A 71,775-nucleotide genomic window follows, 5' to 3' on the forward strand; every position below is an offset into this window, starting at 1 on the left:
GTAATGTGCACTAAGAAGGCGTATATCGACAATACCGACATTTTTTACGTACATCGCATATATGTTGGACGAAACGCATCGAGCTAGATAGTGACTCTGTTAAATAAATTAGTAGAATTTTTTAGTTAAACCTCATATACGTTCATCATAACTTTTAAAAAGTGACTCATCTATTGAGCATTGATAGACAATAGATACGACTTAGGCACCATGTCGCGAGGGCACGGTTGTTTGACGACTAAAATTTCTCTTAAATCTTATTCGTTGCTAACTTATTCATAAAAATTAGAAGTTCCTATATGGAAGATCAATTCCACATTGTCGGGTGATCAAAGTGGTGAGAGTTAGTTACTATCATATTGTCAAGCTGCCTGACGCTTTATAGCCCTATGCTGAGGACGCCACTAGAACTTGCGCATACTCGCTTCGACGCCATACCTTGGTAGTGAGTGAAGCCGTAACGGGCCATTACCATAGGCCAGTTTTGTATAAGCTTCGTTTTCGATTCTGGATATTCCCGTAAACGCAAAATTAGCGTCTCCACAGTGAAGATTTACAGTAGGCAATGAAAAAACAGTGAGGAAGGGACACCCATCTTCAGATTGCGTGGCTATGAGACCAAGTGCATGCACCTTAGGTCGTTTACATCATTATCCAAATAGGCCCCCCCCTCTTCTTTTTGAATGCTTTATAATTTTTAGCTTTTAAGACCAAAAGCTATGACGCACTCCAAACGTCCAAAGAGATAACGGCTAAGAAGACGTCGTTAATAATAAGTTCACCGACCGAAGTGAACCGACTCTTGCATGATATGCAATGTGCCGCGAAATCTAGCCATTTTTTACGTAGTGTTGAAGAAATAGTCGTCCTGTTTTGTTTTCATTTCATATTAAACAAGCCACACCACTAAATATTGTAGAACATTTTAGTGCTGATAGGAAAAAATCAAGTTAAGTGCTTCAAAAAAAAAGTGGTCTCAGTTTGTCCAATTCGGATCTATGTATAGAAAAATATGGCTTTCTGCGCCCATACCAAACGTTTGCTCATTTAATCAACCAGATGGGTTAAGATGATTGCTTTCTTAGTACCTGGTTTGAGGTTCTCCTGATTACCGAGATCCATGACTGCTACCAATAGTTTATAAGCCAAGAAAATAGTCAGGAACTGCAATAGTTTTCAAGCTAATGGTTGACGAGTTTGTTGAAGTGTTTTCTGCTATCTTGCTTTAGCAATGCCTTTCCCAGTAGAATGAACGCACACTGTCGCACGTAGACTATAGTGTTATGGCCTCGTGAAGCAGTAACATGTTCGCCTACTAAAGTTTGAAGTAGCAGAGGTAGTGCAGGTCCAAATCCAGGCTGCCACACTTCGTTTCGTGGTAGAAACCGCCGTTTAAAGCGGTACTTAATATCAGTACAGAACACAAAGCTAAAAACATAATTCAGATCATGGCTTTATGGCAAACATATTATTTCACCATTTAAATTTATAAATGATCTTGGAGTAGTTTCCAATTGCCAATTCTTGTAGCTTTCCAATTGCCAATTCTTGTAGCTTCTTCGAAGCTATTGTTCAATACAATCGAAGTCGTACTCATAAACATCGGATCTATGTTTAATGTTTGGAAAAATTGCCACAACACTATGTATATGTCTATATAATATGTCATACAAAGTGCTAGTAAAGTAATATTTGTTTTTCTCTCGTTCTCTCTGTAGAGAACAGATCTTATTCTCAGCAATTTTCACACACGAAAACCATGCTCAAGCGTCCAAAGCCATTTACAAATAACGCCAAAGATCGAAAAGGTCACAGTGGCCAACTAGATCTCACGATCTTAGAGGCTAAACACTCGTTCAGAATTTCATCGTACACATGTACACCAACCTTTACTAAACTATTTTTTGTTCTAATCAGCAAATTATTGTGGAGTAGGGAACAATACTTACTACTGATGCTGGATGAAGTCTTGTTGATACTTATACCATCTATATTCGTCTGTGTTCGGGATCTCCGTCAGCAGATGATCTGTGTAACAGGTCCGTTTTAAGATATTAGTCCTTACAGCTTAACAGCTGAAACTAACCACACTCAACAAACCCATAGGTTAGCGTAAGATATCCCATTGCAGCCGCGTGTTTTTCTGAACGTACGCTCACCCGAAAGCGTCTCACATCTTCAGCTAGCCGGCGGTATCGTCGCTATTTTTCTTCTGAGCGTAATTTTCACAGTTAATTAATAAACGAACTATAATGTATAGTTTACATTTGGCAACGGCCAGCTAAGTGTGTTGATTTAGAAAGCTTTACTGTAGCTACGACGCAGGTTGAAGTCCCATATCAGCATAGCAAATACCTAGAAGGAAGTGGTGGTCTCGATAAATGAGATTTACACAATGATCCTTTGAAAGAAAAACACTGCATACAACCACCCATCGACTTTTTTCAAGGTCTTCGGTAAATCACCAACTCCCTTGTCACAACTACTGCTTGACTCCTGTAATACCGTCCCCATACTAAGATCAAAACAATAACAGCAGCACTGATATGGTCGACGGACAAGTAACGATCACCAAGTACATTCATTCGCCTGAACCCATAATTTGTCCTACCAGAGCGCACAAATTCGCTGTTACGTCTAGAGAATTTGATCAGAAAACAGTTTTCACATTGCCTGAGATCAGTAGTAGTTCTAACAGCAGTTACAACGTTGACATCGTCAAGTCAAGTGTTCTTCAGATGGTCTAGTCCGAAATCAAGCGGATTGCTTAGCGTACCCCCTATCTGCAGCTGCGACGCTGCTGCCAACGAGTCTACTGTCGAAAGTAAATTTTTCCTTCTTTTCTATCTAGGCATGGTAGACAACACGACTGCCATCACAGTTGATGCCGTCAGAGTCCAGTAAACACGCGGCTTTCATTGCTCAGTAATAACGACTAGAGCAACGGCAATAGAACGTCAGCCATGCGTTTCCTACGCTGTTAGTGCGCAATGGTTTTACGTAGCCGCTGCCTAACTATCCAAAAACAACACGCGAGCCCCCACGGCCGGCACGATCAGCTGTTGTAGCCGATTGTAGAATCGGTCCTGATAAAAAAGACAAGCTGTTTATAGCTCTCTACCTATGCACCTCCAGGTTCACTAACCCTCCAACGGTTACCGGCCGTTAATAAAAAAATCAAAGTGCAGAAAAACAAATAATGCCATCGAAAGCTGCTGTTGATGCCGTTAGCCGGATGTTTCTTGGATTTTCAAACGGATCACGTCGGGAACAATAGCCTTAGCCATAATTGGAATCGACTTCGGTAAATAGCTGTTTAGCCTGTTCAAAACGCTCAGCGACGATGTACTTCCCGATATATGTACATACTTAATTGCACATCGTTTAAGCGATAAAACGCGATGTGTCGCACAAACAATCTCTCGGACAGTCAGTTACAGGTTCTTCAACGCCAGCTGCAGCTGCAGCTGCAGCTGTAGCTATTTAAGTGTGCTGCGTGTTGTTAACTCAACCATATACACATGCACGTGCACAAATATGCAGCGGCACCTGTAGCCGTAACAGTAAGCTGAATGCGCAATGGAGACATGCAAGTAAATAGTAGACGCTTATGGCCCAGTCGATGCCCCCCAGTGGATAGACACACGCAGTTCGTAAAAACGTGACGCGACAGTGCATACCACCTCAGCAATGCTAGGTCGTCCCAAAGGTCCAGAGAGATTCAAGCAGCTGGAACAATTGCAGCTGATACAATCCTGCACTTCAAAAGATGACCAATGGCCGTTCATATGCTGCCAACAATGCTTAAGAAGTATAACACATATTTAATGTCATAATTGGTGGTGACTCGTATGGAGTGAAATTTTATATTTTTGGACAACGATTGTGACAGGCAGGATCTGTAATACGAGTGCAAAAAAATTCGAGGCACTATCGGCCAGCATTAGATCAAGTAACATTTTACCGAAGTCGGACCGCAGTCTGCAGCGTAGCGATGATGAACTGGCCATGATTATCCTTTGCGATGCTGCCAAACTTGAAGCTGGTGCGAAGATTGTATACAGAGTTATTGCGGTTGCCAACCCCGCGTCGACCACTTCGTTTCCGCCTTTACGCAGCGGCTCAACCTCTTGCGTCAACCATATTACAAAGCGGACCTTCGTATATAGATAGTCGAGAAGATACGCGATATCGAAGATGTCCAAAAGCAAACGAGCTAAATACCACAAACGGGGGCGGCGTCGTATCATTAATAGGTTCATTCAGTCATAACCGCATCCCATACCACACGAAAGCTGTATGCCTGCAGTGTTGTGTAGTGTAGCGTAGCGTAACGATGCAGATAATTCAAGTGATCAAACAAAGGCGCATTGAACTCAAGATCCGTCCTACATTTTGTTGGTTCCTGCTTCAATCCTGGTATATATGGAGATATATACGCTGTTATTAGATTGAACGAGCTCTTTCAGAAGTTTGTGTAACTTGGATTCTCTAAGTTACAAATGATTTGAAAACTGTAACACGCCGAACAAGCAGTCGGTTCAATAGTGTTATGTGATAGGCGTTTCATGTTAAGGCAACTGTTCGCGCGGCGAAGGAATTAATTAATCTGAATAATTAGTTAATATGTGAGCAAAAATTAGCTTTCAATATCCAGTGGGCTCTGAACGGCTTCTCCTGGTACCATTGTGTAAAATACTAAATCTGTCTAGATGATTCTCGTTTGAAGCCGAAAAAAATTGATCAAATAATGCGGCAATTATGTAGAGATCAGATAAATATTTTTTCTCATCGCACCCTTGCATCACATGAAGAAGATCACCTGAGATGTTTTGTCCCACCGTCCTATAAGCTGAATTTATATAATATAATGAAAAATAAGTTTGTCAGTGTATTACTACCAGGCAGTACATGGAAGGTATAGTATGTCTCAGCTCAAAGCCCTACATTTGTCCACTATCCGCTTGTTTCCCCAGCCACAAACAAATCAAATCATGAAATTAAAACCTCAATGATTCGAGTTTTACCTCTTTACTGCCGTCAGGCATCACTTCCCGGCGGCTTGTCGATCGAGACACATACGACCCAAGAAATTACTGAAGTCGCTTATTCGTCCGTAAGTTGATACACAATACGGAAATATACAGTGGCATATTTCCAGTGACTTTCTCGTTAAAAAATTTCGATAATATAGTTAGAGACTTCAATCGTATCATGAACCCCACTCTATAGATCAAAACGAAAAAAATAAACTCTCCGCTCTGCAATGTCGTTTTATTCAATATTAAATTGAATAACAAATTTCCGTTGTTTTTTTAGCTACTCCAAGTTTCGAACGAGTGAATAAATTCTAACAGTTAAAGTAGCGTCCTTGGGTTTCGCCTCTCTGGTAGCCGGTGCATTCCACCAAGTAACTTTGCCCTCGAAAGCGATCCTTTTGCAAATTACGATTTTCGATCTCAAGTATTTGCCTTTCTACCTATGTTTCATTGACCGAAAAAGCGATAATCAGGTGGAGCGATAATTGGGCTGTACATCAAGTGGAGCAGAGTTTTCCATTGTAGATTTATTGGCGCTCCGTGTGTCTCATGAAAGCAGGACGCGGTGTACTGCTGTTATACAGCGATATCACTTTGCGTCACACTTTGTCAAATCTTTTACTATCACTGAAACGTTGATTTGCACAACGATATGTAATCTCCTATAGTTTTTGCCTAAAATTTGCGTAGCACATAGTGTAAAATTTCGTTCTCATCCCACCGCAAAAGAGCATCCTTTAACCATGAATATTTCTTTGAGGCCTCAAACTGAGGGGTCTATTTATTCTGGTTTGCGTTTAGAGATGTAGAAAATCAATCTTTAAACGCTGAAAACAACTTTCCATAGGAATGGCTTTGTTCTATAGACAACGAAAACGCTATTGTCAGGCATTTTTTTTTCAATGTTACTGAGTTCGTTGAGGTTCATTTTCTTTCAAATTCGATCTGTCCAAGTACATGTAAAGAATAACAGTCATATGCGTCACTCCGAGGTGTGCAGAAACTTTTCAGGTCGGCCGCGACACTTGCTTAAGGGGTGACTGTTTATCGTCGTTCATTTCTTCTGGCCATGCAAAATGTGGCTTGTCGTTAAACTTCAAATCCGATTCACCAACACCGATAAGCGCTAACGTCTACTTTACGTTTGCTTTCGACGTTGCAAATACAAAGAATTGGACAAAGCTCAACTTTTTGTCTCTGCCACATTGCTCCCACCATTAAAACAGTACAAAAGGCGTGTATATGCATATTTTCGATCCTCATGACTGCACACAGCTCAGTAATGACAACAAGGCATGCGCCCGATAGATGCACTCATTCTGGAAAGTTTCGACTAGGTGCGATCAGTCAACCCTAAGCATTAAATGCGAACATTTTACTCACCTTAATACAACCTATGCCTAAGCCTTTATTTTCCTCACAATGAAAACACCTTGCTTGGACAGAATCAAATCTAGCGTTAAATTAAGGCCAAAGGCAGCTGGAACAATTGATGCTAGTTGAAATTATGCATGTCGAAATAAATGAGTACCTTACACATTGCTTAATAACTGTATCAATATAAATATATGATTTGATATAACAATAGAAATCGTCAACAACTGTACATCAATCATATATATATCAATCACAAATACAAAACAAAAGTATTCAGGTATCTCCAGCGCACATATCAGAAGAAAAAATCTAACAGAGTAGCTCATTTTCCATCTCGCAGTATACAGCAACTAAGAATTACCAATAAAGTAACCTAAAGCACTCTAAATAAGTGAGCCAATTATAGTAATCGCTTATATAGAAATATATTTATGGATTGCTTGTGGCGCATCAGGTGACGGCTCGCGTTGGGCCCCGATTGAGGATGGAACGGTCATCCAATTTCTGCTACGGGAGATCACATTGTACTATTCTGGGCCGTTCAATTTGCGGCCAGTCTTCCCGCGATCGACCAAGTTGGCAACATTTGCTTTGTCACGATGGCCACTCAGATCCAAGATAGCCCATCGATTGATGCAAGTCGACGGGAAGCGCCCGCCTATCGAAGGTTATTATTTACTGGAGCAAGGCGCCTAGCCTGGATCCGAGCATACGTTTGTAATCGTGGCGTTTATCAGAGATTGCAGCCAAGCTTCGAATGTCGTCTGCCTCAGACGCCTATAGATCCGCTGACGCGTTCTTCGCTAAAACAAGCATAAATTTTATGCCGCTGTGCGTGTAGAGTAAGGTGTCACTGTTCGTGCTGGTGAGTATGGAGTAGTGCACCGGTTTCGTTCACCTTTTCTCGGCCCGATGAGTTACGTGCTATAATAGAAGCCCCATCTCTCCTTCAGAACCGGTATGGGGCCACTGACGCTGCCGTTACAGATAAGGCAAGTTAAGGGTCGGTGCGTCTGGCAATATATGGCGCGTTCCAATATTTGCCATGCGAGAATTGCCGTAGCTCACCAGGCAAGCCGGCTGGTACAGCAGGCCATCCACATGTCGCAAAGGGCCTAAGTGCGCCGTCCTCCGTTGCCACGACGCTTTTGGCGGTCGTCTTCATGGTGAATACTACTGTTAGTGTGACTCTAGATACTACTCTATTCGAACTATTTTACGAATTCAAAACTCTACGGCTGGAGGAATCGGTGGTGCTGCAGTCAACTTAAAAACGGTTCTGCCCCTAAGTTGCAAAAAGAAGTCCATATTCGGTTTCGTCAATATATATAATTTCGGAAACACCCTGCGCACCAGACGCTTCAACCCAGAAAACCCGTCTATTTGCGCCTCATACAGAAGCAGCCTAATATGTGCTGGAAGCTGCTACGTGAGCTCAAGTCTGCCTAAAGAGTCGAGAAGCAGGTTGTGCAGTACAGCTATTGGTTGCACGGGCCATGGCGCATCACCCCCAATTTGCGAGATATTAGGTGCAGAATGAGGGCCGAGTGAAACGAACGTACAAAGTATATAATTACAATAAGTGCATACGTACAAATCATAGACCCCGGCCGGAGGTGGGTATATAGTACACTTCAGACGGCACGTTAGTCGCCAGCCTCCAGCGGTTGAAGTTCTTTATTGCTAAAATATATAAATTATACAGGTATTTTTAATTCCGGCACACGGTTATGCCTGGCACGCTGGAATGTTTCTCTAGGTACAGTATTTGAGTTTGTGATGATATAGTATCATTGTGTTTGCTGTCATTATTTGGGTACTTTATCAATGTAAGAATAATCTCAAAATTATGTTCTTTCGCTAAATTTAGTACATGAAACAGCCAAAATTTCAATACTAAAATAATATTAAGCTTTCACCATGTTAGTCTTGAGTAAAAAAGAATACGCAAGGATAATTAATTAATAATCAAGGGTTGATTAATTAAAGAGGATTATCTTAATCGCAGCTGAAGATAATCATCTAAAACTAAGAACTAATGAATAAAAAAAATAAAACTAAAGCCCGACAACTAAACCTACTTAACCATTCTAAATTTACAGACTGAATTTTATCACATTTTACGGTTCGTTTACGTCATCACACACGCAGTAGACATAAGGTGACAATAACAACAACATAACTATCTAACTTGCGTCTTACCTTACGACTTAAAAAGCAAGTCTACGGAACAATTATATCGCCATAAACGTGAGATGAACTCGCGATGTGGCTCATATTGATTTTGAACGGACGTATGCTATGAAAATCACCTAAACATCTCTACGATGAATACACAGATGCTTCATACATAGAATTCGAATCTATTTAGGATTAGCAATACACCTGCACTCCATAAGGGACCTTGCCTTCCCAAACCAAGTAAAGAAAATTTTGACATGAGGGTCCTAAATAAGTCTCAAGTGAAGTAAGATGCCCTCCCATCGGATCTACAGAGTTGCCGACGCAAGAATGGGACGAGTTAACAATATCAATATTATACGCATCGTAGCTAGACTAAGTAACTATTTGTCCAGTATTATGACACTCAAAACGTAAGTACTTTATTTAATGAAACCTCGATAATAACAGTGCTAGTTATGCTAAGCTATTGCTAAGATCCCACTGGGTTAGGTCAAAAGCATTATTTCATTCGTTTTGTTTTTAACTTTTTTTTTTTAATTACAAACAACACCGTACGCGTTATATATATGCATTTTGTAACTTGTTCGTTTTTCTTTCATTGAAAACTTTTTGACAGAACCTTTCTGCTCTCGACTGATAAACCTCAATATCATTTTCTTTTATTCGCCCTTTTTATCTGTTTCTTTTGCAAAAAAAAAACAATAATACATGATTAATTTAGTCCGTTTCACGACAACGTGTTTTTTTAATGTAGACAGATTTTTATATATATAAAGACATGACAATAATGGAAAAAGATGTAATGACTAATTACATAGACATATTCCGCTAGATCGATAGGTTCATTATGTATTGCAAGAAACCCATTTTACGTGGCTTGTGTCTCTTCTCAGCATTTCTGTATGTACATAACTATCGACAACCTTTTGGCCGAAAAGGAAACTGCTGATACATAAATACTTTCCCTCCAGGCCCTAAGTATTTCCGCATTTTTCTTCTTTGTTTGGTGAATGGCAATAATCAGTCGTCCAATCGCCCATTAGATTTGTTCTGCCTATTTCCCATGCGTTACTATACCCCTATGTAACTTCCCTTCTTAATCTCGTCGAGCTCCGCCCTGGTTTCTCGATTTGCCGCTAGCCCAATCGACAGCCATTTTTTTCCAGTCTTCAGCAGAGCGTCCTGCGCCAGCTAAGGACGAGCTGCTCCCGTGCTGATCCCTGCTACTACTGCCTCCACCGGAACGCGTGGATCCGCTAGACTGGTGTGAACGCGGAGATGGTCGCGGACTTGGTGAGGGCGATCCGTGATGCGATCGTGACGATGACTGAGGATTTCGATGATACGACGAACTGGGCGTTGTCGGTGGGGGCATTGATCCGCCGTAGTTTCCGGCGTAACTTTGCCCAGGTGTCACGTAGCCGGGTGTCGTCGAGATCTGCATTGGCTGGGGAGTCATACCCCCGAAGCCGGCAGTCGTTGCTCCATAACCTGCGCCAGCAGCGTTATAAGCAGCGGCATAGGACGCTGTCGCAATAGAAGCTGGGGTTCGGGCTCCAGGTGTGGCCATACCTGGAGTAGCCATTACCATTGGTACGGCGCTCATTCGACCGGGCGTCGCCATCCCTGGTGTCATATATGGGTGGGTGCTTGCGGCGCCGGGAGTAACTGCCGATGCTGACGACCCTCCAAGCGGGATCGGGTCCCGAAAATGTTCCTTAAACCATCGGAACAGAGCGTTTAACGAATGGAACACCTGGCTTCGATAACGAAAACCATCCGGTGTGACTGTCACCATTTCGTGCCGGGGCTTTGTGCTTGGTTGATATGAAAGTAGAAACTTGCCTGGTAAATTGGCGCAGGCGGAAATACAATAAGGAATTTTCGCAGGTGCTTTTCGTTTTTCTTCTTGTAGCCATTTTTCGGCTTGTTCCTTTTTACCGCCCTCGAAATCGAAGAAATACCTGTAAGAAATGTACTCGATTTTTGTATCATAAATAATAATTTAGTACGCTTTAACGCTCAACTACCTTAGAAGTTATTTATAAGACAAACACATCCACTAATATACATATAGGGTCATTCATGCTCGATCAATCAATTTCAAGCAGCTAGAAATGAAAGTCGGATACCAAGTACGCACAGCATTTTAGTACTGCTATAATGCTAGAGTTATTTGTGTATACGATGCATTTTACTACAGAATTTAATAAGCGAGAAATGTTTGAAGTCTGCATTATACGTACTTAAAAGAAGCAATGTCCTTTGCGAACCCAGCCATTGGCTGAACATGACGAGCTATGATTTCGTCGAGGCATTCAAATTCCTCGCCGTTTATAATTAACGATGACCCAAGCGAAAAACTATTTTCCTTTCCTTTCTCCTGCACATCGATATGCTGCAAAATGTCTCCGTGAACTTTCCACGTTACGGTCAAGTGATCCACGCCTAAAATAGAGAGTGTCATCTAAGACACGGAGAACATCCTTGCGAAAGAAGTGCCCTCTTTTAATATTTAACACTACGAATCGCATTTCTGCGACACTCACCTTTCGAGGATGGTCTAATGACGATTTCGCCCTGGTCCATGGTCTTTAACAATTTGACTGCTTCTTGGTAACTAATATTATGAAATGAAGGATGGACGATCACACGTTTGACATAAACTTGTCTCTGTTTATGTTTTTGTGCATCATCCGCCTTGCGACGCTCTTTATCATCTGCGTCATGGTCATAATATAAATCCTTTGGTGGTTTCATCTCACCTGGTCAATATATGCACAAAAAATAAATGAAACACTTTTAGTAAGTATTTACATAAAAGTTCTTTTCGACTTTTCGAATAAATATAGATAAAAAAAATATGCGTACCTAACGGCAAAAGAAACAACCAATGTAGTTATGCGCAATGCTCAAGATAACTACTTTTGATCCGTATATATAGTCCAAACTAAACTTAGAGAAGCATTTACTATAGAAATGGGATCTGCAGGTCATACATACCGTTTTTATCAGCGAGATCAGAACTCTTGGTTGTCAGTTCAACAGCAAATCGTGCGATATCGATTTTCGTCACACGTCCATGGATGATTTGTCCAACACGAACGCGCTCTTCCGGATTAGCGACGCGTTTATCTGACAGGTTTTTCGTTGGGATGAAGCCCGTAATACCGTTGTCGAAACGGACCTACAATTAAGCAATACATTTATCAGCTGCCTCTCATCTTAATATAGATTACTTTCAACGTATTAAATTGTATTTTTTAATATAATATACTACACAATTTGTATGTATAAAGTTATTATTATAGTCACTATTATAGGCCTGTATTTATAAGTACTCGCGTTACTCTGCCGAGGTCCGCTGTATCTAGGCAAACCTACCTTGACACCCATGGCCGGTCCTGGACAATTACCCGCATCGAAGTGGTTCCACACTTCGGAGAGCTCCGGGAAATCATTTTTGAGACAGAAGGGACATTGCCATAGTCCAGACTCGTCGTTACGGATGGGATTAGCCTGATCCAACTGGTCCCCTTGAGGCCTTTTGCGAGCAATACCAGATACCTACAAGTCATCCAGCAAATCGTTATTTATTCTCGTATTTATCTTTTTAGATTTGCATCAAAGTACGGTATTCATTGCATATTTATGCAATACGAATCAAGATTGACTTAGTATGATAGCATATTGTATAATGTGAGAAGTGAGTTCTAGCTTATGGTTATTACCTGACACGTAACCAGCTTGCCCAGGTAGAAGGTCTCCGGTGTCTCTTTAGTTAGCAAATTAAACAAAACCTCCTTCTCGGGCGGCGCATAGTCGACACGGAGATCTTTATAACGATGATTTAGCTCAGCCCGAATGTCGTATAATGTAATACTCTTGTTGCCATAGCCCTGCCGTTCAAGTTCGATAGCAAATGCGTCGAGATCAAGATCTTTGAGTTTATCAGGATTATCGAGGATCTCTTCTAGCGCCTCGGCGGGATTGAGGTTCGCCTCATCATTGTCGTCATAATCGAGGGCGTCCGTCGCCATTTTGCGTGCCCACTCATACATTTCGGGATGAACTCGCGAGCCATCTAGCACCTATTTGAGAGAAACAAGATTAATCGAATGTACGTGTTAAAAGATTAACGACTCATCAGCATTAAGGATAACTTAAACAGCCTTTAAAACAAAGGAAATTTGGTAGGTGTGGCAACCGCCTGTTAATCCATTAATGCTGGCATACGCACATCTATTAAACATAGAATTTTCGGATTTGACCATAATCTGCTCAAATTTTCTACCTCGATAATCATCAGCAGCTTGTGTTTTACCTAAATGTTAAAAATAATTCATCGACACGTATACATGAGCATATATATATGTGCACAAACCTCGACGTAAGCACTCGAACTACTCTCGAATGAGTTTGTGTCGATACGGATAAACCCAGCGCAATTGAGAAACACTTTAGGGCCAAGTTTCAAGCTAGTTACGAGATTTGAGCGGCCCTCGAGTTTCGAATGCGTTTGTTTTAAGTTCTTGATAATAGCATACGCCTTACGCGGTCCAAGGCCAGACACAAACTGCAGTAGTCCCGATGTATGGCTCTGCTCAACGCATCGATTAATGTCTACACCGACCTCATTTGTTCTATTAATAAGCTCCATAGCTAAAACCCATTCAAATTCTTCTTTTGGCACATTGTCCTGAAGAGGGTGATATTTCAAACACAATATTTCTTCGTCATGGCCGCACAATTGAGAGAACTCAATGAGAGGATCCTGCATACGACGAGCGAGTGATACGGCCTGTTTTAGCAAAGGTGGATATTGCGCAAAATCTTGTTCGGCTCGCTTTGAGGTGGCGTAAACCATAGCTAACTCGTTATCTAAAAGCATCACCTGCATACAAGAAAAAGCACACGTAAGATTAACAATAACTTATTTACATGCAAGAACTTCAATTTAACACCTGAAAGGATACTTCACTAAAAAAATAACGTTCTTCAAATATAACCGGCTAAGTGTGCGAAAACGATAAAATCCTTTTTTAACAAACATACTTCTTAAGATTTCTCATTAAATTTTAAGGGAATCTCTCACCTGCAGCGGCGGAAATTGTTCTTCTTCAGAAAGCTCCCGGATGGCCTGTTCCACGTCTTCCTTGACGCTCAGCGCTTCTCGACTTTCTGCAGAGATTACCACGCAGTGAGGCTTCTTATCTGCAAGGAATCGTTTCAGTTTTTCCATATCTCGTTGTTTTCCCTCACGTTCAGTCTCACGACGAGCGTTCCGTCTCTTGAGAAGATTCTCTAATCGAATGTAATCAGTTACTTCTCCTTCGCCGCTAATTAGGGCTCCGAATGCCGGGATGTTCCAGTCGTTCTGGTAGGCGATGGCCAGTATCTTCACGCCATCACGTGTATCGAAATCCTCCTCCTCCTGAACTTCTTCGGGAGGTTCATATGGTGCGATTTTGAGCCAGTTATAAAGCTTGTTCGCACACGCCCTTAAAACGTGATCGAATGCTTCTCGCAGTAGTCGCAACTTAAGTTCTTTTTCCAGTGTCGGATACAGCAATCTATTAAGGGCATAATTTAGAGCTTCTTCTCGTTGTCCATTCCATTCTTGGACATTTTTCGAGAATTCGTCACGATGGTAAAGCTGACGCACGTCATGGGCATACGAGCCTGAATCCGATGCGCCTTCACCATCCATACGGACAAAGATCTTGATTAGCTTGTCATCTTCAGCCATCTTCAATTTTAGGAACTGATCTCCCTGTAGAGAACGGACAGGCTTGTTCTTTAAATATTTAAAGGCGTAACAGGGATGCGATTCGTCAATCTCTTTAATTCCCGTCTTTGTTGGTGTGACACTCAGTTTGGCTCGTTCGAAGAAAGTTTCCCGTACACAACGACGGACCGTAGGATCACGGGCGATTTCGCAGGCCACCATATACCTTGCGGCTTTAAGACATTCAGCGGGTGTATTTAAACGATCATTTACATACTCTGCAGCTGCCTCTAGGGGTTGCACAGGAAATTGGACCACCTAAAAGTACACACAATAAAATTCATATGACAGAATATGTTCAAACAACTTTACATCGTTATTTTGGCAATAGATAAAAATGAAGATTGAGAGCTTTAAATAGACTAGATCAACTGTATTAATATGTCGTACCTCATGACGCTGATAATTGTCGCGAAGGTTTTCACCAAATTGTTGTGGAGTAAGACCAAACTTCTTGGCGAGCCCATGCAAACCTAGCTCTCGGCAAACAGCAAAGCAGTCCTTTTGTTTTGCTCTTTTTAAAAATAGTTCTTCTTTTTCACCGTCGTCCTCGTCCTCAAGTTCGTCATCGGCACTTTCTTCATCGGCGCCGTCACCTACAATTAGCAGACAAAATGTAACTCAATTAATTATGAACTTAAGGAATATCGATAGCAACTACGATGCAACAATGCTTAAGGTGGAAAACTCGAATCATTAATTCGAAACAGTGGAACAAAGATGAATAATGAAAACTCTTAAAAGAGCAGCAAATAGCCTATGGTCTAGAAATATGTTGTTTGTTTCAATATACGTATGATTGCATTTATAATAATAAAAATATCAAACAAGCGTAACTGCCAAATTTTCGTGGAGAAGGATTTCCCTTATTCAAAGTCCAGAACCAGGTTTTCAAATAGTACTCTTCTGCTGAATGAAGCAATTCATTCCGGCTGCACTAAGCGCTATCATTACAGGGAAACATAATCAATTGAATAATAAATAACCCGGTAATTTAACGTGCATTCGTAAGAATGCCTGCTTTTTTTCTCTTAAAATACGCAATGGCTCAGTTAGTTGCTTAGCAAATTTAGAAGCAACTAACCTCCTTCGGCCTGGCGAGCCGCTTTCTCTTTCTGTTTTTCGAGCCGTTTCCGACGGACTTCTTCCCGCTTTTGTTTCTGCTTAAGCATCGCAGCTTCTTGCATTGCGGGCAAATCCTGGGCATAGTAGAGGAGAAAATGAAGGTACACATCCTTCAATTCTTCCGAAGACTGCACCTCACGGAGTCGTTCGAAGTCAGTCTCCTCAATTTGTCGCAAATTATCAGCGGCAGAGTCGTCGTTTAGAATCTGCTCACAGATATATTCCTGCATTTTCTTAAACAGCTTTTCCATGTTTAGTTTTTGTTGACGGAGATGACACCAGCGCTCATCCCACTTGTAGATTAGCCACAGGTCATTAATTGTTAGTTCTGGTTGGACGTACTCTTTTCGATAAAAAGCGATAAATGGAACTTCGAAATGCTGGTTGCGCATAAACTTGAGTGTCTCGCAGATTTTATTGACGGCTGTACGGCTCTTTTTACCTCCCAGTGGCTGGTGACCACTCGATGAGCGATCACCGCTATCGGACGAGTCCGAGCCCAGCGGCGGCTTTTGTATAGAAATCGTGGGCTTAAGAAAACACTGACGAAAGATCCACTCTGCCTCTTCCGCAAGTTCCGTTTCGTCAGCTTGAGTGACAGGTACTCCACGCAACTGAAAACGCTCCGGTTCATCAGTTGTACGAATTTCCTGATCTCGATCGGTGAAGTGACCCTGTTCCAGTTCAATCGGTTCAAATACTTCAAAGATAGACTTCTTTGCAGCAGCCTTTTTACCAGCAGCTTTGGAGGCCTTAGCTGGCCTAGCGCCAGGTTCCTGCTCCTCCTCATCTTCGTATTCTTCATCCTCCTCAGAACCCTCGAATTCATCATCATATCCACGAACATCCTCATAGTCTGCAAAATAGAAAATATATCTATATTCATCAAGTATATGGTTTGTAGTCAAAGACCACTTAATATAAGTCCTAGATAAAATGAGTTGCGCTTTTTAAAATGTCTAATCTCAAACTTGCAACGCAAAAAATAGAAAGTTCTGTTATGGTAGATTGATATATTGCCTTTGTGGTCACTATCGTGAAAGTCGTGAAAAAGTTTCTGGGTTTAAACCACGATATAAAAAAAAAATTTACCAAACTCAACCCCGAAGATGTCCTGCGCTTCCTGTAAAGCACTGTCTGAATATTTGACGTGACGTTTCTTTTTGGTCTTCGTTATGGGTTGGCCATCGTCATCGACAATAAAATCATTTACATCATCATCTGATCCCGATTCGGTGCCGAGGTCCTCATCCCTGAAAGTCGAAAACATCGAGTAAAAATGTTTATAAACCTGTTTACAATATTCGCTTACAGAATCTATTTTACATTGAAATCATGTATTCCAGGTAGGCTATTATTACTTTAAAAAGTACTCCTGTTCCATTAAGTGCTGATTGTTTCTTTGTAAAGGTGTTTTTTGGGCTTAGAGAATGCCCTAAGCTGCTATCCTGAGAACTTTTGAGTACGGCTTGGTTATAACAAAACTTACATAATTTAAGTCGACTGCAGAGAAATGACGGTTTATAGACGGTTAAAATATTCGACAGTACATAAAGCTAGAGAGGCCAACAACAAAATTAGCTTCAAAGAAACATTTATACCTTAGTTGAGCCACAATTAATAAGTCGTTTCCCCATAAGTTCGTCAGCACCGACGTTCTTCAAAGTGAAATCTTCCAAGGGCCTTAATGGGCCCTTGGGTACTCGCTATTATGAATAGGGAAAAAGCCAGAAGCACCCTGTCATCAATTAACTAAGAAACGTAAAAAGGAAACTAATATATGCTGTAAGCACTAACTGTGATCTGTGAATATCTTCAGGATGTCGAGATGAATCTCTGTCAGCTCTCGAAGCGGTTTCATCCATATCTTCATCACCGTCCTCAAATAATTCCTGAGCAAGTTCATCTTTATCTTTTTCTTTATCGCCCTCTTCTTCTTCATCTTCATCGAGCACCTAAATCGAAAATACATAGCCGGTCGGTAAATAGCTTCTGTGAAATGTAATTAAAAAGCGACCTTATTTAGCATATTGTGCATCCTCATTATGATAATAATTTATTAATGTGTATTCTTTCCACGCCTGTTCTTGCTTTTAGATAATAGTTCAAACATTAAGTTAAGCTACCTTAACAAACCGTGACACATTTTAAACACCTCTACTAATATTTACCACTCACCTTAACACGTTTGAGCTTCTTCTTGCGCTGAACTTTTATACCAAGATTTTCTTCGATGAGGTCGAAATCATCGTCGTCGATGTTATCGTCATCATAATCTGCATCCATGACGAAAAATTATCGCTTAATTAATAGAATTTTCTTGCCCTAATATCCCGTGCTCTCCATCCTGTCTTCACTAAAATCTGAGTTAATAAGGGCGGTTCCCTTCTAGTGTGACGCCTTTCAAAACTGTCTGTTAAGTATTCAACCGCTTCAGAGTCGACTGATCTTACCATGCTTTCTCTTATGCTTCTTTTCCTTGTGGCCGCCTTCTCCTACGTCTTCACGTCCGCTTTCTTCGCCAGATTCACCCGACGACGATGAACCTGACGAAGATCCTGATGAGCCTTCCTCTTCTTCCTCATCGTCATTGATAAGGTCTTTCATTTCTTCGGCTAACTTCTCCTCATCTGCGTCGAAGTAGATGAAAGACAAAAATAAATAACTGTCGAAAAAAATTCTCCTACTATATGATACGAAACATTACCGCAAAAACTTGTATATAAAATGTTATCAATCCACGTCGCGATATTTCCGACCCTTTAGTCTTGAGCCACATATACTTTATGACATAACGGTTCAATTCAAAATAAAACAACCTCAAATAACTGAATTGTCTGCTAACATGCATACATGCACAATATATAATACGGGCACAATGTATATACATGGAACTAAATACAAACAGGTGGTATAATATTTAGTCGTGTGTATACCTCCTACGAATGATTCCATTCAATGTTTTGTAAGCAATTGGAAAATCACAAAGAAATATCGTTAGTAAACGTGCGTTGTTAGATGTTAGACAATCTCTCTTTAGAAAATCAAATATTGAAATAGTTGACTATGGGTTATAGTTGCTCGATTGCACAACCATTAAGTATTGGATGTGCTATGTTTATTAAAACGCTATCGACTACATACTTCAGAAGCCTTTATGGTTTAAGTAACTCCCTATTATTGCATGCCGTTGCAGTTCATAACATCTAGAGAAATGCATACTTCCAGCTAGTAGAATAATATAATCATGAGTTTCACTTAAAATACACAGTATTTTCTGAAGTTAAAAAGCCCACCAATTTACTAAAAAAATAAGTACATGCGATACTATACAATAAATCTATTAGATTTCTCACTACGTTTTTCGTGAAGATCTTTAGAAACCGTTGAAATTAACAAACCGCTTACACAAAAGCGCAACAATTTTTTTTCAAAATATATAATTTTTTTGGTCCCTTATTTATGGTACAGGCCTCGTATGCAGAGAAAAGAATGACAGTCCTTATCTGATTAAAACCGTAATATATTTTTTCTAACGTTTACTTGCTTTCAAGTGCAATCCGAACCACTAACTAATATTCAATCCCCTCATGTTTCGCAAAGATTTGACAGAAACAATCACAGATTGGGGCATACCATCTTCTTCTTCGTCCGAGTCGATTTGAGCAGCCGGCCGCCCTTTTTTCTTATGAAGACGAGTTTCATCGGTCTGCTCCTCCTCGGAGCTTTCTTCTGCTTCACTTTCGATGAAGTCACTCATGGTCGTTGACCTCTGGTGCTGCAGCCACAAATGTTACTAGCCCTGTAAGCAACGGTTGACATAATTGTTAAATTGCATTACTATCAATGGCATTATTGATATAAAGCGGTTTGAAAGCTTCATAAGCAGCTGCAATCGAGTTGAACGACGTCGTATACATTTCTAAGAGGTTTATTGAGATGACACTAGCCTATTGGCCCAATTTACTTTAAATTCCCAGCTTTCTGTACTGTTCATTCACAACCATTAGTTGGCATTTTATGTCAAACAATTACTTCGGTAGATCTTGCCAAGACATAAGATCATCTGATTTTTCACATAACAAGCAAAACATCTAAAGATTTACTTAAAATAGATCCACTACACAAATACAGATTCCCGTTATCCAATAGTTCAAAGATAAAAATCAAATAAATGCACTGAGTCTTAAGGAAATAATTGATGTTTACAAACGATTAAAAAGTCGAACGCTCTTGAGACAATGAAAATACTTCGCATTTCTGCATAATCGTCGTTATTACAAAAGTGATAATAATAAATCATGCCAATGTTTTATATATATATATATATATATATATATATAAATAAATATAAAGTTAAATGTAAATATAAAGTGTAAATATATGAAACAGCATTCACTTCTGTAAGTTAAAAAAATGTAGTTTGTGAATATTGAATAAATTAGTAAATAGTATTAATTAACAGCGATAAGCAGAGTACGCGAAACGTATACATTTTGTCGAACGTCGTTCGCAAAGGTAACAGAGGTTATAACTGTACATCCACATTCATCGTTTTTTTACTTATCAGTTTTTCGATCATCTTATGTTGTTGAATATAGCAACTTTTATGAACTTCAAATGAAACAGACAACATTTACACCGTTGCGGACTCTAGGTAAAATGGGTAGCAATGGATGGCACAAGACGAGCTAAGTAGGATAAATTTGTTGTTAATATTAGGAACCAAAATTGAGTTTTAGCGCGCCGTTACTACAAATAACTTCGCATGAAAAACAGCCGGGTCCTCACTGAAATCAATCCACACGACGCTCGTGTAGTATTTTTAATCCCAAGTCAATTAGGTTAGAAGACGAAGCAATGAATGAGTCGCAGCTCTTTCACATGCATCAGATGATAGTATCCAACGAATTGCAGTGTGGAATCTGGCGACACAAGAAAGTTGTGCGAGAAAAAGTATAAGTGCACCAATGCAGCCCCAGTTTACCGCTTCTTCACTGGTTTGATCATACTTATGATTCTATGCCATTTAGTCTATGCCTCGGGTGTTGAATCTCGTCCAACTTCGCGTCAATTTAGCTTAGGCGTAGCCTTTATCGATAAAGACGTTTGACGATCAAGAGCTCACGCCAAATCATGCACTACGATTTTTATCGCCTACCCTTTATGCTATACAGCACTGTATCACATTCAGTATAATACGTGCTTAGATAATTAAAATCGAATTTCTTGCTCACCTTCATCTCCTAAAATAGGTGGGCTACAAGTGTTGTTTGTACTCACTTGCCTAATATTCTACCGAATTTTCGTTGATTAGTCCGCGACTCCAGCCAAACTGAAGATCAGCTGAGTAGCACAGGTGACACAACACCACAACGACTATTGACTGAAGCACTACACATACGTAAACAGAGGCACTACGATAGTGGGGGGCTACATAGAGATTTCAGACCGTTATCTCGTTTGTTACACAACAAACCTTAATGCTCCTGTGACAAAGTGTCGAATTTGTCGAGTATAGTATTCGCACAGGAGGCGCAGCGAACGCCGGTTTGGTAGCACTTCACATTTAACGAACACAAAACTTACCTGAAAGTCCAATTTGTCCCTGATACGGTTTCACTTTGACGGGAAGCTATAACACACTTTCTTAGTCAAACACTTCACAAAACGTAGCATTCAAATTGTTCTGACTTCCTCACCAATCGTTACAGTCGTGTATAGACCTCGTACGACCGAATAGAAAGGCCAAGATGGCGAGGACCAGAATGGATGCGTTGTTGTTTACACTCATTTGCCGGCGGGAAATTCAAATTTGACCGGAATGGTAATATTATTGCTCCATTGAAACTTTGACTGTGTATAATAAATATTTCAGTAAACTCGCACTAGTGGCTCTTTGACGACTGGATATCTACTGGGCTGGTAATGCGGCCAATATAAGCGTGATCACTGCCGATTCTTGTTTGAAAAATATGTTGAAGGTTGATTTCGGTTCAAGTGTTGCGTCATTGTGTATTCTTTTGGCTTCGTAATTTGCCACTAATGGCTATAACAAAACGCACATTGCTTATGGGCCACTCCACGAGTTTTCAACAAGTTCTCAATTATACGCTGTATATAGTATAGTCTTATTTTCAAAAGTCATCCCATGTTTTCTAAGAAATGAGCAGGAAATCAGATATTTGCCGTATGAATAACAAAAGTGTTTTGTATCTTATGTATGTAAGCTATGCTATAAAAGGGTGCAATAATCTACGCGATTTATAAAACAATTGCAAACCACTTACGTTTTTTCTGTAACTGGCGTAGATTATTTGCTGACAAAAAAATTAAACGCGGAATATCTTCCAAATATTTGTATATACTTCCAAACTTTGTAAAAGATATATATATATATATATATATGATTCCACTGACTAAAAAATCACTTAAATGGACCTTTACTATGGCTAATGGTCCCTTTTATAACAAAAAATGTGAAAGGCTTCTTTGTCGAATATACAGTTGAAAATCGAGCAAGTTATAGATTTGTATAGCATTTTCAAAAAAACTGGTATAATTTTCGTCAGTGTGAAAAACAGTATGGCCAAAAATTTAATTTCATATGATGATGCAAATGTAAATATTAAGTGAGAGGCGGGTGTCGTATAAGCTAGTACGAAATAGCACTGGCATTCCGAGCCGGAATCTTTTAATATAAAGATCACTAGCGGCCCACAACTATTTGTTGGCCGGTCGGATGGAGGATAGAAAGTACTGACCCGTCGAATATCGAATCGAAATAATATTCAGAGTATATTTGATAGAATACCAAGCTGCATTATTACCGGGGCAACGTTGGCAGCGGTTCCCAGAATATCGCAAATATCTAATAGACCAATATGGGAATGAAATAAAATTTCCACACCTCATCGAAGCACAAGCTGTTGTTTTAGTCTATTCAAATACAGCAGTTAATTATTGTCTCCACCTTAATGATCCAGGTCTTTCAGATGTTTTGCAGCCATGTGCAAGTAGACGTATTCACCTGTGGTTTATTTAGTGAAAGCACCAGCCAGCAAAATTTATTCCCAAAATTACTAGCTAAAATGGGCTGATGTGGGTCACCGTTAACCTGGCGGGTTGCCCACATTTAATGAGTCGTCTAGCAGTAGACGGTCTTCTAAGTTGGGGTCAAAGTGACGCTTTTTTCTATATCAAAGTACCATTGAAAATTGTGCGATATATCCAAAGTACTGAATTTTTTGCAGCCTCTCTTAAATTCCGAAAGGCACACTTTAGTGCACCTTCCAAAAAAGTTCCCGTTATAAACAGTTTCATGGATCATAAAAAATAGTCACGTTTTGGCTTGTATTGCCCCAAAAGGCATTTGTCAATTGCGTTTTTGAATCCTATCTTTTAAAGCACAGAAAAAATAAAGAAAATATTCAACTCGGATCGTGTCGAGGTATTACGAACGGAACACGGACATGATTTAATAGCTAATTTAACTGTGATCTCATTTCTACATTTGAGCGGTCGAGTCGGGCTGAGCACATCTATGAAAGGTGCCAGCTGTCCGCGTATCTGAAATCCTCAAGCCAGCTAATTATTATGAAAAAGCCCTTCAAAGATTCACTTCAAAACGTTTGTTCGTAACTAGCCGGTAGATTTTGAATCAAAGAGGCTAGGAAAGTATCAATTCAGCATTTTCTCTTTTATTCAATTATTAGTCGTGGATAAAACAATGGGCTTCGACCTTTTTGTAGTTCAAGATCATCTGTATCTATGAATACCAGAGCTCAACCTGTAGAATAACGTAATAGATAGTTCTGCGTAGATTTACGTTTAGGACACCCTCTCAGGCATTGGATATTTTATCCGCGCATTCAAATCTATTTTGTCATGGCCTTTACGCATTGTTAGATTATATTTGTCCTGTTCACTATTCATTTTCAAGCAATGCCAATAATACCTGTGTCATCCATTCACCCCAATTCTCTTATCCGTTAATCCGCTGTTACACTTGGTTCTGACAGAGTCCATTCCCACTTTATCCAGTGCAATATCTTGCTATATGTAGAGTATATACAGAACGACCGCTGGCTGAAAATTTCGATACAGAAGGCACGTAACGAAAGGCTGAAACTAAAATTGACTCAAATAGTGGTCACTGTCCCACGCTTTCCGTTCCGTTTTTTTATATCAGATATTAATAAATAATGAAAAAAACTTGTCAAATTTCACCCTGTTCGTAAATCAATTAGCAATGAAGGAGCCATTATAAAGCAATACGCATGCAAAACTACCAGGAGTATTGAAGCTCTTAGCAAAAATGCATTGAGTCTTCAAAAAAACCAAGTCACATGGCGATGTACGGCTCTTGCTCTATTTTTCCTTCCCTTATAAACGCAGGCCACAATGTCTTCAAATAGAGAACGAGGCACGATTTGCGATGAGCTCCTAATGAGAACAAGCAAGCGGTTGCTCGCAAAGTCGTTGTTTTTTCTTGCGGTTCGGTAGATGAAGTAAGCGAAATTTCTCGTTCTCTTTGCCAACAGTAGCGGCAGTACATGCGCTTAACTACCAGAGTTATTGCTTCCCAATGGACACATTCGACTCGACCGACATCCGCGGTCTCGCCTCGATCGTCCGCTTCCATCGAAGCGATATAGCAAAGGGAGATTATTATAGCGAAAAAAGGGAATAGCAGCCAGGGGCAGACAAAATGGCTAAATGTATTGTTGACTGACCCATCTACTACATGATAAGCAATTTAGTGCTCTTTGCAGTGTTCGGTAACGAACAAGGAGGTCAAACGAAGCAAGTAGCTCCCTTGAGACAACAATTTCAAGGGAAGAGACAGTGGGTTGGTTACGAAGAGACGACATATTATTTATGGTTTAACTAGTTGTTTTCTTTGTTGGTATCGGACGTGCAGTGCTAGAAGCAACCACCATCGAGGGGCCGAGCATCGCCGCCTGCTAACGTCGACAATCATTACCACGGCAGAGGGCGAAGCATCCAACGGGGCGTTCCTTTGAAAGTACTGCAGACGCCAGTTGAGGACTGAATATGAAAGATCTTGTTTTTTGGGTCGATTGGCCAAGGTATCTGACGTTGCATCGGTACAGGCATGTAGTTGGGTTGCAAGCTTATTGTTTTAGTTCATGATTGAGGGCCATGTTGTTGGTATTGTTGCGTACTTCGGACCGACGCTTGATTCAAATAAGAATCTATTTTGAGCAAAGGCATGTTGCCTACCGCTGCTTCAGCTTGCATGAAATACTATTAAACGATCCAATCGCTAGCTTACTACTTCGACTATGGCATAGGTCGGTGAAATGATGCGATGCTTGTTAAACCAACCTACACGTTGTCAAATATGGTATAGGGATACTTGCGGGATCACACGTGAATTATGAAACACGGATTTAAAAATAATCAGTTTAGTCTGAGTTATTTGACAATATTCAGAATATTTAGATAAGCATAATTCACTATGTGGTCAGTGCAAGTTGGAAGGAATTAAATTCGTTATACGATTGTCTAAATTATAGAGCAAGCACACAGTGGGGTTGATCTGCTCACGGTTGAAAATGTGATAGTGTACTTATGAAAAGATGCAGCATAGGCCAATTTAAGCTTCACCGTAACGAAAAAAGACAGAGATTAACATCATGAAATCTTTTAATGGGGTCAAATCCCTCATCACTAGCGCGCGGTGGGTACTTCACCTTTCCACTGGAGTTTGTGACGAATGGAGAAGATCAGTGAACCCTGATTGGCAATCGAACAGATAGTTTTCATATTTGCAGCGACACAGCTCTGCGAACGGCTCAGGTATGGGTGAAGAGTCCTTACGCTCGGACTATTATTTACTGGTTGATTGTAAAAAAAAACAAATGCCCTTGTTTGGGCACCTGTCCAATAACTAGTAGTAGCCAGGTTTATGGATTAGATATGTATCGGTTCTACAGGTGCTAAAACAGTATTTTCTATTGCGATCAATTTAAATAAAAATGCGGCATTAAGTTTACGGCATTAACGTTCTGTCACTTTTGCCAGTGTTATCTAGCCCAGGTATGTATGCATGTATGTCCCTCAGTGTTGCAGAAGAGATACGGTCCCGTTCAATTCTTTCGCTATTTATTTTTAAATCTTAAATTAAATATTTTTAAATTCAGTAATGAAATTAGCTGGTGAACTATGTAATATGGATCTACTTACAACTGCTAACCTGAGCCCTTCCTCTATTTATTTGAGTAAGATACGGCGCGATCATTGAATAGGTGCCGAAACTATGATTTTGTGGTAACTTATGAACTATCAAATCGTAACGTGCCACGCACATTTGTCGACCCTTAGCCATCTTAGGGAAAATAAATTTCGTATGCTACCGAGATATCCTATTGCATAAAGACAACCTGTGAAAACATTAGAAGCGAAGCAGCACCCGAACAGTAGACTTATAGAAGAATAATAGACATAAGAATGATAAACGGTGTGTGCAAAATTTTAGATAAACAAAAGTGAATGGTCAAGAAAGCTGTTTACTTTGGACCGCAATGGCACAACTCGAGTTGAAAAGGTTTGGTAATGATTAGCGGAAACAATGGCTTCCGAGATAAGGTGTAGTGAATTAAGGAAACAAAGCATTCTTAGATTTGACCGTACAAAACGCGTAGCCATTGAGCTTGAATGCGGGATGAAGTGAAAAACAGGAAGAAGATTCGTAAGTGTACCGAAACAAAGCGACATAAGGCGCAGCACAGACAAGGGCGAACAATACGGTTACAGCCTGAATTAAGCTGGGGGCGGTGCCTAGGACTCGCGTAACACACTTCATTTTGAGCACCTGCGGAAAACAAGAGAACGTCATACGTTACCACTGCGCATGTATGAGATACGTGCACAGTTGACACAATATGGGACAGATGAGGACAAGGACTCAGCAAGCAACAAGGCCTCTGCGCAGTGAACCACGCCTTTAGAGGTTTTCAACTCGCAGAATGCTTTGCTACCATCGTCTCTGCTGCAGATGCTGTTGGTTTACATCGTCATGCACTATTCCCGTGTTTTCTTTAACAAATGACCGAGTGAGAGTGACATTTAAAGAAAGACAGACCGCATGAAAAGGCGAGCCAGCACAGGAGTCACCAGGAAGGAGCCGCCAAGGAACATGAGAGAAGGACAACACATTCTTAACACAGAGAGGATGTTATGGTGCCCCGAAAAAGTTTCAAAATATAGTCTATATACAATGTTTGTCCGCACAGTATGAACTCATCGGAGCAGCACGCCGTATCCAAGAAAGGAATTCTACCAAGAAAAAGATAGTCAAGTGCGGTCGTGGCGCGCACAAAGAGTACGGACACGTCAAACCTACAAGAGAGAGGACACAGCACCCGCTGTGCACCCGGACCGCCTACATAAAACCGCAGTGTTAGCAAAGCTCATCGTGTTGAGACTATCATTTTTAGTCAGTGGGACGGAAAAGATAACGGTAGAAGCAAGGGGTGGAATAACCTGGCAAACAAATAACTTTATATTAGAATGCGTACTATACTCAATTATGCAGGCGATACTTCAACTTAGTGAAATGTATTAAAAACGAATTCATAAGGATACATATGTCCTAACATTTGTATGGTCTTACATATCTGCCTGAAAATAGATATAAAGCTATTGCATTTGATATGGTTAGGTAACTAGTCAATTGTGATCGCAACTTCCGCGTCCTTAAATCGCCGCAAGTGAATAGGCTTTTCTGTTTTATTACTTATGTTAAGCGTATGTGTAGAAGTAGAGATGCATTTAGCTGAAAGGTGTGAAAAGCAATCTTTTAACTTATTTACCCAAGTTTACCGAATTTGTTCTGCTGATTAAAATTATCATAGTGATTATCATGCTAAAAACGTTCTTTATAAAAATATACATTATTTAATGATTTTTAACCAATTCAGTTGTGTCTGCTTTGTTCAGAAAGGCGGGCACGTATACAACCACTCATCAGTTATACGTAAAAATGAACTCCTAAGATTCAAACGGTGATTACATTTGTTCTGAGTAGCTAAAGATAACAAACTCTGTGTGACTTCGAGCGTGAATCAGTCCTCAGTTATTTAAAATTTATTTATAGTTAGAAAATTATCTGCTGCTACTTTTTTTGAGTAAACAGATTTTTATTTTCCGCCAAGGACATTTAACAAAACTCTCAAAAAAGGTAGTTTTTAGCTGTTGCCATAAATTCGAGGTAATGACGTAACGCAGCGGGTCCGAATAGTGTTAATAATAATAACTATTATTATTACTTATGATTTTTTTTTCACTTTGTTATATGCGTGTTTGTTGTTGTCGTCGTTGTATGTATCTCTCTGCAGACGCAATTGAAGACCAGCAACTGGCTAAAAAAAGTAATCAGCTAACGCATATAGCCTCCGTGGAACTTCAGCTTTAAGGTCAGTATATAGCACTAATTACCAAAACAATATGGCAACGCTACTACATGCTTGACAAAGATTCTATAGCAAATCCGAAGATCACCTCTAGTCGAACATTTGTCAAGTCTACTCCAGGGTTATTTTCGCCAAAGTCGACTTGTTTTCCTTATCTGTCTCCGAATTTGTGGGTAAATATACCACCCAGTACCATACGAACTGGTGGTCACAATTAAAGCTAGACTTATTATTGAGCAACCCGCATATGATCTCCGTTAAAGCAATATATAGTATCTCATAGGCTTTGATTTACGTGTGTCTCTGTCATACAATGATACAGTCGCATTTTTTTGCCTTTATACTGTATACACCTGACTATTATTATTATTATATAGCCTATATATATTATATAATTATATTGAATTTTATTATTATTAGTACTATTAGAACAAAATAGCATCTTTCACTGTACAAACTGCATTTTGTTTAAGGTAGCATTCGTTATGCAAGGTTCATATGTTTTTTAAATATCTATTTTTTTTAGATTTAGACTTGATGGGCCATTTCTGTGGTGTGTAATGTACTACATAAATGCCGTCCAGGTGCGTAGAGTAGCAGTTCGTTGGGTTAATTTTAATAAACTCAATCAAAAATGATCAGGCTTTGTGTAAATTCGAATCAAGGGTCTTCTTATCAGTTTTATAAAGTTGCAGAGTGCACAGTTTTTTCTTTTATTCTATGAAAATTGCTGAACATTAGAAGAGAATTGGTAATAGCATTGTTGCGGCGAAATCGTTACTTGCAAAATTTAATATGATAGATCTAAGATCCTCAGTTTTCCAATTCAAATTTTCGCGGGCAGTCGGGTCTGTTGCCAACTGTCCTCTGTCGATTAAGCTGGCAGACAAAGATCATTAGTATAGTCTTTTGCATCGCAAGGTTGGTGGCTAGCAGTGAGTACTCGTGTTTAAATTACTTGTTTTAGTCGTGTTTAACCAAGTTTCAAAGAAAATGTGTTATGTGAGTGATTTGCTGAAAATACTTAACTTCACAAACGTTGCAAGTGTTCAAATGGCAAAGCTTGGCACGAGCAAATAAGCATAGCTTGATCTCTGGCGTGGCCCCTATACTGATTCACTGATTGACTGAAACACGTTGTGATATTCTACTCTATTACCAGGTTTTACATTCGTGCACCCATGTGACACATATCTTTTTGCTAAGGCCAAGCCGATTGCATGGTTCGCCATAGAATAATGATCGTTACATCCGAATAGAATCGAAAAACGCTCAAATTTGCACCATGCCAGTTATTGCGATTTAGTCCTTTCAGTTAGTGCATTACAGTTGCATTATAGTTATATTAATCAGACATCAATATCTTATACTGATGCGGGATAATTTCAGGGCGACATTAAGATGCAGATCTTCGTGCAGTCGATCGATGGGCAGACGATCCCTTGTGAGGTGGAAAATGGGTCTTCTTTCGGGGATCTCATGTGCCATTTAGAAGAGGTCACAAACGTATGTATAGTCCCAAAATCGATTGATTTAACTCGCAAAATAGCTGCACGTGCCCCCAACTACGGTCAGAAATCCGGTATCACAGTTATAACTGTGATACGAAGTTCGTAATACCATAACGTTTGAATTCAGTAGAATTTTACCTAGCCGATTATTATAAGGATTTTATCTTTATAATATTTAAACGGAAAATGTATCGACATACCCACAACACGCTATTGCGGCACAAGGGGTGGCGTAACGAAATTAAGTGACACGGGTAGATTTTCTATTTCAGTTTCACTAAGGCCTGCTAATTAACAACCCTGTCCATTGTTTCTTTTGGCTATTACGTGTTTCCAGGTGCCTGTCGATCAAATGCGTCTATCATGGGGTACCCATGCGTATGACGAAAACTCGATTATCACGCCTACGCTTTCAAACAAGACCTTAGTTCTCAACGCTAGACTGAGGGGTACGCAACCTAAAATATGCTTCAATATGTTTCAATATTTATGAGATATTTAGGGAGACTTGCTTTGAGACGGTTAAATTATTCAAACCTATGTGTATTATACATATTGTACATATACTACGTGTACTTAGGGTAGCTCCTATGAAATGTTATTGAGATAAAGCTTTTTTAGGTAATTGTCGATCGTAAAAAGCACTTTGTTCTTCTACGAATGCACCAATGGATGGGGTCGTAGATGGAAACGGGTGCAAGAAAAATAGCCCCTGTTTGAGTCGTCAGCGGAACTTCATAACGTTCTCGATATAGAAGGGCGCTAACATATATTTAGTTAAAATTTTCATATTATGTCCATTTTTATCAAATGCTGTGAGTCGCTAATGGGATCTGTTGCAGAATAGCAGCTCTGTGGCCACCGCTCGCTCCTCAGTTGATGTTACTATAACTAATGCGTTTATAATGTTATTATAATTGTTCTTATATATGACTTTGTGCATGTCAAAGAATGTTGTTAGTCTGTGACCTGGTTACGAGCGTTTATAAAAAAAAGCTAAAAATCTACCTCGTTTTCAGGTAGCTTCAGCTCACACAGAGCTGAAGTACTTTGCCAGGTCGACATTAATAGCTTAATATCTACATTGTAATATACAAACTGTTTAGATTGTGTTTGCACAGTGAACTATTAGCCAACGCTCAAAGTCCTGATCAGAAATAGCGAAATGGATAGGAATAAAAATTGATGGAATTACTGATGATAGCATGCTTAGTGTATTTTTACAACCTCACTTATTCGTTTGAATTGCATGTGCTATGTGTTTATATAATGTGCTGGTTACAAACATTCATTTAATCCGTGTAATACTTGAGGCTTTAGGCTTTAGAACTGCTAAATATTATTAAACGAGCTCATTTAGACACGAACGAAGGCGAGCATTAGTTCTTTCCTGATTTTTGGTTGTTGGTACAATATTTGCTAAAGTAATTTGACTTGTGGGATTTGTAATAATCTTTCTTTACGGATATCTGTACTAATTTCGTTGTTTTTATTACATATAATCAGGTGGTGTGATTGAGCCCTCTCTTCGTATTCTGGCGTCGAAATACAACTGCGATAAGATGATCTGCCGTAAATGCTATGCTCGTCTGCACCCAAAAGCGCACAACTGCCGTAAGCGCAAGTGTGGACATTGCAATAATCTCCGTCCCAAGAAGAAGCTGAAGTAAATTTCAGATTGTTTCGGGCGACGCCGGGGGATCCTCGCATTTGTTGGGTACCACATGTCATCTTCATGGTCAGCACCATGGATACAAAACAAGTATGCGAAAGTCACCTTGGATGGCAACCAATATGTGGCATACGCCTCTCTAAAAAAAGCTCGATAAGCTGCGAGCGGAATTGCGCTGGAGATCCGTGTTGAATAAATCGCTCTGTATGTCACGTTTAGATCTTGTCTTATTTTAAGTAGGTATAAGGTTGTGAGGTCACAGCTGTCAATGTTCCGTACATATTGATGTTATAATTAGTAACATCTGTGTGAAATCATAGTAGAATATTACGAAGGTATTGTATATTTTTCTGACTATACTATAGATGGTGTGTGAAGGATTTTGTCTAGAGGTATATAAGAGATGTAAAACTGTAGATTATGCACTCTAAAAAAAAAAGTTACGCGGATTCTTAGAGTGGAAAGCACTTCTCTGACAGTAGAAGCAAACGTTACCACCTTTGGCACAAATATCAACTCCAATACGAGGTTTATCCAGTAACGACCGACTTATTAGAGATTTTAATGGAAAAATATTATACATTATGTGTATGTAATTATATGCATCTACACCTTTTTCTAGAGTAGAGCCTCGCAGGGTGTGACCTGTGTGTTATCTTTGTTTTTCTTTTGTGCAGATTCTGTATATTGCCCTTAATTTTGGTTTATTTATAAACGCAGAAATAGTTCCTGGTGCGATTGCCTTATATCCGAGAAAAGTACTCAAGGTCTTGAGGACTGAATATTTATTACTGAGTACACTAGGACACCAATCAATTGGGATCGGATATTTCTTATGGAAGTGCTTGAGGATGGGTCGGAAGAAAACATGAAACAAACATATAATAAAAACCTAGTTGTTTCTTTTCCTTTATTGAGGCAGTGAGTTTTGAATTTCTACAAGTCCTTTCACAAGTGCGCCTAAATTGCGAAAGAAGTGCATAAACAGGGTACTGCGGAATAAACTTTAAACGTCAAGACACTTGTTGGTGTTCCAAAGACCTGTTTCATAATTTAAAATTGTTCCGGAAGTTTTTGTAGAGAAAAGAAGAAATCACTTGCGTTCATTGGAGCTAACATACTCAAGTTACGGCAGCTTTGCCACCTGTATGTGTAGCAGCTTGTTTCTATGGTGGTTGTAAAAATCACGCGGCCTACTTCGTTCAATGCTCCACAAGCGAAGAGCTGATCAAATTAAGTTCCCGAAAAATTGTAGCCTCTTTCAGTAGAAAATCAACATGTATTTTGTGTGCTGTCTTGCGACTCTGTGAAGTAAAAGGAGTTGCTTTTTGATCTCATTGTCTCTTCTTATCTGCTTCTAGGAACAGTCGAGCCAGACAGAGCGGCATGTCAAGCGACGTGCAAGTACCCGCGCTCAACCTGTGCCGAGATAAAGACTTCGCTTGCTCGATTTTCGTCTTTTTTTCTGTCCGTCGCATCCGCGAGACTCTATGTCCAATCATAGAGTGGGGAAAAGAGGCTCTTCAAGGCAAAAGCGCGTGTGCACGGAAGAACCCCTGGAACGAAATGCCCTTGCTTAGGCATTCGCTATGGGGCATTTGCAGGAAGTGGGAGAAAGCACACGCAAAGGATGCTTGCAGGTTTGTGGATCTGTGCGTGCGCCTGTGTATTACAACGTGGAATGAATGCTTTACTCATGAAGCAGTCAAGACAAGGGAGGTTGGGGGGAGCGGGACACCATAGTCTGTCGAGAAGCAGGGGGTTACGGCTAGCCTAGGGAACGGGGAAAGGGTAATGAGTGGCATTTTGAAACTTGAAAAACGTTCCCACCCCTGCTACTGCGTCCCCCCTCCACCTTTGCTTATAACGTACCTCTTCCTGGTTCTCAGCCTGAAATTTCCTCCACCTCACACAACCCTTATTGTCCTCCCGTCGCTACAGCCCGCTTTACTATTCACCCCCGCTTTCAACCCTATCACCCACCGCAATAGAGTCTCTTTTTTTCTACCCCTTTGCTTTCTCGGGGAGATGGAACTAGGATAGGGGGTGAGTTGCGTACTCTAAAACGCAAACGGTTGTGCTCGTTCGTGCTTACACAGGATGCCTGCCACCAACGGAATGACCAGGCAGCCAGACAGGCAGTCCACAACGAAATGCGGAATTGCATTTAAGAGAATGAGAAGCAGGGCAAGCGCGGCTTGTACCGTGAACGCAGTACAGGGAAGATGTATAAGGAGAAATGAGATAGTACCTAGGCTGTGTGATGCCGAAGATGGGGTATTCACTACTAAGGTACTCGTGGCGCTGGCCACAATAAAGCGGGTAAGGCAGACTGCAAGCCTCTTTTTGGTAGCGACGACAACAGCGAAAAAGGAAGAAAACGTGCGATGCACACGGGCGGCGCTAGACAAGGCTTTCTCTTTTTGTCTAGCACACGAAAGACATACGACGAGACGAAAACTACACATAGACACATGCTCCTAGACACAGTTCGTCTTGCTCCCACAGCTTCACTGCTCGCAGTCCTGTTCGGCGACATGAGGTGCCGCGCGTGAGCGGCAAACGGAATAGAGGAGAAACTCCAGCCAGAGAGGTAGTCACGGAGGGCCCGTTTGTGAGGACGGAGGGCGCACAACAGTTGACGCGGGAAGAAGTTCGTTATGTTTAATGAGGCGGCGAGTGTGAGGTTGGGGGACTCAGAGAGGTCGAGAGAGCTAAGGACTAGCATATCTAGTGTAAACTGATGTCTTGTGTGAGAGCGGTGAAAATGAGAGAGAGAAAAACATAGTCCCGAATGAGCGGGAACTCAAGCGATCGAGAAACTGTGTTTGTGTGTGCAGTAGAGGACGAGAGGGAAGAGGAAAACGAGAAAGAGGACGCGAGAAAGTCATCCGGTGCAGACGACACCGTTGCCACCACCGTCACCGCCGACATCGTTCCGAGCGGTATCACTAACGCCAACGACAACGATTCGAATCAGCGGAATGAGTTTAAGTGCCATCCTTCTGCCTCCTTCACATAACTGTGTCGGCTCGCCCTGAACTTCCGAGTAGGGAAAAAGAATTGAGTCGGAGACAGGAAGACACCGAGCGACAGAGTGGTGAAGGGTGGGCTACTCGCGAACGCTTTCGAGGGCAGACACGATAGATCGTGGAAACGTTCTACATGGAGGGAACACCCCCGTTAACTTTTTTTTTTGTAAGTTCGCAAAATATTGCAAAATAATGCGTGAATAAAACTATTAGTGTAAAAGTTATTTACACGCTTATTTTTAATATACAGTAAGACATTCTTGTATGAATGGCCTTTTTTCAAAAAGACACAGCTACAAATAGTATTGATTAAAAAAACCGCCCATTTTTGTTTGAAAATAAACTTTATATATACCATATATCACAGTTACACAGATATCCCACATAATAACATGTTATCTTTGAGCTCTGTCCACACGGCAATGCGCTTCGCGTTGTACGAAATATTTAAAAAAATATCCATAGTGTACCATATAGGTTTTTCATTGTATTAGTTTGAACTGAGTTTCAATTCTACTATGCTGTTGCTTGAACCGAGGAATGCACTGTGAGGCAGTTCCTTTTAATATTCGAAAGGAATAATTAGAAAATGAAGATTAAATAGAGACAGAAGTATTATTTTGTAGGCAAAGGCTTTCTGAATTGTGAATCTGCTCGTAAAATCCGTTAGCTAAAGGAGCTAATTTACTATGGAAGTCAGCACTCTCTCTAGTCGACGTTAAGAATCTAGTTGATGCACGTATATTGAAGCAAACTCACGTAGCTTTGTCGTAGGCTGGTTGGAACGAGCGCTTCACAGTGACTCGATCTGAGCTTATACAGCCATAGATGTGTATTCATAGATCATAATAATTGACCCATTGCAATATGTACATGCACGCATGTACCATTTTCTGAAGGCGACGCGTGGCTACGAATGAACTCTGGTGGGACGGGGTTTATTCATGAACGGGGTATTACTTCTGCCGTGTAAAGAATTTGTTCGAGTACAAAGTGGTAAGAAGTGAGATATATTAGTATCAAAACGCTGGATTCGATGAGTCAGGCGGTCGAACTTACGGTGGACATACTTCGTGCAATGATTTAAGTGCTTCACAAGTCTTTAAATAGAATATAGTCTTGTAACGATAGGCTTGACTGTAAGATATACAACGGACCAAAATTTTTCATCTCGTGCCTGTCAAGTCACTCATACTAGAACGATCACATGATCAGGATTCTAGTTGACTCATCTTAATCATACATAACGTTACGATAATAATGATTGGAGACATATCGCCTTTAAATACACAAGTTGGGTGTCTAAATTACTAAATGTTTTTCTTGTCTAAATAAAGTGCTTATATTTCGCCGGTTTTATAAATGATTCAAGCAGAATTGTTGTGAAAAAAATCTATAGCGGTGACTTTTAGACAGTTTTTTGAAATCGCGAACATCAACAAAAGGCTACACTTCTCTGAAGGGTGCTAGAAGTAATCACTATTAACATTGCAACACAATAACAATAATTACAGCATAAATCACAGCATTGATAGTGCCGCGAGGTCTGTAAGTTTTTTCAAACCATTTGTTAAATCAAATACAATTTATGGTCCTACAACGTGGCTTCATTGATATTAAATATACTATGATTCAAGCACACTCAATTCACGTCAGATAAAAGTTGCTTTTTAATTTGAATATAAAATATTCGTCTATTATTTAAATTTAATGCAACATTTCAAACCTTTATAATAAAAATAAAGGTACAAATGTGTAAAAAAAGTTTGATACGAGCAGTATATTTAACTTAATCAGTGATCTAAAAATGGCTGGGAAGAAATTTAGTTTATGGGTGACAAAAAACGATCAGTAGGTCTTGCTCATCTGCCTACATAAGGAACGACGTGCAAATAATCCTTGGGGTGTATTTTTCTCGAAATGAAGATCCGTAAACTCTTTCCGTCTTAGGTTAATTCTATGAGTGTAACTCTGGAACTGATGTTGATACAGGAGATCAAAGATAATAGATCATCTATTTTTAAAATAATCTCTTGAAGGATATGTTAGATAGAGAACACTATTGCGCTTACCAACTTCTTCTAACTAGCGTCACAAGGTTGGAACCTCCGTAAGGCCAGCACATTATTAGACTATTATTATTATGAATACTGTCTCGACAACGACAAGTACCTTCTTAAAACATAGAGGTCTAGTTCGTATCTATTCCATTACAACAGTCTTTGCATTATAGTGTTTTTCGAAAATCGTATTGTAGTGGCAACAGGACCGACAAAACGCTACGAGACTGAATGGCTGTCAGCCAGTATGGATTGGGCGTGTTTTCAAGATGTGTTTTAAGAGATGTTAGAAGGCATCAGCGTTCAGAAGCCTTTGATGGACGCAGACGCGCGTAGCCGCTTTGTCTGCTAGTAGACACCTAGCCGACTCATAGTGGGAGGGTAAGCCAACCGGCACAATCTTCAACCCAGTGATCTTCAGCAAAGTGTTCGTCCCCTTGTCTGGCCGCCTCGGCTCCACCCTCGAGTCTTTCTTGCATCTCCTGGTTTTCCTGCCTTCCTGGTCTCCGGGACGGTCTGGCCTCTCAAGAGTCATCGGGCTTAGCTTGGTGTGAAGCAGCGGCAACACTTGAGGGACGGAACGCGACGAAAAAGTCATCATTGCCGGAAATCCTTTTTTCGTTCACTTTTTCTCTTCCTTTCGTGAGTGACTCCTGGGCTTTCTCTTGGCTAAATGTGAGGTTCTGTGCGGGCCTACAAGGCCCGAATTTTAACTACCCTGATTGAGTAGAGTACAACCGTCTTCCGGCTTGGAAGCCATGACTTAGCAGTGTTACATTAACTTGTAAACTTTGCGCGTATACTTTAAAATACTTGTTTCTCCGTGCTGTCTTATACAAACACCTTCGAATTTGTTACACGACGCGAAAAATTGGTGGTGTCTTATACAGGTGACTACTACGCTATATATGAGCTAAATTGGCGAATCTGAAAACAGACTATGTAAATTTCTTTCACTGTTTCCGTTTCAGCTAATGGCGCTCAGCCTTTAGCCCTTGTCGAAGAACTCGCGTGTCTGAGGACGCTGGGATCGGCAGCTCGTCTGCGATTGCATCCACGGACATTCAGTTAGTGCCTGCAGGACAAGTGCCAGAAGGCAGCGAATACTTGCACACTTCTTTGTGCCGCACGAGTTACAGCAAAAGAAGCTTCAGCAACTCGACTCAGGACTCCTAACAGGGGCTGACGTCAAGAGTAAAACAGCTTTCTCTCTCTGAGATTCCTCTTTTGACTCTCATCTCATCCTTCGTCGGTCGACACAACCAGACGAGCCTTCTCACACTAGATTTACCTCTAAGTTCCTTTATCATTCATCGAAGGAACAACGTAACGAATGGCGTCGAACGACGCGAAGCAGTAGCGATTGCTTGACGCCGCCGTCGTCGTCATAGCACGGAAGCTCTTTTGCAGCGGCAGTTGTAGCAGCATCCGTACGAGGTGTACGGGACTTTCTGCAGGAGTGTAGCGGTGATGATCTACAGCCGACGAGTATAGGGAGGGCGGTCGTGTTAGTCCGTCTGTCTGACTGTCTGGGGGCTGTATGGAGGGATCAGTCGTCACAGCCCTCACCTCCACAATCACTGAGTGTTGCAATGTACAAGGTGCAAGTCAGTCACAATCGGATACCGACAATGGTAAGATTTGCAACTCAGCCTTCGGTTTTTAGCAGCGCATATGCTAAATCCGCGCTTGAGATGATTTAACAGAAGCTATTTGGTGTGTTGCGCCGTGTAACGCTACTGTTGCTTAAACTATATATCAAATTAATTAGCTATTTATAAACTAGCTATTGATCTTATGAATAAACTACTGATTTATAACATATGCAAAGAACATAGAGAATTGATTTTGATAGAGATTGAAATTTTCGTAACATCGAAATTAATTCTGGATTGATGCTAATGCTTTTTTTTTTCATTATTAATTAATTAATTCAGGCGGTTCAAGAAGATCATGCATATTTATACGTACGATTCTAATGTAGATGTTTTCCAGAGGTAAAAACACTGCGAATCCCTTTTATTCCCCGAATATTATACCTTTTTAGAAGACTTTTGCTATTTTTTAAAACTAGTGTTGTTCTTTGCATCGTTGTAACATTACTAGCGAAAGAGTTCATTTACATTGCTCTAATTGGTATGTTAATGAACTGTAAATCAGGCTTAATAGTGAAGCCAAAAAAGATTCCACTGGCTTAATTACCACTACAAATGTGTGTGATATGGGGAAGATGTCAAGGAAACTTATTAAGTTTCTTTTGACTTGTTTGAAACGCCAAAATGGTGGCGACACACTAAAAGCTATTGGAATGAACACCCAAGAACTCTGGACTTAATTTAATATTTACAATTATACCAAAATCATACGTAAATCACACACAAGCACATAGTCTTACTTCGAATTTTTTCCGTAACATTTATCTTAAAGGCCTACCTGTGGCTTCGCTGCATTATCCTACATCACTGCAACATCGATCCAATCCATACTGTATCGAATGTGTTACCACTCACAGTTATTGCTTTTTTTTTTTTTTTTTTACATATTTACGTTATCAACAGCCTATTCAGTTTGACATATTTTTGCCAATGTTTTTCTAGTTTCCTGCATTTCTCGCTGCTGCTACTGGATTCGTACCGTTCCGACACGCTTACACAATTCCAGACGTTTTTTAAGCGAAACGCTGCCGAGCAAAATGTTCGTTACGAAAAGAACGTCCTTGTGGGTAGTCATCCGAGCATTGCAAGCTGTTTTTAGTGCTGGTCCCTGATAATTTAATTCTTTTCTCAAACAGAGGGAAGGGGTAGACGTTAAAAAAACATGTGAAACTTTTTGTTTTATCTGATTATTTATTTTTTTTTTTATAAAACTGCGCTAACCAACAGTGCAATCAGTGGTTTTCTGTAATAGCAAAGCTACGTTAATATTTTAAGCTAAGCTAAAACGGGCCTTGCCTTTCAACCTCAACAAGAAGCGCCACTCGGTGTTTACTGATTTATTTTTTCGTTACAAGATATGCGCATATTGCATTGGTCTTGTCATAAACTAGCAGTCACTTAACAAGGGCAGTTCTTGCTGGGGCGATCGATTTTAATTCTTTCGTATTATTTTTAGTCAATGAGTAATCAGAATTGGACGCGCCACTGTGCTGAAACTATTATTGTATATAAGAAAGTGTAAGCCCTAAGCCTATTATGTCCACCGAAAAAAATTCAGTTCTTATATTTATTTGGAAACAATCGAAACTACAGTTAATGAAGTATTGTTTGAAAGGAAAGGGTATAGAGATAATCATATATTGCAAAAACTGTAGAAGTCAGTAAAATTCCCTCGGTGTTTCTTCGCTAGTTAATTTTTTTCGCCGTCCTACACGGGAGTCCGCTTAGACGCTTTACATCAAAATAAAGACAGAGATGATACTAGACGATATTAAACCCTTTTTCGGTACAATGCTTAATTATTATAGTTTTTATATCTTCGTAACAGCGCTCTATTGAAACACATAATTATCTAGATATTTTCCCACTTCCTGTTGTCACGATAACCTCTAACTTAGAAGCCTTTTTGCTCAGGCTTCTTCTTCTGAAATTTGTATTTAAAGTAATAATCAAGATAGTTAGGTTTTGGCGCTGGTGATAATCAATAGGTTGTGTTATTTTATTCTCTTTACATCAGTGAAAATAGTTCACGTTTAAAGTTTTATAAAGTATATAATACGATAGCTGTCTTTGTAAATTTGTGCTATTCCCTATTCTACTAGTACTATTAAAAATTTCACACCATAAGAATTTGGCGTGGTTTCATATTTGTATTTGTTTTAAAGGGTCACTCACGGTAAACATTGTTCACGTTTCTATGAACTCATTTTAAGTTCTTGTTTAAATGTGAATGTCGTCGAGATTTTTCTAACGTGGACGATTTGTACCATGTTGTTTGAGCGGCAAAACATGATAATATCAGCATCAGGTCATACTGCTTTTAAATAATTTGTAAAACATAGATAAGTTCAGATGATTCGAAAAAAAAATAGTTTTAGATTTTAGATACACAACTCATTTTTGTTCACACAGATGTTCTTGTTCGTACGCATTTTTCCGTGAGTAATCAAAAAGTTTAGCTCCTAGCCATTTTTCACACATGCATAGACACTGGTGTTTTTGTTCTGCAATGAAAGCGGCGTCTATGTAAAGAATCACTTTGATGTTGAGAAGTGCAAAGGACTTTCCATAGGTTCTAATGTAAACCCTCGAAGGAAATGTGGAGGATAACGAGGTAGTTTTCTGAAGAGCAGTTAAGAGTTTGTGAGGCAAGTAAAACAACTGGTGAGTTTTTCGAGATCTACATAATAATCATAAACGTCATTTTATCTGTTATGACGAAAAGTATAACATTGTGCTTGTCTAACGCTGTTCGAGGCCAAGTAACGATAACTATTCTGTCCCAATATATATTATTATTATCATGTTCAATTTTTCTGTTAAAGGAGTGACAAACCACAACGGTAGTTTTTACCGTACAGAATAAACATTTATTTTCAATCGAATAGACCTTAGTTTGAAAAATAAATATCTAGTTCTGGAAAATCTAGTGCATCATAGAATATATAACTAAAGTAACATAGCAGGTCAAGAAAAGATGGCGAACAGGTCGGAGCTCCAACGATGAGAAAAGTTTAAGTGTCAAAGAGTCAGCAAGACTTTCCATTGTGTGGTATTGCATGAACGCCATTTGGCAAAAGAGCAACGGCGAAGGTATCACAGATGGTTCACTCATCAGCCTTATCTGTTGGTAAACGCTTCAGCTACTGTATTTATACAGGATGCCGCCTTTTATAGGGGGGAGAGGTGGGGAGAGTACAATCGCGGGCTGTACAACTTTGAAAATTCGTTCAGATTCGACTCATTCTTTTCTCTCTCAAAAACGGCAGCAATGTACCATAGTGAAAAACTGATTAAACTTTTAGCGAATTATATCTGATGAATTCAATTGCATCTTGGTGAATGCAGGGCGTCTATCCGAATTTAGGAGTATTTTTTTTCTCTTTAGTCGTGGAAGCGAGCTCAGTATTCGGCGCCTTCGTGGGCTGCCCCGTAGAGTCCTACATCCGGAGCAGCTTTGCCGGTAGCACTAGAATAGACAGTGGCGGCGGCGGCATAGGAGGTCTGGAAATCAACGATAGGTGGAAAAAACGCCCAGCTTCATAATTAATGACAAAATGTAATATGGGTGGTGCCTGTATCAGCCAATGCTAAGAAGTAAAGGTATAATGAAGCCTCGCAACGAAGAACGAAAAACAACCTCATAAAAGACCTAGCTACTATTGGCTGGATGCGTAATGAAATTAGGCCTTTACCTTAGTTCCGGGCTCGTTAGTCTTGACCTGCGCGCGAAATCCAAGCTTGTCAGCTATGTAATGGACACTCCTTTGACGTCCGTCAATATCACCAATATAGTAAGATCCGACGGTACCTCCGTGGCCTCCGGATTCCTTACGTCCGTTTACGGCGCCATGTCCATTTTTTATGTTGTAAGCGAAAGCATAGTTTCCGTAGTCCTGCAAACGTATTATATAGCCATAAATAACTGGAAATTCGTTAAACATTTGACATATAACTGTTTCGATTTTGAGATATATTTCTCTACCAACACTCTTACTGCAATGCGAGAAAGACAAATACTGACGTCGAGAACATGCGTCTATAGCATAGCATGAAGGTACGATATCATGCATTATTGACAAACTCTTGGACAAACTTACGTCTTGCTTGTGGAACGAGTTGGAGTGACCTCCAATAGAATGAATGGCGGATGCCTCTGGGGCATGCAAGGCAACGGTATACACAAGAGCGCAAATGGCGACGAAGTTCTGTAATAGACAAAGCAAATTGCTGTACTATAGGATTACGGTTTTTGCAATGATTATCCATACAGAACAGTTTTGTACTTTTTTGTTGTCACGGCAAAATCCTTTTTGTGAAGGGCCATTTCTCATCATTGAGTATGCGTCGGAGCCATGCAAAACGTAGATCTCATCGCTTGCATCATGCGACTTTTTCTGGTCTACCAAATGAGGATTCATTGCTATGTGACAACAAATTTAATTTCACTACTAGAATATTTTGCGGCCAGTAAATTCAGCTTGAGTTGATACTAGGTAGAGGTACGCAGCGCTAACAATGTTCTATATTCTGGGCAGCGAAGCTAAATGCTTACAAATGTTTGTTCTATATTTTTTGTACTGAATTAATCCTCGAAAAAATGTTTGCAACAGTCCGCAACTGAATACGTTGTATACCCAAAAGAGAATACACATGCAAGTGAACTTAGACCAACAAGGAGAGAAAAAAGAAGTGAAACTTTGAATCCAACGATACCTTCATGATACGAGTGGTGCTGTTTCAATCCCTTTTCTTTTTGGGATGTCGATTGTAATGGTAACCTTTGCAGCCGGCACTGTGCTAATATAGGGACTGAACGTGGTCGCCTTGATCTTCTGTGGCGCCCTGACGCTTAGGAGAGATCTGCTGTCTATTTTTTTGTCTAATTCTCTACTCAGTATATCATATTTCTCCGTATGTTTTTATTAGTAAAATTCCGTTGTGGCACAGTAGTTTAAATAGAAGAGAAAATATTATTATACCTAAGGGGATCAGGGTAAAGGGGGTTTAATAAGGGGTCTGATCGACAACGATAGTTCTTAGGGCGAAAAATATTTATTTAGAAGCATTCAAACATTTTAGCTTAGAAGAACTTGCAGCTCGGTCTATTATTTCACAGATGTTTTTGGCCTGCCTTCTACAGTCACTGACGATGCGAGCTTACTGGGGCGCAAATTTATTGGGCTAAAGTATGTGTTCACAATATTCCGTCACCCCCACTTCCCTCGCGATAGTCCTACCAGTGATTCAGTTTCAATATAGTAGATATTCTAGTTAAAGTACAACTTAATCTAGAAGGTAGGAAATAACTCGTAAAATTGAGATGTAATTGAAAATTATTAAACGCACTTAGCACATAGTCTGCTTTGCAGATTAAACCTACATACCGCAAACCTTACAGTAGAAATATGCTAATTATTTATCTTCATTAATAGAGCACTCATTAATTAGGACATTACTGTGCTAAAATCTTATATAGGATGTGTTCACCATCTTTATTTCTTATACTACTGAACACTATACTGAATACTACTAAATACTACTGAACATACTAATTGACTCTATATTGTGGATCTAACGTTTCTTCTTATTGCTCACTAATTGAAGCATAGCTTGCGATTGAAGTCTGAGAATAGCGAAATATATCAGGTAAGAATTACCGTAAATTCACAAAAGTTATCATATGACTGAGGGTTCATAATAGTTAGCGAAGTTGGAACCCTCGGACTGCAAGCGTTTTGAAATATTTTGCTAGATTTCTGTTTTGAAGTCAATGCTCTTGCTACAGATATCTTATATTAAGATGCGTAAGTTACATGTTACTCACTCTGGTCACCATTTGTTACCCTAGACTGAAGTTGGCTCGTATCGATGTAGTAGAATGGCTATTAAAACAACACAGGGAAACGCAACGGGTTCTAAGACGTATAGAAAATGAATTATAATGAATAAGATTGCAACTCGGCCCTTGTTCGCGTGATAGTTTTATAGTTATAGCCGTAAGCGATCTTCAATCAAAAAAAAAAAAATCAACATGCACCACAAGAGACTAATAACTAAAAATGATTCCATTTGTTTGTCTGTGTTGAAACTTTTCTGAAGTAATAGATTGCTCGTGGCCGAAAGACTAGAGTAAAGGCTATTTTTCGTGATGTTAATTTTAGATTAATCCGAAAGAATTTCGCTATAATATCGACGCAGATATCCATATATAACTATCAGTAATAGTACTATTTTGGTATGTGGTACTGCTGCAGGAGAAGCTTGCTGTTCTAAATATACGCCCAAATGTTTGTCCTCTAAAAATAAAGCAGTTCCTATCTGTAAAGGAAAACACCGTCGAAAAACGCGGTAAACATCGCGTTTTGATGACGTTGCAAAAACATTAGAATTTCATAACTCAATCATGGTATATTTAGAGCTCAGTTATCCTGTTGAACTGTTCTGCAGACATTTTTAGCTACAGTTACTTATATTGAAAGGTTGATATGATGAATTGAAAATTACCTGCAGACATTTCTGTTAGAAGAACTTTAGCATAATGCAATGGCTTTCATCATAGATGACGAAATAATGCCGTTTTGATAACAGAGCAAAACTCGTCGTGAACAGTACTTAAGTGACACTTGAACGATTTGCTTAAAATAAGAAATACTTGCGGTTGTAGGACAAAATGAAAGTTAGTGCAAGGAAGCAACGCAATATTGAGTGGTGTGTGACCACGAGCACCTGCTATTGCAAGACCCACTATCGAACGTCAGCGAACTTCTCTGAAGTTGCCTGGTGAACATGTATCATATCACGTAAAGGTCTTAAAGTAAAATGCTACTTACAAATAGCGTACCTTGTACCAGGCTGTGATGTGTTATTCGTTGGAGTTCTACATACAGATTTGCTGGCATGTGCTGTAAGTAGTAAAAACAAAAGAATCGAAATTTCTGTAAGGGGCGCTAGGCTTGTATGTCTTTCGTACTTGTGAATATGATTCACCTCATTTACTCTGAGACACAGTGTTATAGCAAAATATGAAAGCGTTTCCCATTCGATACGTTAACTCATGGTCGGGAGGCAAAGTTCGAGAGGGCCGACCATCTTTAATAACTGCTGCACTACGGTGACGAACAAACATCTGTTCCTAGTACTGTGCTACTGTCTAACACTATAGGCAACTGTAGATTCTCAAGTAATTTCTGCCAGATCCACGATTTCGCTGTCAATGTTGCATCTTGATTTCTGTATCAGCAAAATACGAACATAAGTAATTGTTATCCGACTCTTCCCGTAAAGGCCAGTGAGACTTTTCACCTTTTCTACGATTCGTGGCAGGTTTTGTCGTTGCTCGGTGCCCGTCGCCGTTTTCCTTCTCGCACTTTCCACCTGAGTGCGTCGATCAGGTTTTTGTCTCTTTGTAGCAGAAGCAGAAACGGAAACAACGGCGACGCCAATGGCGCTGGCTGTAATAACAGTAGAAGCAGCATCCGTAGCCTCGAAGTCCGACTCGGAAACTATTAACTCAGAGTTGCAAAGACCCTTGAAAGCTCTTCGGGGGCACATGAAAGCGTGGGAAAGCGTTCGAAACGGTTAGGGAGTGGAGGGCAACCTGCGCAGGATGACCTGGGCAACTCCGAGAGCTTGTGGTGATAAGGGCATCGTACGAACTTGGAGGATTTCTAAGCAGATTCCCCATAGAGTCAGTCAGCTCCCTGCTGAAGCTGCGGGGACAGTGGCTCTGGCGGCTGCCAGTCCTTAGCACATTGTTGACTTACACAGCAGAGTGCGTGCCAAAGTTATAAAAGCTCGGGGGGTACGTTAGAGAAAATGGGCAAGGAAGCGCGGTACGAATAGGGGTCACGAGGTGCTGGAAAGAAGGCTCTGGCTGAAGGGCGTCTGTACATGCGGGTTTGTGTATGTATGTCTATGAAAAGGGATAGTTGAACGAGCTGGAAAAAGTGTCGTCACGCTATAGACAGAGGGAGTATGTTCCATTGCCCGTCATGGGCGTGCTGTCCCACCAAGTGGAGGGTGAGGATCAGGCAGTTCAGGAGGCAGTCTCGTCGGAGTCGTCGACAAAAGAGTGTGCTGGCATAAAACTGAATCAACAGCACGGACTGAAACGTAAACACAAACAAATAAACAGATGAAAAAGGCACAGACCGGCAGCAGACATTGACATGACTTGACCCATAGACGCAAGGCACGGGTGAGCCCCCACTATTCAAAACATGCTATAGGCATGCCAGTGGCGAAGTGGGCAAAGAACGAAAACTGCCTCGATCGGCAGAAGCCGCGTGAAAACACAGAAGTGGAGCATTATTGTCAAAGGAGTCCATTTATGCACTGGTTTTTCGTCGTTCCTCAGTGGTACATAGCTTTAATTCTGGCTTGGTTCGAATATGTGCTGCGTCTACGTGGGTATCATGAAGCATAGATATTTACAGTACATTTAGTCACATAAATTTTTATTATTATTATAAAACCATTTGATATACTTGAATTTACTTAGGCAACTACTGATCTTATATGGTAATATCTCTGTCAGTATTAATGTGAGCACGTGTTACCAACGGCTGTTAGTGAAGGACCGTCATATACCTTTGTCTGTAGCATTCTGCCTTATTAAGCCACTGAGACCTCTATATTTGAAGTTGTACGCCCAGTATCGCTGTTAGGCGATCCATCAGACAGCTGGCTCCTAGCCATCACAAAACGAAGCCCGAGTTAGAACCTAGGCCACAACGTATCCAAGATTAGCGAACAAATACGCTATCCACGAGCTCGAAACACGGAAGTCACAGAGACCTAGTGATGAAGTAGTCTACGAGCACAGAACTCAGTATTTAAAAAAATGTTTTTAATGGTTTGATATCTGTGAGATAATTCAAATGTCTTTCATGAAACACCGGAAAACAAATTCAACGAATCTAAACGCAAAATATATACCTTAAATATAATCCTAAATGGTAAAACTGACACATTGACTTATAAATATAGTAAGTATAGTATTTAAAAACCTGTACCACTTTACTATTCTTTATATTTTATGCACTTACTTATTAAGCTCAATAGAGCATGGCTTCATTCAATAATTGAATCTCATTACGCTGTGTGATTTTCAAATAATTACGGTAAACCATAGAAACGTAAGTAATCCATGAGCGGAAGATAATTAACTTATTATAATCCATTGTATATCAAATCATGCACAATGCTTGTAGTTAGTCAAGAAGATCCGAAAAAGGCTACCAATATTTACAGAAGTTGATAAAAGTATTGCTTATTTTTCTAGGTTTTTTTCAGGTTGCACTTAGAAGAGCTTTTTTTCGGTACATTGCTTACGTCTTCTGCGCCGTGCTTCAGATTGCGCTCGATGGCAGGACGCTTGTATGCTATAAATATGCACAGTACATCTCGCAAAAGTTCTCAGCGAATATAGTGTAGTACGCGGACAGGCCTAATGCAGTTACAAATTTTAATCCTTCTCTCTTTACTTCATTAATACTGTGTACCTATTTTAAAGATCTACTAGAGTAGAAAATACTACTTTAGGCGAACGCCGCCATAGTTACCGCAGGCGACAATAATATTCGTTATTAGGAATATTTTGGGATTTTTTTGATAATTTGCACGACCACAAGCTTCTATGCCGGTTGCTACTGATGCAACAAGACCTCCGCAACTTGTGTTGCCATTTCCTCAGTCAGTTCTGAATTGAAAAAGATAAACGTTAACAAAATTGACTATCACTATTATATCCCGACAGCAGTAGACGCAGGGAATTAAGCAAAAATCCGAAGGAAACGTCGCGACGCTTTGCGCGTCCGATCGAGCAGGGAAGTGTCCACTAGCATGCTTTTGCCGCCAACTGCGACAGCCGCAACTAGAATTTTTATGTTCAACAACATTACTCGTAGCAGCACCGCCGATCAACGATGGTTGTTGTTGTTTGCTCGTGTACAAACAAATGAAGGGAAAGTCTATGACAGGAAAACATAAATTCAAGGCAAGATTAAATATGGCGCCGTGTTAATTGCTGTTGGTTTAACAAATGTTTATTAGAACGAGGGGCGAACCAACCAAGCAAGATGGTTTTCGATCATTTTTTACTGTCTTCTGTTCGCTTGTGGACTTGCTTTATACGCAAATTCGAAATGCCAGATATTGGCATACAACAAATTCTTAGGTGTTGCAAATACTATGAACCGTAGTAATTATAATTAGATGAAAATTGTAATAGCAGACACGTAATACATTCTGTTACAAAAAACACGACGTGATACATCTTGTTGCTTCTCGTGAGCATAATTTCGAATATGTTCGTAATGAAGAGTTCAGTTGATTCAGAACTTCAGGGTCTTTCGGGATGTGACACAGAGTTCCGTTGCTTCATTATCTGAAGCTGTCTTCCATGTCACACTTTACAACAATCTTGTACCTGTACTGCTCAGAGGTGTAATACCTGTACGCAAAAAGAACTTCATCGACGCTCTTGAGGGAGTCCCGAAAAGATCTATACGTAGATGTAGCATTTTTAAATAACCTCTTAGGTTAAAATTCACTTTATGCATCTAACGGTATTAGAGTGTGGCATAAATCAATCGGCATGGGTAGGGTTCCCTACCAGTCCGAAATAACACGTTATGCAATTGTCCGAAGCACAAGTTGTTGTTAAAGTTGAAATTAATCCTACAGAGCGTATCAATGGCGCTATTTTCGAAAACGTAGACCAGCTATTGAGCTTTTTCAGAACTTACTATTGATTGAACAAACGTGTTGGATACTGCTTTCTATAGTTTGCTTGCGCACGCATGTAATTATAATACAAAATTCGATTTTTGACGATACAAAGCAAATACATGCATTTCTGTGTTTTTATCTCCGTGGACGAGACGTGGAACTGAGTCTGCGGCGCTATTCGGGGTCTGTTAAATCAGATTCACAATTAGCATAGAACGCTTTGTTGGACTAGCTCAGTATTTCTCCTACGGTTATGGGCGTACGATATTTCCAAATGACTACGCTCCTTACCATTGCTGTTATCTAGGATGCGGAAAGCAATAAAAACCTATAGGGGCTTATGTTTCTGTTGAGTAAGCATGTCTGCACGGTTTTTTTAGATCATGAACACACGTTTCAATCTGAAAACTGAGAATTTTTGTAGGATATTTTACTAACAAACGTCTATTGCGTTTTTAGCATTGCGGAAATCAATAGCTAATTAATAGCTTCTTTATTCTTATGAAATCTCTTCTCCAAGCTGCATAAGGTGAGGCAAAAGCCTCTTGACAATTTGAAAGAAGCCGCTGCACAAGTTGATGGCGTTCATTCTTCTACATCTGTTCAGATAACGGGGCAGAAAAAGTAGTAGAAATTAATGATAAAAATCCGTCAACTAATTTACGGCCCCACCTTACTTAATACAAATATGTATCTTTTAACAAGTAATTTTAATAAATAAATAGGTAATTTTAATAAATAACAAGTAATTTTAATAAATAAAAAAAATAAAAAGGGTGGCCGAGCGAAGGATCTTGGTTTGAGATATATACAAGAGTATAAGGTACATAGGACATGTGTATGGTATAAAATCTATATTTCAGTAGAGCGCGAGATGTCGGATTGCTATGTGTAGATCCATCGCGATTTCTCCTTCAAACTGACCTCAATCTCGTGTCAGTAAACGACCACCAGCCGGTAGATTCCATTTTTCCACAGTTGGTTATTAATAGTTTATATTTATTCGTTATCCAACGACTGGCGTAATAAATAGACGGTTACTAACTAGTCCTTTCTATATGAGGTCCACTCTGCAAGTTCGGCGCGGGACACAGTGAGTCGCGTACTAACCATAATACACATAAATTCAAGTTAGTCGAATTATTTAACCTTTAGTTCAGATTATATATGAATGCATCAAAGCTGAACATCGCTATGGAGCGCGTCAATTAGCTCCCAGAGCAGTCTATATATAATCTCTTTTATCTTTTATTTTAGCTCTACTTTTACGAGACCCGCTCCGTTTAGTAGCGTAACTTTGACATAGATTTTACCCGCAGTTTTCTTCTCATATAAGTCACTGATAACAGCGCAATCTTTCTTTTTCATAGAGTGAACCACAACTGGTTTGTCGTAGGCCAGCTTTGGGAGGCATTTTGAGCGGACGGGACGCAGGCACTTATGTAGGCCCGGGAAGCTCGGCAACGTCGATAGACACATGAAATTGGAACGAACTCCACAGAAATCACACGATGGAAATCGCCTGCACTAGCATCAGGCGCTTGAATGGTGACTGCGGCGCATTTCGGATAGTTTCTCTTTTTGCTTAAACTGCGCGGCCGACTTACTGGGCCGATATCACCGACGACGGCTTCACGCGGACGACAACTCGCCCGTCGGCTTACAACTCTGCTTGCCCTGATAGTTGATCCCCAGTATAAGTGAGTCCCGGGATCCGCTGGGCAGTAGCGATCGGCTCTTAGTTTACTATGAGCGCTTTCACCGCAGCTTAAAGCTTCCTTTCTCTCTCATCCCAGCACCCCGTCTAGCGCAAGCGTGCTCTGTTTCTTTAGCCCTCCCGAGGAGTGTTCACCTCCAGGCTTGGCAGTTCTACCCGACACAGTGCGCCCTGGCTCATACGTCCCTAGAATCTACTTGACTGTGAGTTGGACCGGGTTCGATATCAAGAAATCGGTATAAAGGCTCGTGTGGAAAAAGCAAGTACTAGCTAGACTTAAGCGTTAGGAATACGACGACAACGAGTGGCCAGCCGACCAAACAGCCAACGTCGACAAACTAAAAATTGCCGATCAAAAAACTCTTCTGAAAAAGATATGGGAATAGAGCAGAACAGGAGCTGAATGTAGGCAAAGCGATATCGCTGTGCGTTGCGGGGCCTGTCTGGGGAGCAAACGACCACCCCTGCGCACCGCAGATATATAGTTCGACTCTCACAATATATGAGCTTTCTGCAATGAGCAGATGAGGTGTCACCACGATTCCCGAGAATACTTGTGGTCTTGGCTGTTACGCAGCAGCTGGACCGGCACGTGATGTTGGTCAATCTCACGGTGAAAAACGTAACAACGATCGAAAAGCTGGTTAGATCTTCTATGCCAGCTGAACCAATGAAGATATTTACGATACCCTTTGGAGAATGCTTTGAATGTAGATTATTGAAAAGTGAAAGTATCTCAAAAACAGTTCCACCTAGCGTTGCAAAAAAGCGAGAACGATGCATATCAAATTTTCAAAACTACGAAAAGCTCTGTATTAGCTAAGTGTTTAGCCTTCGATGATAGATACCAATAAGCGTAGTGCTGATCGAGTACCATCATAACTTTATGATGAGTTTTTCGTGAACAATTCATCGTGAAAGGCGACCAACAGGCGGAAGATGGTTTTGTCGACGCAAAGGCAGAGGCCTATTTGAAACGTGAAAACATTAGGGTTAAAATATTCGTATGAACGGAGAAGAAGATATATCGATTGAGCTATTAGAAAAATGACTTTATTCTATCATAATGCAACGCGTTGATGCTTAACAGGAGATTAATTCTTTATGGCGATTCCTATCATCGGAATCACAGCAAGTCTGCGTTGTTTTGTAGAGGTCATCCGAAGCAAAAATATACAGAACTAGACTAGAAAAAATTTTTTAAATAGCTAGCCCAATACATGTCATAATCATATCACAACAACCGAACATATCTGGCCCATTGGAAAGCCGTAACAATAAAACTATCCAACATCATTGTGTGAACATAAGCAAGAAATTTGCCTATCTGCCGGCCGATCAAAACAGTTTTAATGAGCGTGCTATTATTTTCGTGCGTGGACGCTTCAGACGTGGCAGGAAAAACACAAAAAAAGCAGTAATCAACTATACGAAAATCGTAACTCTCCTTCAAAGTCAACCTTAGCCTACCCTTCTGTGCCCTTTTATGCTGCTCTTAAGTGCCTGCGATTTTACCTGTTACAGGACTAAAATCTTCGTCGAGTTTAGAACATGCCTCTCAAAAGCATGTTTTACAAGCACGACAACTAATGAATTGTCTTTTCTTTTGTGCTATTAGTCAGATTAAACGTATGGTAGCGCGCCCACAAGCATGCCCGAATGAACGGTCTACCAGAGCTAAATTGCGCTTACAGAATTAGTAGACATTAAGGAAACAAAAATGTACAAATAGAAACTGAGCTAGGCTTTCATCTAATCCTATAGAGATTCAGTTTCTTCTACGAAACGAGAAACATCAGATAAAGTTTTATGCATATCTCTTATTATTACACACAGCTAATGTAAACAAAAAAAAAAGGCTTAGGTAAATACAAAGGCCGAAAATAAGTCATTGTACTATGCAGATTCTTATATAATTCACACGAAAGTTTGCATGTATAATTTTGTGTTGACAAAACGGTTAGAACTAGAACGGATAACTGAATACTCTAGCAAACGTTTCCGGAACCACTAACGCCGGTTGTTCAGCTTCGTAACTCCAACTTATTCCACACAAAGTACGTTCTGCTTCCAATCGTATTTAAGGGGAGCTAGATACCTTTTTTCCACCAGCATGATGCGTCATAACGTTTCCTTTTTCGCGCCGTTGCTAGCGGGTGGTAGCGATGCCCCGTCTCACGGACGCGAAAGCGCATGGTTAATGATGCCCCACATTAACGACCGCTAGTTTATCCGTGGACCTTAGCACCGGTGATCACTTTCACGTTGATTATCTATTGCTGGCCGTTGCTGAGATCCTGCCGTCCCATACCAATGGATTGATTTTGTGGTAGGCTATTGGGGCAAAGCAGGAAAAGAACTAAAAAGCTTACATAAATGTTAATGGTATCTAGAAATCCTTATCCCGGAATGAATACGGTTGTCTTTTGAGCCTTGTGTTTGTGGAAAGTCTGCCAATTCCGCCCGGCAAAACCTACGGATAGTTTCGGATAATATTGAAGTAGAAACACGATCAGCTGCCGAGTCGGCCGGCTATAACGACTCAACCAGAGTTATTATTGGGTTGGGAGTGCGACGTAGTTAGCTTCATTTTGGCTTTTTTCGTTTCAGGAAACCTCAGATTCTACTAGCAGAGTTAACATCTAAACTATTGTCCACCGTTGTGAAGGTTGGTGAGACACGTGGGCTGATCCGAATCGGGCTGAGTCAATTACGGTTAGGTAGCACCACCACGTTCGCGGTCTTAGGAAGGCTATCCCCGAATACTGTCGCAACCGGCGGAAAAGCAGCCCTGAAGGCGGCCCCGTACCATCCATGACGATTGTTCTGTCCAGGAAGACGGGCAATGCCGGTGCTGTCCAATGGAAGCGTTCGACGGCGGACGAGAAGAGACAATAAAGCCGCACCACCGGATAACGAGGCAAGAGTTTAAACACACCTACCAATCGGTCTGTGGGCAGACAAACTAGAACGAACTACCGACAAAATGTTCGATCGCTGTCCATAGACAGTAGCCAAGAGTCTCAAAAAAAGACCACCACGAAGGTAACAGATGCTGAGAGGACTCACACAATAGAAGCTCGCGAGGATGAAATTGTGTTCTGTTGTTTGATGTGTGGTGTTAGGGCAAACGCAAAAGTGCTTGAAGATTAGGTCACTGCAGCTTTTCGTAGTGTATCAATTGCTACCCGTTTAGTTAAAGGCGTAATTGCATGCTAATGGAAAGTTCAGTGAAACTGCACACGTAGTGATTTGGGCAGGCGATTGCGACTAATTTTCGGACCAATAGAGTCCATGTTTCTATGCAACGTATGTGTTATTTTCTATTGTCTAAATTGCTCCTTACAACAATATGGGATAGGTTGATTTTATAGATAGTTCAGTAAACTCTGAGTAATACCACAGCAATGGACTGGCGCATAAGTTTTATACCTTTTACAAGAAAAAAAAACACCGTAACGTTGGGGAATATTGAAAATCATTTTCATTCGATTACATAGAGCTCAAGTTTGTGGAACAACAACGACAAGCTATCCGCTTGCTGAATTGGCAATGTTCTGAGAACTCAATTGTGCCTTGCAATCGGATTTTTTTTGGAAAATTTAAAAACGACCTGAGCGAGCCAATAGGTTGGTTGATTGATTTCAGGACCACGTCCCTTCCAAAACAGTAATAGCCTCATAACAATCTCTTTACCAACACAACTATTAGTATTTGCGCGCAAATGTACTCAGCTGTACATTAACAATTAACGATGTTATTAACTGAATCTAGGGTTTGCGGACGTTGTAGTCTGCGCTTCGTCGGCTTTTGCCGGGGTAATTCCCGTGGGCGGACACTCGAACACGTTCCGTAAACAGGCTGTAGGTGTTCATATCTGAACGAATACAAACTCAATGCAGTTTCCCGCCCGAAACAACTTTCATTTAGCCAATACGACCTCAACTAACGCTATGGCTCTTTTCACGAATGGCGCCCTTTCTTGAAAAATGATTATTCGCCTAGGGCTATACTCCGAAAGCGGCGTTTCAGACCTCTATAGCAAAAGTCCACATCAACGTATGGTAAAGTTGTGGTAAGGGCTTCGTGTGCTAGCTATAATTTGCTTACTTTTTCGCGTAACAGGACTACGCTAATTACGCCTTTGGATATGACATCCAGAACGGGTATGGTGCTCTGAATGGACGTAAGGAGTCTGGTAGTCCTGGGGGCGTTGTTGATGGGCGTTACCGAAGCCTATGCAGACAAGCTCGGTTTTCGAGCACAGATTAAGACCAACGGATCCGGCACTAAGGTACGATAAGCAAATCATAGGTCATAACCAGCCTATCGATATAGAGGACCCCCTTTAAGTTTCGCTATTTGATGTTCATTAAAATTTGTCAAGGCAGTATAACTGGATTAGCTAAAAGCCATCGTTGTCGAGCTAATTTAACCAGGACTCCTTAATTATTATTAGATATAACTTTACACCGAAGTCATTGTAGGCCTGAACAATGAACTTTTACACAACAACAATCTGGTCTCTACGCTATACGAATTGAGGTTTTCACACACAGCGCAGTCAGTTTTCCGACAAAGATAACCGAATCAGTAATAGTGATTAATGTCTACCACTTTACGATTTTTTGTTGCAGACATCGTAGCATCATTGCACGTCATTGCAGCGCTAATGGCAAGGTACCACCTGCTGGCAGCCCTTACGAAGCTCCCCATATTGTAACACCGGTTACCTTCAAATTACGGACCGGTTCCATTCTATAATTGAATTATGCCTGGTCCCCGACTGAAACTAAGGCTATGGTGGCTGGTGCCGGCGCTAAACTGCTAATCGAAAACTTCTAGTCTGCCTAAGCCCAGTAGAAGAATGCCTTCGCGGAACAAAAACTAGCACACTTATAAATGTGATCGACGCTATCGGCCACGGCGAAACACAAAAACAGCCTGTGATTTATGTATTTGAACTGGACCTTGAGATACCTTAGAAGACGTGCAGCACGAGTTTCCCAAGTGTGCACCGTTGGCTGTGAGAAAAAAAATGCACGTTTTCATGCTCGATTCGATAATTCTGCACAAGTGTGGTTGCACTGATTTCTCTCATTAGTTTTAATATGTTTTGGAAACGCTTCGGGACACGCGCGTGCCAATTTTCTTTTGCCACCTGTGTATGTGACCTATTTATCAAGCAGATATATTTACCAGTTTTAGACAATTGTCCAGTTCGCTATTGGCTGATATATTCTTAACTATCAATTACACCGATTTTTCGTTACATACAGTCATTGTCACTGTTTATCTTCTTTGTTCCGATGTCCCATATTCTGCTTTAACAGCATCCTTTTGGCCTGTTTTTCATCAATATGCGAAGCTTATACATAACGCTAACTGTTTTGATTTGTACTGCGTGAGCATTTGAACAGGTAGGTATATTTAAAAATGTACCTACCTGTTCAAATCGATAATAGTATTAAATGCAAAGGTTAACTGTCTGGCACCTTTTTTTTTGGCCTATTGAATAAAGTTATTCATGATCATTCCGTGCCATTACTAATCTAACGAGCATTACTTTAAATATGGTGGAACGTCGAGCGTGTTTTTATTTGAGTTCCTTATTTTATCGATAGTTTATAAACATTTTTACAATGGCACATTTTAGCATGGCCTCTTTAGAGCAGGATTTATTTGGCTGATAGGCTATACGTACTTGTGCTAGTAATTTATGCAAATGGGTTTCGACCCCCTATACAAGAAAACATTACATTCATCTGTCATTTTTTTTAAGAGTCAAATTGCACGACCTATAATACCCCAGTTTTTCCATATAGTCCCCTTTATCAGTTCGTGTTGCTTTAGAGTTCTCAACCGTCAGTCTCGCTCATTTACGCACACACTATTAGATGGACGTGAACACTTCGTTGTGAGATAGCATGCATAATACCTTCGTTAGTTGTCATTTAAAAGAAAATATATCGATACTCCGTTCTTTCGATTTTATGCTTTGCTTCACATTCTACAATTGTATTCTCTCAGCTTGTCCTACTTCGGTCGCCTCAGCTCGAGATGCTTTCTTGGCTTGGTCTTCGCTCTCGGACATTTCTTTCGTCCTCTGGCGATTTTTTTTCGTTCTTATGGCGAGAGAGCAGGCGGCGGCGGCGGGGGCTTGTCTGCCTTATTCCGCACGGTCCATTGCGAAGGGGACATTCCTGCTGCTCCTTTAGTTTATTACCATCCCTGCTCCGTTCGATTTTCTTCAGGTTTACCAGCTGTGTTCTGTGTTGCACCATCTACCGACGACCGCTGACCGGCCGCTTTTGACCAGTTGACCGCCGCGTCGTCGGACGCTTGGCAAATTGGCTGCTGTCGCCTGCGGCAGTACTGGCATGCTTTTGGCAGGAGGCTTGACCACGCAAATTCGTCGAGACAGGAAAAACTGTCTGCGTGTCCCCGACTTGCCTTTCAGCAGCCCTTCGGCAGCATCTTCACTCCATACTCTTTTTGCTTCTCCGTTTCTTTCAACGAATCGAAGAACGAGTTCGGCACCCGAATAGGAAGTGCTCCCGTTCTTTGCAGAGTGACCAGGCACACTGTGCCGCCTTACCGCTTTAGCCTGAGCGGCCCTCGTGCACTTCAGCAGGAAGATCAGCATCTGCCAGCTTATCCAAGTCTCCAAAAACAACAGCGGCGAAGCTAAACAAAATAAGGACGAACAAAGACACGGTGGCGTGAAGATGAGCAACTTTGGATGAGACCGGTATAAATATAAAGATAAAAGAGAGCAGAGAAGCCTCTAAGTTGTTTGCTCTTGTTCGTCATACGTCGCAGTCGACAAAAAACAACCGCAGGTCGAGAGGGGTCTTTGAGGCTAAAATGGATCAAAGACTGCATGGGGCAGCTTGATTCGAAACATGCGGTCACGGAGCGTCACAGCAGATGTGTTCAAGATTCAGGGAAAACCCAATAGACATCTAGCAGTGGCAGTCTGGCTATATAATATGTATTAACATAACGAGGAAGTGACAGCAAACAACAGAAGTAGTATTCAACAGGTTTGTAAGTTCCACAGGTACTGCTTTGTAAACAAGGTTACAATGAATTCAGCCCCTTACGCCCAACAGAACGGATATATCGATTTCATTAATACTCTTTTCAAAAGCTAGTTATCTCATCATATTCTACCACACTTAGTGAAACAATAAACAGCCTGTGTAAAATATATGCAATCCGAAATAGTTCATTTTACCCCTCAGTTATAGCTGGGTTTTACAGGCTTTTGGGAAAAACACGCACAATGATTTTTTCCTCGTCTTCAAAGTAATCATTGTTTTACGTTAACTTGCTATGAAGAGACCACCTTAAAAAGTTCAACTGTGAGATTGCCTGCTAGTAGAAGATCGTACGGAACTTAGCTAAGTTGTTCGTTCTGTAGTTCTGTACCGATACCTTTTACCGATAATTTTTTTTGACTTTTCGTTGAACTTCGTTTCATTTTGTCGCGCACCATAGCGCATAATCGTCAATCAGCCGCTGCAGACCAGTGAGCCGAATCGCGTATAACATCTAAGAAACGCTACGGTGCCCGGACGGTACATGAAAGTGGTCAACATTTTTTTATTTTTTGTTCGTTTTTTTTCCATTATAAAGACCTTTGTTCCTTTTGCTGTGATCTAAGTTTGTTTCTTTTTAAATTCGTACCGGCCGTCCAACGTTGTCACCTGTCCGGCGGCAATTTCCGCTCCGCCTACCGTCGCTCTATGTTCTCCCGTCTTTTTGTCCAGTTCCTTGCAGTATCCGATGATCTCTGGTCTATGATGTTGTGCTGGCACGACAATCTTAAAAAATTTAGAAGTTATATCACAACTTTTCTCGTGTGTACGGCTCAGCGCGGGGCACGGGCATATGCTATGCCCCTGCAGCAAGTGGTGTGTACGAATCCCTTCTCTTTCTTTCGCTCTAGCTGCTTGAAGGGCCCGGGCATTCTGTTGGCTTCGGAGTCAGCAAAGGCGGCAGTGGCGATGGCGTTAGCGGGTGACACTGTGCAACTGCAACATCAATAGCGATCGCTATGGAAGCGCGTGGCAACGGATGAGCACACGTTTTCACTTCGGTATCGATTTTAATTCGATTTTGTTGTTCTCCAGAAGCCTTGGGTCTTCCTGAAGCGGGTTTTCGTAGTCCGCCTCTCCTACGAGACAACGCAACTTTGCTCTAACTTCCGTCTCCGATCCTGTCTTGGTCCTGTTTGGACTGTTTTCGGATTTTCCATGCAGAGGATAGTGAAAGAAGGACGCACCCGACGAACGGGTCCTCCGTGACGTTCACAGTCCAGCCCCTTTATCGGCCCCCTCTGGAGCACGATTGGAACACACGGAAACTTCTACTTAGAGATCTCTTCTTCTTCCTCTTCTCTCCCTCTCACTTGATCAAGTGGATGGTGAACAGATCTCGCAACGTAGCACAGTTGCAGCCGTAGCAACATCTTGAGCAGCAGCTGTAGCAGTCTTCAGCCGGTAAGGCGTAGTGGCAATAGCTCTATGACGTGGTCCTTTGTTCAATCGGGGTACGGGGATACGGGCAAACATGACTTGAGCCATCGTTGGTGTTGCCACTGGCATCGTCTTGCATTGTCCCAGAGGCTGGTTCGTGGGACCATGAGGCGCCCACTTCACCGGGAGGGGGAAAATGGAGCCAGCCGATTTTGCGACACCATGATGACAAATTGTGGTAATTTAAAGCAAATCAAGCAGAAAAAGAAGAAGATGCGAGGGTATAACGGAGTAGTGGGATAGTAGAACGTGAAGGACAAGACACCGGGCGATGACATAGGATCATGGCTGAGCAGAGAGGAAAGGAAAGATGGGAGAAAGCGGCTTCTTTTGCTGGAGCTGGTACAACTATTATAACAATACGTGTTGTCCCTCGTATAGCGGCGGGACGGTGAGCAACGGAGTGGTGGCCGACGGTGACTGAAATTGGTGCGAAGGCAGCAGGCCGTTAGGCAGAGCTCTGCCTATAGTAGGATTAAAGCACCAGAGAGCAGAAACGCACGGCTCGTGGTAGCAGCAGTAGCTGGGCTATGTGACAACGGCAAGGGGAAAAAGAAGCGCAGTGAACAAGCCGGGCGGCCAAGTGGTCCTTGATACGCGCTTGTGAAGCGGCTGAGATCGCCGATGACGGTCGGTGAAAAGGGAAAAGATGCAGTCGGTGAAAGAAAATCACCGCAAAAGGACTTCGGGAGTGACTTTGCTCGAAGAAATTGGCGTCCGGCGTTGTCATGAGAGTTTAGAATGAAGGAGGAGTCAGGATGAATGAGTGAGTGGTGTCTAGATTCTTCGCGAAGAGTTTGTTGTTGGTCGAACAGCGTTCGGCGGAGTCGAATGTTGTTCGACTCCGCTTACATGGACGGCAAATGCGATTGATAGAGGAAGTCAGTGAAACGAGCGGCTAGCTTCCAAATAGGCCCTTTTCGCCTGGATTGCTACCGACCGGCGCTTGCAACAACTTCCGAGGGCGGAGCGTCCTATCCTCCCTTGGTTCCTTCGCACTTAAAGCCCTTGGTTCGTGCTAGAAGCGAACTGGACGCATGTCAGGGTTGCTGCGAGGCTTGTGAGAGACGCTGTTGGCGTAAACACAACGTTTAACCGTTATTACGCCGGTAGACGATTCAATGTAGTTACATACAGTTGATATGAAGATGAAAAAGGAATTAAGACTGAACGCCTTGGGTCACTCTTACAAAGGATGTCTAAGGAAATTGTGGATTGACAATTTTGATCCTGGTTTGATGGCTCAATGGATATACATTTAATATGGGGTGATAGAATTGTTTACGGAAGTTTTCACTGTTGTTCTTGTCTGTCATCTCATTCACGAGGTGAAACTACAGTCTTACTAATTATTTTTATTTCATTTTTCTGTGCTTTATGGTTCATAAAATAGCCGGATCAAGTCATGTTTTCTTCTGGTAGTTTCGAAACGAATCAACCTTCTTCGTTTTGCAAACTGGTTATTAATTAGGTATCATGTTATGTAGGACGTCATCCGTTTTCGTCAGCCACATATTTCGTGGCTTTCGTGCCTGCTTATCTACCCTCTATTTGCATACAATTCTCGCATCGTAGCTGATTGTTACTAACAAAGGTATAAGAATAATGTGATGCCTAAGCATGCACGAATCGCTATTGCATGCGCCAACAGCTTGACAAAATACGCCTACCCCCCCCCCCCCTCTCCACCTGACTCGACGCGAATTCAGATCTTGCGGGAGATCTGCACACCACGCCATTCCTGTGGTTCTGAAGTGGCCAGCCTCAAGTGCGACTAGTGGAGGAGTAACAGGCGCGGCGTAAAATGGCAAAATGAACTTTCCAATATTTCCGTGCTGTCGATTGTACCGAATGGATGAGTGGTGAGCCTTGCGAGGTCTTTCTCTTTTTCCCTCCTCTGCCTTTTGACTTTTCTTTGATCGGAAACCCCGGAAACCCCTGGGCGTGCGATGCAGTATGCGCCTTTCTGTCTGCAGGTTCGTCCGTCTGTCATTGGTCGGTTGGTCCGACCACGAAATTTCTCCATCCTGCCCTTCTTCGTCGACACTTCGCGCATTCGATTCGATGTGATCGGTCGCGCCTCCGCCGAAATATGTAGCCCCACATCAAGACTGTCTCAGTTTGCCTAAGCTACAATACTTCTAAACGACATCTATTCACCAGCGATTGTCGCCTAGGAGTCAGAGGTTAGACAGGCAGACAGAGAGCCCGTTCGCACGGCCGCAATTCAGCCTTTCTCCAAGCTGAGCTAGCTCTATCCGTTCCTCGCCCACGCCTGTCACCTCCAACAATCCCTCTTGCGACTCACCATTCCTTTCATCCGAGACGAAGTGATGGTGGCGCACCGGCAGCACCGTCGACGGTGGTTGCCGCTACAGTGTCTTGCTAGCGCACCTTCATTCTAACACCGCCAATCTCATCCCCCTAGGCCCCAAGCTGCCTTGGCTTCGAAGCGTTCTGCATGCCCTTTTCCTATTCTGCTAGATGCGTTGGGATTGTCGTTCGAAGTCCGTCTCTTACAGGCTCCAACTAACTCCTCGCGCAGTCTTTTCGCCGCTCAGCCAGGAAGCGCTTGCCTGGCTGTAGCTGCCTCAATCCAGCTACGCTGGTAGGATGCGACATTCCCATATTTGCTGGGTTTTGTGCAAGATGACTTACTATACACGTATCGCTGTGTTGACTTTTGACGTTTTGAGCAGAAAGAAAAAAAAAAAGATGAAAAAGGAAGAACGAAGAGCCGCAAGATGGCGTTTACCGTACGACTTAAGATTCAACGCTTTAGCGAAACGAAGGCAAAAAAAGAAAATCTGCACCACAAGGATCAGAAAGCAATCCAAAGCTACAAAAGTAAGTTATTTACGTTTTTATTGAGAATGAAAAAAATGATATATTTAAAAATTCCTACTTTAGCAGAGTCTATGGGACCATAAAAAAAAGCAATTTTTTAGACAAATTCGTAATTTTTTAAAACCATAATTCGATTCGATTAAAATCATGTTAGATTTCTTCCATACCGAGTTTGGCGATCACAATATGTCATTACCTATTTGATTTCCACATAAATAAAATGCATTTCATAGACTACACGCTGCATCCGAGAGGCCTTCGATGTAACAGAGAAGTGAGGTGCAATTCTCGCGATTTACTCACGAGCAAATCGAGGTACTTCGAAATGTATGGGCCAACGAATCACGCATAACAACACTGGAATTTGATTATCTTGCGATGCAGTTATGCAAGTCGTTCGGCGACGACTCTGCCAGGATCCGAAGAAACACACAAGGCAGAAGGCGAAAATCTGTTCTATCATTTTAGCATTGTCTAGCTATGGCGTAACGAAGACTTTGCCTTGCCGCATTCGTGAAGCTGGGGCAAAGCTATCGGAAGTCGGCAATCGACCGACAGGAACAACGGAAGCGTGACTTCAAGCATTACTTCGTTTCAACTTCGTTAAGTGAGCGCTTTAACATAACGACGAAATCAGACTAACTGAAAAGGAACGGGGTCCTGGGTTGGGAACACCACAATAAAGAGTCATATCGTATTCGTTGTCTTGATTCTTATCAAACGAGGGAAGGAAACAGAAAGAGAGTAAAAGCATGTGTCGGACATGCCAAGAGTAGATTTTACCGGTCTGCATAGAAGCCTCCTGGGGCTTCAACTTCCTTCAATCATCCGGGTCACTCACTCAGCTGTATCGTCAGTTGCCTGGGTTAACCTTCAACGGCGCGCGGGTTAAGCCCGTCGACGCTACGCTATCGCTGCATACGCACTGTTTTTCTCCGACATCACTACGTGCGCTACTGTTACCATATACTAGAGTGCGGGTACTCCTACGGACGGGACAGTACGTTGCGTGCTGCTCTCGCGACGCTCCGTTCCTAACAGCATGCGGGAATAGTGAATGCAAAACACGCACATTGTACGGGTGAAGCAGGGGAAGGGGTTCAAGAACGCCGTGGCTTTCTGTTGCAGCACTGAGAGGTAGTGGAAGCAACGGCGTGGTAGAATGGGTCTGTGGAAAGAGCGGCAAAGACTCGCGCCGGCGCGTTCATTGCAAAAAGACGACGCGTCTTTGCGAAGTGAAGTCGCCAAAACGCCGCAGCGGCTACCGGTGCGGCAACCGAAACGACGCAGTCGCCCAGTCGACGGGAGAATCACGGGAAGAGAAAGCACCCTAACCCTCACCGGCAGTGCAATAGAAAGGCCACGCGCGGTTCGTCGCAGACTAAAACTTCCTGAAATTCATCACAAATGCAAGTAGCGACGAGCAAGCAGGCACATGAAGCGCTGTAGCTCGCACGAGTCAGCTTGCATGACCCGCAGAGTATTCACTATTCGACATTTTGGAAGAAGAGCGTTGTCATTGAAATTGGTAACGGAGGAAGGCATCTTTAGGCGGATAAACCGTCGACACGGTTTGTGAGAATCGGCGATGGACGACTCGAAGGGGGAGTAGGTGTAGCAAGGGAAGCAAGCTTCAGGTGCACTCATCCGAACAAATTACAGCAATAGAAAAGATTACAGGAGCCGCATCAGCATATAGCAAAGGATTCGTTCTGTCCACCGGCTTGTAGTTTCTTGGCTCGACTCGATCATTCGTGGAAAGCGAACGAGGCGGGTCGAGGTTTAACACAGGATTCGATTATTTAGACAAATCTTAAGCCATCACAGAAATTCTCGTCGCACATCGCCAATTATTGCAAAAGGACAGTCTTCAATCAAAAGGTGGTTCGAAAGGTTCAGGTAGGCACATTCTTAAATTTCGTTGTTTCACGAACGGTGTCTACAAACATTCTACACCTGGAGGTGGTAAAGCACTTCTAGGTAAGGTTTGATCGAGATAAATATTATCTTTTGCCGAAATACGATAGTATTATACGAATGATTTGGACGGGTAACCGTTGATCGTGTTCGTCCAGATTTTGGCAACTCGTCAGGACTTCTAACATACATATTAATACGAATGTCCAGAGTGATTCGCCAAGGTCTTTCGATGACAGATCGTTCACTGATTTATACGCCCTAATTCTCGTTCTAGTATTTAGCAAATGCGTATGTAGATATTAAAATTTATTTTAAGACAGAAAAAATTGAGCTAAGGATCGACTCAAGCGATAAACTTTGGTAGAAATAGCGAGTCGACGGTTCGCTCCCTTTCAAATCCTAAATCATTTTTCCAAGCGGGATTGCGCTCAGCAGGTTATTATATATATATACATAATTATCTATATATGTACTTACAAAAGTTACGCAACTAAAGAATTATGGCAGTGATTACCAATTTCTTTTAGTATTCGATATGTTGCTTGCTTTAGGAACATAACGCATATTTAAACTGTGCACAAGTTCATCAGTAAAAGCCTCAGTACTTCAACTAATTTTTATCAGAATTTTAAGGTGATAAAGCAGATGAATTGAATTTCTACACAAGATGCTCGTTTATTCTCCCAACGCATAGAAACTTCTTCACTATCCAAGATGATATTGACCTGCGGGCGATAGACACTTATGGAACATGGGAATGTAAAAACAAAAAGTTGAAAAAAGAGAACAAAGTCAACCAGTTCGTAGAACTTGATCTTACGTAATGTTTACAGCAAAACGGTTGCTGCATAAATCAGCAACTAAGCTTTCAGAGATTTCAATACAACTTCACTTCAGTGAAATATTTAATCCAGAAAAATCCATTATTACAAATGTCTGATCTTTATAACAAACCTTGTTGATTAACAATGCAAACCCCCAGCCTACCTAGCACGGATACGTAGGCTGTGTTCATCTTAATATGTGGGAGATAATGATCTACATATTGAAACGTCCTAGGCCTTGCTAGCTCGACATCATATTCTCCAATATCCAAAAAGAGGTTTTGACAGTGCCAGAAATTATGGGCCTTGGCTATTTTTATACCATGTTGATAAGTTGATAAGTTTCGTTGGGCTAGTTGTGATTTCAGACTAATGGCCAGCAATGCCGACAACAAGAACTTCGCAAGTTTTCGCACCCTTGACCATCGAAGTTAAAGGTCCCGTGGGAAACAAATCAGGCCACTTTACAGTCCGTCACCCGCAAATCCCACGGGGAGCATTATCATGACCAAGCGACTACTTTGAATTAATTCGGCAAGTGCTAAAATATATACGCAACTTGCTTACATGGTTAAGTTGCTTAAAATATAATGTGCTTTATTGAAGAAAAAATAAAAATTTTATTTTTTTTCTCGGATTGAGCGTCTCAGACCTCTAAAGTTCAGTATGAGTTTTGAAATAGCTTCTATTCAGCAGTAGGTTTCATCGATGGAATGAATGAATCTGAAACTGCGATGAGCGCTTCTCAAAAGGCCCCTAAATGGAGCGATGCGATTGGTTCACCAGGGAGGAGGGCCCAGCCAATGGGAGCAGCGCAAAGGTTGAAGGTGGGCCGCCAGGTCGAAAATACGTTGCAAGGTAGAGGCCCTTATGATGGGGCCCTAGTAAGAAAAAGCCATGAAGGGCCCGTTAGCCAGGGGGCGCTACCGGTATAGGTTACAGATTATAAATGAATATAGTGTAGATAATTAAGAAAAAAATTAGGCTTCGCGTCGTCTTTTGATGCGTTCGTTTAAAAAAAATGCTTGCGAGGTTGTCAGCATTTATACGGGTGATAACGGAGGCATTATTAATATATCCACTCGTAGGTATGAAATATTTAATTATGTCTGGAATACAGCTGATGTTTAAAGATATGATTTGCTTCAAAAATAATTAAGTGTCTGTAGGCGTCGTCAACGCTGTTTTCTGAACGATTTATCGTGGAATACTACCTTAACATGTACTCCGTTTGCCATTAACTTATAATTTACGTACGACCCAGTAGCTTGTGGTAAGTTACGCGCCGACGGCCTCTTAGTTGCAAAACAACATTTCAGGTGATTTCAAACATTGTTCATTGGATTGAATGGCTTCGCCGTAAATGGACAACGCGGACCGCATAAGCGTATCACCCGTTTATAGAATAGATACGCAATGACTCGTACTATTGAATATATCCAGATACACTTGTCAAGATTGTGAGCTCCTACATATAAAATTCGCTTCTAATACCTGAATATTTCGTTGGCAAATCGTTACAAGTTCTAGCTGCTTAGATGACAGCGAAAGTGCTGCTTGATTAAGTGGCAGTATTATTAAATGATGCACGTAATAAGTACGGTACATAGCTTGCACGTCCTATCAAAAGCCTGCCAGGCTGCTGTGGTAAGTGATTACGCAGCTGTCCTCAACGAAAAATTGACAATCATCGAGTGAGGGTAACAGCCGCCATGCTTATACCCGGTAGCTTGGCAGATGTAAAGGTAGAATAGGTTCATTATGGGTTCGTTGATTGCGCAATTTGTATTAGCAGTCTTCTATGGGCCCTTGTTATCACTAGGATTAACGTTGTGCGACCTTTACTTGTAACAGAGGCTGACCCTTTGTAGGCCGATAGAGCCTTGTATTTCAGACAATTAGTCACTGCGCGCCACTTAAGCAAATTCGTTTAGGCCTTCGATCTGAACTATAAGCATATAGCTCAACGAATTTGTGTCGGAGTTGGGAAATATATCTAAGGATGGATGCTCTTTCGCCATTCATTCATGTTGTACGTACCATCCCTTAGACTTAGCTAATTGGGTGCGAGGTCAAAGGTCAAGTGGGACAAAAACAACCATTGGCCAACGTTTAGACCTATAGGTCATACTATTGCGCATGGATTTTCGTTGACTAATATCTTTGATAATTCTAAAAGTTACAATTATATACAAAACATCGGCTTACACAGTTGATAAAGCTAAGCCGCCCACTCTAGATTCTTTTAAAAAGAATATTTGAAGACTATACATAAAAAGAAGGTTTTTATGGCAAAATGCTTTTTTGGTTAAAACGTAAGGTACAGGTTTGCCTGGATTGGGGGCTTAACGGCGATAAAAGACGAACAAACCCTGTCATCGAACACACAAAATACCGGTGAACATAGGCCCGTACGAGTTAAAAAGTCCCGTATTTGTCTCTTCACGTATTTATCGTTTTACTGCCTAAACCACACAGTATACTAAAGATGTTCGTAGAACTACGATCCAGCCCTATACTACGTAAATAGTCAGCGGGTAGAGCGGATAGTAATCCATCTAAGGCCATAGTCAACCTTATACACGGATTGCTTCAAGCCCAGATGTGTTGTACTATCAAATACAGAGATTAGACATTAAATGAGGTTCCTAGGTATCAATTGAAGTAAGCAGCGTGTCCGTTTGCAACACAAATACTTTCACTGAGTCGTGACATCTACTGTAAGATATACCTAAACCCAAATAGCACTATTCAGCTCATCACGCAGGCATAAACGCCTGCCTAGGTACTGTAGGATAATACGAAAAAAGTAATTATAATACGCTTAAAAACGATAATGATTCACTTGCTAATCTACAACTTAGACAACTCACTTATGCCTTCAGGCGTATGCCCTATGCGAAACCAATCATTTCAGATAATAAGTACAATGAAGTTATTGAAGGCCGTCAGATAACAAACGGTTTTCTGTGAAATATGATTAAGTGACCAAACAGGATTAACCAGTTGATTAATATACATGCGGTCTTTAAAATAATATCAACTAAAGAAAAAGGTGGTTGTACAATAAAGACGCGCTTCCCTTGAAGATATCCAAAAGGTTCTTCTTTCGCATTTAAGCTACTCCTGAATGCCCAAGAAAGTATTTCATGAAGAATGAGGTTTATTGCCTTGAAAATGTGTTAACCTTAAGGCTTTAACCTTTAATGAGTTTAGCTCAGTATTTTAATAGCAGGCTGCCGAATAGTTTGGGCGTTGTCGAACTCCGTGACGTACGATTCGCCGTCTTTACAATGACGAAAAAAAAACTACGATATTGACCGAATTTGGAAATAGTAGATTTCGCCAAGCGGGTCATCTACTTAACAGCATTCATCGTCCTGTTATCAAAAATGTCAAATCGGGTTTATGTCGATGTATCTCGTCGTTATTCAAACCACAATGTTTTAGCTTTTCATTTGTATTCGTAACGAAAAATGGAGAGTTGTATTGGCGCCTGCTTATGGAGACTCCAGTCTCTATGGTGTTGTCGTGCCAATGGTAGGCAAAGTCAGAAGCATAGGGGGCAAAGCTTCTACGGAGTGGCTCAAGTGTGCTGATTTCACTGTGCTATCTGTCGCCCCTCCGCAGTATCGCGTCGATAAAATCGCTGTCGCCCTTTTCTACCCCCCTTGTTTGAGTGTCGTCGTTAACGGTAGCCTTTCAACTGCTCCATAGGGACTCACTTACATGGAATGACTCGGTGACTACAAGCAGTGGACTAACACACTGAAGATAAGCTGCGTATGAGAGAAGCGCCCTACTTGCGAATGGAGAAGTGTCTATAGGGCGCGCTTGTAGTATGTCTGTATTAGCACGACTACAACGGACATGATCGTGTTGCACGCGACGGTTAGCTTTGGGTTGTTTCAAAATCTGCCTCGACGCGATCTCGGGAGTGGGGGCGGAGAGTTGTGTTGTATCGCTTTAATGACAGAGTGTAAGAATTATTATGGAATATTTATAATTTTAGAAAGTTTTCATCGAAGGACTTTTGAATCACTTTTATTAACACCTCATTAATCTAGAGGCAAAACAATATCGGTATATTTACTCGCACTTACCAAATATACTAGAGATCGAATCTGAGCATAAATTAGCTCTCAGGTAATATAACTTTCAATGGCTGGATGATAGCTTTTCATCGTGGTCGTGCTTCCGAAAAGCCTTGGACCCTTATCGTGGCGGGAAGCGCACGGCTTCGGATTGAAAAGTCCAGATTCGAGCTCCAGATAGATTTTATAATTTCCTTCTGATCGTATGTACTCTCAATATCATTTAGCCGCGCAGTTGAATTTGACAGACATGACTACCATTACAGTCCTAACCTTATATTATATACATACATTTTTTACAGGCTCTCTCGTTCCTTGAGTAAGAGCTTCAGCGGAAGTCAGAGCTTCAGGGGGGAAAATATAGCCTTTAAGCAAAAAATCAGCCACGACAAACTCGCACTTATAATTTGGAATTACTTCTGTTGACTGGATCGCGTTTCTACCGAGAGAGTGCATCTGTAAATGTTGGCATTTCCACGGCCCAAAAATCGGACTTTTCAACATAAAGTTCGCGCTCATTAACAAGTTCAAGTTCAGTAATCATTTTTAAACGACCAACTTCTCATAATAGATACTTCTAAATATCAATTCTACACGTCGTACGCTGATAATGATTTGAAGCAATGATTGACGGAGACAAAAGCAGAAGTCAACTCGAAAAATAGGCAGACGAAATTTCTTTTTGAAATTAATGAGGAAAATGTAACATGGCCAGACATTAGGACGTTTAAAAGGTGTGATACTATTAAAAACCATGCGTGTGATACATTAAAGGTAAGCCGCCGTGCCACAAAAGGTATTGTCGACTGAATATTTACCGGCGGTCACAATTGCTAGCCGTTAAAAAAAAAGTCAAGAAAGTGAATTAATCAATATGTTTAGCGATTTAAGATGTACTGATTTTTATAATAATATATAGTTGGTAGTAGTTGAGATCACAAAAATATGGGCCTAATGCCTATAGATTTATCGTCTTAATTTTCGAAATTGTCCATGGCGCCAAATATTCTATGTGTGTAGTGAGTATAGAATGAGTAAAAATAATTTGCATTGTATTTTTTCTCTGTATTGTTTATTATCAAATATTATGCAAACAAAAATATTTCTTTCATGTGAGGAAGTTTATATATATTTTATAGATGAATGCATAAGAACGCCTATTCTTACCTAAAAGAGTTACTTTACGGACCTTAGTGGAAGTAAAATATGAATGACGAAGTAAGGTTTCAAAGCCGGTTCCTTAAACTATTGTTTTGAAAGGGCTTGCTTTGTAGACTGACTATATTGGCGCCTGCGTTTATGAGCCCTTTCTTCTGCATAGCGCCTTGAAAAAATCATGCAAACAACACGTTCCCCGACTGTTGCATGCAGGCGTACACTGCCGATCCATCATCCATATTCAAATATTGGCGCTATAACCAAGTCGCAAATGCAGTTGATAGCGCGTTTATCAAAAAACGGTACATAAAGTGCTGTTTCAGTACGGACTTGAGTCGGATGGTTGAGGTCGTCAACCTTTTTAGCAGAGGAAGTTGTTCAAAGGTCCAATGGTCGTACACTGCACAGCACGGTGCACGTCCACGACCTTCTTGAGCACAGGTTCTAAGCAGAAATTACCGGATCTGCACCTAGATACTCGAAGAAGATTCACACGGATGAAGTTATTAGTGCAACAGCTGAAGACATATTCAAGAATGACATTCCTTCGTTTCTCATCTGATGTAACAGTTGAGCCCGTCAGTAAGGGTTATCGTTTCCGAAACTGGATAAGTTTTACTTGGAAGACCCTCTAACCTTTAATAGTACATTCGAATACTGAAGTTATCAAAGAAGAAGTTTGATAAACGCACAATTTCCCACGAGTCAACCATGACACGATGGGCATTCAGGCGATCTAACGCCGCTAGGTTTTTCCCTATAAAAACTTGTACATATACATATATATGCTTCTGAAGATTAAGAAACTAAGTGAGCATATTCGTTGTGGAATGTTGACAGTTACGCCCTATTTGTGTAGAATTTGCATTCGGAAAGATCGCAATTGGTCGACTTTGTTTTTTGAGACATAACGACAAGCATCGTCCTTTATGATATGATTGTCATATTTTACAGATTCGACAAAGAGCCGTTATCTGTCATAGTTAGAAATTGATAAACCCGGAATGGATGCCACTTCATTATACATCGAGTCACACTGCCTTCGTCGTGGGCTTCGGCTTAGTTGCTGTGTCCTGTTCTAAGTTAGTCAGCTTGAGTAAGTGCGAAGTTGACGAAAGATTATTATTAGAATCGATGCTGACGTTAGATTCGTTAACGATTTTTCATTTTCCATTTAATTGACCTTATTTTTTTTTCATTGTTACTTGTGCTGCTGTATTGTTAAAGGAAGACCGCCCATGTTTTCTTGTATGCGTTCCCATCGGAAACAATGCTACGCGACACTACCCGGACGTAAAACATCTACTTAGGTACACATGGTCACAAACATTTTGTTCCCATGGCTTTTCGCATGTACTACGCACACGTGGCGATAAAAAAAAATAATTTTATCTTCTTTTTCTTAAACAATAAGGACCACGATTATTCAGTCTTCGTGATCAACGCGACTGACCATTGAAACGTTTCGTATTCTAGACATACACACGGTTTCATTTCCTCATTGTCTGCATATTACCTCGTCTGTTCACCTCCCGAAGGCCAGTTTTGGAAGCAAAGACATTGCTAAAGGTATAGATGCGAGCCATTTCGAAAGATTTTACCACAGTAGGAAGTTGTACTGAAAGTGTGCGCAAAGACAGGAGGCAAGACCTTCTGCGGCACATGGGACTTTTGCGCGAAAAACGAAGCACCAAAGAAGCGGTGGGGCGAAGCGAAGATACGGAGAAGGGGTGGGTGGTTGAAAATACCTTGTACTTCATCCGTCCGCAAGTGAAGTGGGCATTATGTGGCAGCGCGCTTCTAGGGCAGCGGCTGCAGAGGGTGCATGGTCTGTCCCGTTTATATGGAAATACGCAACGCCTGCCTACCACCGTGATACCACTTTGAGTCGTGCCATTCACATACTGTAGAGCACACACTTCCTCCGCTGTTACGAGGCGCAGCACGAACTGCTGCCACTTCAAGTCACTTGCTTGTTCGTCTCTCAACCTGCGCGGAAACTCCGCAGAGGGGGTATAGAAGAGAGTCCGCAAAGAAAGAAACAGATGAGGCTAA

General features: G+C 41.1%; 3 protein-coding genes and 2 long non-coding RNA genes across 12 annotated transcripts in view; 3 read left to right on the forward strand and 2 right to left on the reverse strand.

Annotated features, from left to right (window-relative positions):
- Positions 1 to 135, forward strand: part of LOC147755001 (uncharacterized) — a 3,673-nt gene extending 3,538 nt beyond the window's left edge. For all 3 annotated transcript variants that reach the window (XR_015316142.1, XR_015316140.1, XR_015316141.1), the window contains exon 2: positions 1 to 135. This exon is cut by the window's left edge and continues 1,035 nt beyond it. This is a non-coding gene — a long non-coding RNA (uncharacterized LOC147755001).
- An 8,859-nt stretch (positions 136 to 8,994) lies between these two features.
- Positions 8,995 to 21,267, reverse strand: Spt6 (transcription elongation factor Spt6). Of its 5 annotated transcripts, none has more exons than XM_086973668.1 (17): positions 21,103 to 21,265; positions 20,801 to 20,907; positions 19,150 to 19,315; positions 17,967 to 18,143; positions 17,692 to 17,789; positions 17,311 to 17,468; positions 16,606 to 16,766; positions 15,473 to 16,369; positions 14,779 to 14,984; positions 13,696 to 14,646; positions 12,985 to 13,494; positions 12,332 to 12,691; positions 11,985 to 12,167; positions 11,604 to 11,787; positions 11,150 to 11,365; positions 10,847 to 11,048; positions 8,995 to 10,564 (listed from the first exon to the last, which is right to left on the reverse strand). In XM_086973668.1, exons 3-17 carry the CDS (start codon positions 19,271 to 19,273, stop codon positions 9,697 to 9,699), a joined length of 5,295 nt encoding a protein of 1,764 aa, XP_086829794.1. In that variant the 5' UTR covers positions 19,274 to 19,315; positions 20,801 to 20,907; positions 21,103 to 21,265; the 3' UTR covers positions 8,995 to 9,696. The 5 variants fall into 5 exon arrangements, with proteins under 5 accessions (XP_086829794.1, XP_086829793.1, XP_086829792.1 ...); XM_086973667.1 differs by having other exon boundaries at positions 20,797 to 20,907; XM_086973666.1 differs by lacking the exon at positions 20,801 to 20,907.
- A 7,512-nt stretch (positions 21,268 to 28,779) lies between these two features.
- On the forward strand, positions 28,780 to 31,354 carry RpL40 (ribosomal protein L40). Of its 2 annotated transcripts, none has more exons than XM_022810131.2 (4): positions 28,780 to 28,888; positions 29,343 to 29,459; positions 29,802 to 29,913; positions 30,971 to 31,354. In XM_022810131.2, exons 2-4 carry the CDS (start codon positions 29,355 to 29,357, stop codon positions 31,132 to 31,134), a joined length of 381 nt encoding a protein of 126 aa, XP_022665866.1. In that variant the 5' UTR covers positions 28,780 to 28,888; positions 29,343 to 29,354; the 3' UTR covers positions 31,135 to 31,354. The 2 variants fall into 2 exon arrangements, with proteins under 2 accessions (XP_022665866.1, XP_022665865.1); XM_022810130.2 differs by having other exon boundaries at positions 28,834 to 28,955.
- Positions 31,355 to 31,505: 151 nt separating this feature from the next.
- On the forward strand, positions 31,506 to 40,625 carry LOC147755002 (uncharacterized). The gene is made up of 3 exons (XR_015330023.1): positions 31,506 to 32,776; positions 37,200 to 37,862; positions 38,826 to 40,625. It is a non-coding gene; the product is annotated as an uncharacterized LOC147755002 (long non-coding RNA).
- A 101-nt stretch (positions 40,626 to 40,726) lies between these two features.
- Positions 40,727 to 42,734, reverse strand: LOC111252371 (adult-specific rigid cuticular protein 15.7-like). Its single transcript, XM_022810129.2, has 4 exons — positions 42,600 to 42,734; positions 41,984 to 42,091; positions 41,579 to 41,779; positions 40,727 to 41,387 (listed from the first exon to the last, which is right to left on the reverse strand). Exons 1-4 carry the CDS (start codon positions 42,603 to 42,605, stop codon positions 41,286 to 41,288), a joined length of 417 nt encoding a protein of 138 aa, XP_022665864.1. The 5' UTR covers positions 42,606 to 42,734; the 3' UTR covers positions 40,727 to 41,285.
- Positions 42,735 to 71,775: the final 29,041 nt, after the last annotated feature.

The sequence above is a fragment of the Varroa destructor genome, unplaced genomic scaffold (assembly GCF_002443255.2).
Source record: "Varroa destructor unplaced genomic scaffold, Vdes_3.0 BEIS01000006.1, whole genome shotgun sequence".
NCBI classification, from domain to species: Eukaryota; Metazoa; Arthropoda; class Arachnida; order Mesostigmata; family Varroidae; genus Varroa; species Varroa destructor.

What these genes read in the sequence shown, in the direction of transcription:
- Spt6 (XM_086973666.1), bottom strand. Translation starts at nt 19,273, where the DNA reads ATGAGTGACTTCATCGAAAGTGAAGCAGAAGAAAGCTCCGAGGAGGAG. An exon ending in GAAGATATTCACAGATCACA is followed by an intron (nt 16,767 to 17,310) that starts GTTAGTGCTTAC and finishes TTCGACTTTCAG; the next exon opens with GGATGAGGACCTCGGCACCG. An exon ending in GACCGGCCATGGGTGTCAAG is followed by an intron (nt 11,788 to 11,984) that starts GTAGGTTTGCCT and finishes GCTTAATTGTAG; the next exon opens with GTCCGTTTCGACAACGGTAT.
- RpL40 (XM_022810130.2), top strand. An exon ending in ATTTAGAAGAGGTCACAAAC is followed by an intron (nt 29,460 to 29,801) that starts GTATGTATAGTC and finishes ACGTGTTTCCAG; the next exon opens with GTGCCTGTCGATCAAATGCG. An exon ending in TCTCAACGCTAGACTGAGGG is followed by an intron (nt 29,914 to 30,970) that starts GTACGCAACCTA and finishes ACATATAATCAG; the next exon opens with GTGGTGTGATTGAGCCCTCT.
- LOC111252371 (XM_022810129.2), bottom strand. An exon ending in ACTCGTTCCACAAGCAAGAC is followed by an intron (nt 41,780 to 41,983) that starts GTAAGTTTGTCC and finishes ATACGTTTGCAG; the next exon opens with GACTACGGAAACTATGCTTT. An exon ending in CTAACGAGCCCGGAACTAAG is followed by an intron (nt 41,388 to 41,578) that starts GTAAAGGCCTAA and finishes GTTGATTTCCAG; the next exon opens with ACCTCCTATGCCGCCGCCGC.